Below are 72,089 nucleotides of genomic sequence, written 5' to 3'. Positions count from 1 at the left end.
GGTGGGGGGCGAACTGGGCGCGCATGGAATATTGGTTCACCAATCGCCCGCCTCCGTCCCCGCAACAGCGGAGAAAACTGTCACCATTATTTCGAGCGACGCCCCTCTGCACTGTAGTTCACTCCCACTCCTAGACCAGGAAATGTATCTCCTTCCCCCAGGCTTTCATTTATTGAGCCGATACAAAAGAAAATAAAAGCCTGGGTACTGAGGCTAGTGCCAGCCAAATGCCTAAAATGAACTTGGGGTGTATAAATATACTGAATATATTCACTAGAGGCGCATTCCATTCATGCTCGTAGTGCAGGGACCACCGCAGTAAAAAGTACATTCCAGAGTCTCGAACATATCAAATCACTTAGTGATTTAGAACCAATGTCCATAGAGAGCTTCTGGCTAGTGATTACTACCGTAAAAACGTGCTGGCATTGTGAATCTCTTACTGCAGCAACTACTGTAATTTAGTGTGTGATGTGAAGAAGAGGAGGGTGAACATTATTCTCTGGAGACTCAGTCATGGTCTGCTTCCTAAACACGTCTTACTTAGGCCGTTAATATGTTCTCCAAGCATTATAATGACTGAGCAACATCCAGGGTGTTCTAAATCTAAGTGCTCATGGAGTTAAATTGAACAGAATAATCACAACAATTCCAAAACACTGCTTTGAAATACTGCTGTCATGTCAAATGTCCTGCAAATGTCTGGCTTTGATTATTTAATCGATGTCTGAAATTACTCAAGTTTTGCTGCTGTACCCAGAATCAATTTGTCTCTGTGATGCTGGTGCATTACACTGAATCAACCCTAAATAATTTCAGTTATTTACGCTCCTTGATCCCTCTGTTCCAATTACTGCTAAATAACCCAAATACTACAACTTTTCTTTAACTACAGCAGCCCTCTACCTTAGCTGAGCGCCGGCGGTTCGTCCCTCTGCTAGCCCAGACAACAGACTTAGTGTCCCTAAGCAAAAGGTCAGGGGACCATTTGTTTACTTTATTGAAAATGGTGATGTAAATGATATGCTGGCACAGGCGGAGGGTGGAGACTGAATAGCCTTTAAGTGGAAAATAATGAAACCTTGTTGTTGTATGACATAGTAACAGTAAAACATGTTTGTATGGGGAGGGAGGGAGGGCGGGCATATGTGTTTTCTGTAAACTTGAAAATCTGTTGTCCATAAGCAAGACCACTTAAGACTTACAGTAACAAACCCCCCCCCCCCCATTCTCTCTTTGCCCTCATGTTATGCGAGTACTATTTGGTCGTGAGACTTCAGTATTGTGCAACTACATTGCATTGATTAGTAGAAGAACACAATATTGATACTTTCAGACCATAATCTCTTATTGAAAATACAGTAGATGGGGATCACTACAATCTGAAGCTCATTTAAAACAGAAGGGATCACTGTAATAATATTATTTGGTGGCAACGGTTCAGGCTACACTGTGAATACACAATGCCAGACACTTCATTCATGGACTAGGAAGCAGTCATTCATCACAGCCTGACATACTGGCACTAGTCAGACTTTGTTGTATAGCTTTGGATTGTGCTACTTACATTTTAAATGTGAATATAAATCGTATTGATTACCCATGATTACCGTATTGATTACTTCCAATTAGCCACACCCATACAGTACATGGTGCATTTATATAGAGCGTCGCAGTGCTGCCCCCTACCAGGGCCCAGGAAAGTCCCTGCGACATACTAGCGTCAAGTCCAGGGGGTGTACTTGTACATCGTGTCCAGGGGGTGTACTTGAACATTAAGCTGCCTCACGCTAAGGAAACAGGAGATTCGCTCCTACCCTATGGGCCTTAGGGCTCGGCAAGGCTTACTTACTTAGTTAATGAGTCAAAGCCAAACTCAGCCTCTTGACTAACGATGCATCACCATCCAAGCTGCCAGGTTGTGACTTCGCTAAATGCCATAGCAAATGAAATTACCTAGTAGTGCACTGGCAAAAAACACTGCCTTCCTACCACTGTGTTATTCAGCGCAATCACAGTTTCTTCCTGGCAACGTATTTTCCAAGGGGCTCAGTGGAAATACTGGTTTGTTTTAATCATATTCCTGAAATGACCTTGTGTACAATGTGTAGCCTGAGAAATGGTGCTCAGGGGGTAATGGTTTGGCTGATGGCCAACTTAAGGGCCTGGGCATCAATCATAGTAATACACACAAAATAAAGTGTCCATACTTTTCAGCTGAATTCTCACTAAGAATTCTAGTCATGTGGCACAATACTGTATGCCCAGTGGTTATTGTACAGTATATATCAGTACTTATATCTGTAAAGTAGGCTACTAACTTATAATCGGCATAATTAACTAATTATCCTCATGTTAACCACATGAACCATAGCAGCGGCAGTGGCTCAGGGGTAGAGTGGCTGGGTGGTAAACGCAAGGTTGCCTTGGATAAAGGCACTATATAAATGCACCATTTACCATTCCCTATTCTAATTCTGTGGGGAATCGTTTTGTTATGCAATTAATACATTGTATCAATACTACATTTTTGTGTGTGGTATTTAGCAATTTTTGGAAGAAAAATTAAAAAGAGGGGTTTAATTAACTCGATGACTAAGATGTACAGTATGTGTATTTGTCAGATAGACTAGGAGATTGCTTCATACTGTCTGCTTGAACTGCTATATTAAGAATGATGAAACGTGATGACACTATGACATCTGGAAAAGTGTCACACTGACCAGACCAGTGACTGGACACTTCTGTACTGGTCACTAAAGGTTTCTGATTAAATAAAGATGGGAAGGAGAGTAGGAATATCAACTTGAGTGCTGATGATGGATGAAGAGTGCTCATAGGATTGTTAACACCTTGTGAAGTTGTGATTGGTAGGTAAGAATAGACTTGATTCTGTCTGCCTGGATGAGGAGAGAATGAGAGTACTGTATATAATAAGCTGCCTGAAACCAAATCTCGCACTTGCCATGACAAACCTAGAACCAATGTTGCACATGTTCTTCGTGCTGAATAGTAACAGTAATAGCAATTAGTATAGTATAGTGAACATGCAGACTGGGCTGTCATCTTTGCTGAAAGTACCTTTCTCCTCGAGAAACCTCACCACAACGGGAACTTGAGTTTTACGTTGGGCTTAATTTATACCCCATCGTATGATAGTGAGGTGCACCAAAAATAGCCAAATGGATTGTAGATCTGCTATTTTCACTCAGCAAGTGACTCTGACATACGGCTCCACAGCAGTTTTGTCAATGTAGGTCTCACATTCAGGAAGACATGTAATATTCCGCAAGCATTGATGGTTTGGGGCCCTTAAAGCTACAAGTGATGCTATGGATGGCAAATGTCTCACAATAGCGATACATACTCTGTAGGGTGGCTGACTAGATACAAATATTCAGTTGAGCCAAGCCATTTTGGCATGGAGTGTTAGTTATGTAATCAGTAGGCATGTAACGATACACTCAACTCACGATACGATACGTATCACGATATGAGGTTCACGATACAATTGATATTTTCACGATATTTTAAACAAAAAGTTTTTCCAGACAAATTACCTAAAAATCTTTTTTTAATGATTGTGCCACCATACGCGTTCACTTTAAAAGACGGAGTTTGCCCGCCCCTGTTGCCCGCCCCGCCAAAATGACAATAGAATGACTACATTAATAATGTTACTCTAAGTCACTGTCTAAGTCTGTTGATAGTCTTGATCCAGTGGGATATCTCAGCACAAGAAAACAGTACGGTTTGTGGTCTGTAGGACAAACCAAGGGGCTTTTGTACAATTGTAGAGCAATTAACATTTTGCCTTTTGTAGAACTGGTCAGAAGTCATCTCTGTAAAAGATCAACCAGATATTCAACTGTCCAGTTCACAAATTAAAGCATTGTGTCATTGCCACCATTTCAACGCTGCCTGTGACATGGCAACATTATTTTCCTATAGAGAACTGCAGTCATCTGTCATGGCCCTGTCTATTCCAGCGGGGAAAGATGCAATGAAGAAAAGAAAGAACCAGCACAGCACGCTAGCTTATGACTAAAATAAAGGATGATAAAAAAGAAACCTTCCTGGAATTTAGCAGCAGTAGTGATTCCCCAGTGAACCAAAGACTGTGACTTTCAACACGCAATGCATTTGTATATAATTTACCAAGGTCAGGTCAGCCACACTCTCAACACCCTTTCTTTTCGCAGATAAGTAAGCCTGGGACCGAGGCTACACTCTCAATTGCTTTATGATTGTATGCTTAAGGGCATTTACTCACAACTGAACACAAAAATAACTCACTGATTTGCCACTACAGCACCTGCGGGCATCACTTTTTTTCCTTTCTTGTAAACTCTGTTCACTCCTCTGTATGTATGGCATGGATTGCTAGGTGAGCAAAATGTTACTCAAACATAAGTGAAAAATGTAATCGATGTCCACAACCCCCTGCAGACCTTGTGAAAATGCTGTGGTTGTGCCCCAAGCTAAATTCATTACTGGGCTAAAATATTTGAATATCATCAAGAGGCTTTCTGTCTGCAAATAGAACCTTTTGGAATTTTAGATCTAATATACCTACTGCTATGCAAAGGATAACAGCCTTCACCTATGTCTAGCTAGATGTCTAAGCTGGATTCCGACTGCAGCTCAAAACGTGTCGCGTTTTCAGCTTGTAGATTGACTATTTTTGTTACTTTTGTGTGACATAGAATGACGAAGTAAGGCATTAGGGAAAAGTTAAAATACGGAGAATGGAGATCAAGAGCTTTCTGCCCGACCGTATTATGCAATGCGGCCCTCTAGATTGAGTGTGGAAATATAGCGGCCCTCTGGAGTGAGTGTGGAAATATAGTGGCCCTCTGGAGTAAGTGTGGAAATAGTGGCCCTCTGGAGTGAGTGTGGAAATATAGCACCCCTCTGGAGTGAGTGTGGAAATATAGCGGCCCTCTGGAGTGAGTGTGGAAATATAGTGGCCCTCTGGAGTGAGTGTGGAAATATAGTGGCCCTCTGGAGTAAGTGTGGAAATAGTGGCCCTCTGGAGTGAGTGTGGAAATATAGCACCCCTCTGGAGTGAGTGTGGAAATATTGGCCCTCTGGTCTGGAGTGAGTGTGGAAATATAGTGGCCCTCTGGAGTGAGTGTGGAAATATAGCAGCCCTCTGGAGTGAGTGTGAAAATAGTGGCCCTCTGGAGTGAGTGTGGAAATAGTGGCCCTCTGGTGTGAGTGTGGAAGTAGTGGCCCTCTGGAGTGAGTGTGGAAATATAGCGGCCCTCTGGAGTGAGTGTAGAAATAGTGGCCCTCTGGAGTGAGTGTGGAAATGTAGTGGCCCTCTGGAGTGAGTGTGGAAATATAGCAGCCCAAACTAAATGATGTAATAAAGTATATAAATAAAGCATATGCTTATTATACTCTTATCCTGTCCATGTATGTCATGCTGTGGCATGTGTTAGTGTCTACCTGGTGAGAGGGTATTTTCCACCGACGGCAGCGTCAGGATCTTGCTGGCGGATGGCCCGGAGGGCGGTGGGAGCGGTAAACATGGAGGAAGCTCCGTGTTCCGATATAACCCGGAAGAAAGCGCCCGGGTCCGGTGTCCCCACAGGCTTGCCCTAGAAGCAGACAGGACAGGGTTGATAGTTAAATAGTTTGGGCAGCTATTAGGACTGTTCCAAAACATTCCGAAGGTTCGCTCCAAACATTGGAATGATGATTGAAAAGGTTTGGACGCTTGCTTATATATTTCATTTATTTATAAAGGCGTCACTTTTGAGTTAGGAAATTCCACCAAACGTTGTGTAATTTCCTACTCATTGGTGTGTACAAAAATATTTACCTTTATTGTTTTTTACGGTTTAGTTTAGTTTTTAGTATAAGTGATAGATTTGTAAAATAAAAATCCATTGTGGGTTTTATAAGGCTTTACATTTTGTCCTGGTGTGGAGGTTCTTTGCCTCATTTCCTATATATAGCCCTAATAGTACTGACCCTGCACTCCCTTGGCCAAACTACATACATGGACTCAGAGACAATGCAAAAGACTAACTTTCAACTTAAGCCCCAATTTATACTCAATTGTACAATTGCGTCGCAGACCAGACATAGCAGCTCTATAAGCTCACAACGCATTGTGGGTTTGACGTGTTGCGAGCTTATAGATCTGCTATTGTTGGTCCGTCACGCCGTCATACGATGGATCCTAAATGAAGCATTACAGTGCATGAAATAATTCCAATTCCAAATATGAACATTTGGCACACTAATTTAGAACAGAAGTATTGGACAGTCCTTCTGTCACCCTGCCAAGTGAACGAGAACAGCAAACTCTAGTTTGGCAAAGATGTTAAGGGATATTTTTGAACTCGCGCCAACTGAACGCTCCTGCATTCATTTTGATACAGCAGCTGTTTTGACATGGAAAGTGGCATTGGAGGGCTGCCTATCTGTCAGACGGATGGGCCATCTGAAACCCATGGACCAAACAGAAACAGCATTTGTGTAAAAAAAAAACACACGGAAGATACAGACATGAGAGAAGGCTATAGCCATAAGCCCCTAATATTAATTTCCAGAGAGTTTAGCATGGGTGACCCTACACTCACCATGACAATATTTAATTTGCAGATGTAATGCAGATGTAATTTCCCCCCTTTGGTAAATATTTGTGCTTGTGTATTGTCTAACACAAACAAACAGCAGGCATGAATACAACACAGTTGCTGACCACACAGCAACTGTGTGGTCAGACTTTGATTTAAAGGCAGGGAAATTCATTTGGCCTTCACCACCTGCCTGCCTGCCTGCCCCTTGATAGAGACGAAGAGGATAATATAAAAGCCATGGTTAGCACAGCAAGAATGAGAAAACAAATATAGACACAAGCAATTACTGACAAGCGAACACAAACATCCCCCATGTCTTGGTATTCAGGTTTTTAAATCTCCTTCAAAAGACTAACCGGCAGAGTGGAATGCTCAGATCCTCCGAGTGAGGGAACACTGGAACAGGATTTTACCTTGTAGACGGCATTGCAGTTTACAGACAGTGTTGTTTTTGGCAGCAAATTTTGATTGTATTCATAGTCTCTTGAATATTCTTTCACATTTTAGTTTGTTACATTTTGTCCATGCCTAAAAGGAACAAACTTTTCAGTATTACCCGTATTGCTTCCAAGATCATACACCCACACTTTCTGATATGAACAATAAGGCCATCACGCGGCTAGCACTCTCAAATATCAAATGACACTGATCATCCCCTGTATCGCTTCTTTAACCTCATGCCATCTGGACAAAGTAGTAGGAGCTTTGTCAGCCATCGCGGCATTAAACAAACTGCCCCGCCGATAGGATGGTTCTGTACACAGTGGGGACCTCATGTTTTTTTTGTTGTTGTATTGTCTTGGTGCTCTGTGTTGTTTTTGATGTGGGTGTTGAACAGATTGTGAAGACAAATATCCCTCGGGGCAGTCTAGTTTTAGTCGACTAAATGTCATAAGATTCCAGTCGACTAAATCAATCTACAGTTGATTTAGTCGACTAAAATGTATTTTGGCGGGCCTTGATGCCGTCGTAATGACTTACACTAGCTGGAAATAGCAGATCTTCAAGCTCTATCTATCTACAACCTTCCTAGCATTTTAGTCTAGGTTTTAGCGGTTGACGAAATTGTCAATACATTAATTTTAGTCTTACTTTTAGTCATCATAGCTTAGTTTTCCATTTGGTTTTCGTCAGTGAAAAAAGGTAGTCGACGAACATGTTTCGTCTTAGTTTTAGCCGACAAAAACAACACTGGTTCTAGACTCCAGTCAGTGGATACCGGCCTAACGAGGTGCAGCTGAAATCTACAATGATGATAATAGCTTGCAGGAATATGGAGCAGCTGTGTAAAACACAGACACAACCATGTGGAAAGGATTTCACTAGAGCATGCTCCATGTTCAGGTCTAATCAGACGGTATTGTTAACCCATTCTGACCTGAGATCAGATTCATACGAGGTTTCCACTGGACACACACTGGTCTGATTAAACCATTCTGACCTGAGATCAGATTCTAAAAATGTCAGTCGTTCTTCGATTTAAAAAAAAATAGCAGACCTACAAGCTCGTAGCGCGCCACTCGGTGGCGCGCTATGAGCTTGTAGATCTGCTATTTTTCAATAGCTAAAGCATAACATGATGCTAAACACCAAAATGGGTTCCCGGTCAGAATGGGTTATGGGCTGAATAAAGGTCTGATTTTTGGTTTATAAATTACTCATGAACTGAACTTGAATCTATTTTTACCACGTATTAAGCGGTATTCAAAAATGTTCAAATGTACTTGTGGATCTGCTATTTTCAAAAGATTTCACTGTATACATTGTATGCATTTGAAGTACTGATTTGCATTTTGCATAATCAGTACTTCCTACTTTTGTTACTTACAGTTAGGGTTGTCCCGATCACGTTTTTTTCCTCCCGATCCGATTCCGATCATTTGATTTTGAGCATCTGCCGAATGTCGATTTTTCCCGATCCGACATTTATATTTTTATCACAATTTTATCACAATAGTACAATATTTCAAACCACAGACAATTTCCAGTCTAATATCATGATATGGATAAAATATTGATACTAGGGATGTTTTTTGGCTCCCGATCCGATTCCGATCATTTGAAAATGACGTGATCGACCCGATTTCCGATCACCTGATCCGATCCGACATTTTTATACCAATACTCAAGTAAATTTTGAATTACAGACTTCTACTTGTAACAGAGTATGTCTGTACATTGCAGTGTTGACACTTTAACTTAAGTAAAGAATGCGAGTAATCTTTCCACCACTGCATAGATCCACAGTACGCACCTCATAGAGAATGGTGGTGTTGCCATGCAGGAGGGGAGCGTAGCAGATGTAGGAATGTCCAACCACCCAGCCCAGGTCGGACGCTGCCCACCACACCTGGCACAGAGACAAAATGCAGGGGTCACCAAAATGTTTATGTCCGTACACGGACACATGTGTCCGTGGTCAAATTCTAGATTTAGTTTTTTACACACCATCATGTTCTTATTTTGATCATAAGTCCCAATAACTGTAGTCTAGGTCAGTCTCCAGATTGGACTATAGGAGTCCACTAGGACAGTGGTTCTCAGATGTTTTATTTCTAAGGACCCCGATAACTCTGAGAGTGTACAAATGGAACTAAATGCACCCGTAAAGGAGCCATTTGGCTCCAATGTACACTCAGATGTACAGACCTGTAATGTTCATTATGTGTGTGTACTCATTTTGTAGGTCTGTGGCAAAAATAGAATTTTCACAAAATGTCCACCACAGGCCAGCATGGTGATGACCTACACAGTATGGACACATTTGGATATAAACGTTTTGAAGGCAGAAAAACTCCAGCCATTTTATCATCCGGTCAAAGCAAATAATGTACGAGACAAATTGATATGGATTCATGAAAAATAACAAAAACATAAATCCAGTTGAACTCAATGTCCAGGTTAACAGAAACGTCATGGCAGTGAATCAATCTGCTCTGGTACAACAATGTTGTATGTTCCGCAGCGGCGATACTAACTCAGATGGGAATGTTTTATTGCCTTACATCTCCGGGACTGAGGCCATAAATATTTGACATGGTCCATTTCAGCATCACAGCATAGCCCGCGGTGTCTCGTACAATGCCCTGGAGAAGAGACGGGACAGGAGCCATTATCAGACCAGTTAGTTTTAGTCATTTTAGTCACCTGAAATATTTTAGTTTAGGTTGAGTCGACTAAATATCTAAAGATTTTAGTCGACTAAATTTACAGTTGATTATTTTCGTTGACTAAAAGATGTTTTGGTGGGCCTTCCTTGATGGCATCGTAATACCTGATTTTACACTTGGTTGCACTCTGAAAATAGCCTTGAAGACAAGACTTGAACAATCTACAAGCTCACGATGCGTCACAGCGTGACGCGTTGTGAGCTTGTAGATTGTTCAAGTCTTGCTAGTTTTTATCTGTTGACAAAATTGTCGGTATATTTAGTCTTAGTTTTCGTCATCGTAGCTTATTTTTTATTTCATCTTTATTTCGTTTAGAAAAAAAGGCAGTCGTCGAACATTCTTCGTCATAGTTTTAGTCGACGGAAGCAACACTGTCTGAACCTTTGGGGTGCCCGTGGTCCCGGAGGTGTAGAGGATGTAGAGAGGGTGGTTCGAGGGAAGAGGAACGCAGTCGTGAGGTCGGGCGGTGCTCATCTCTTCGTCCCAGTCCAGCGTCAGCTCTGGCCTCATGGACACTTTCTCCTGTAAAACAAATATCAATACAGTATAGCAGTGGTTTTCAACCAGTGGTCCTTGATGGGGTTTCCAGGTGGTCCCCACTCCCCAGCTACATTATGGAGAGTTGGTAACCAAATGGACCCTTAAATATCTTTAACTCTTGGACCTGTATGGGTCCATTCAGTTTCATTTTACACAATTATTGTTAAACATCTGCATTAATTTACAATTCTACACAATTAGAGAAGGTCAAATAATTGATCAATGTTTGCCTGTTATGTCTCCTATCTATGGCAGACCTACCAACATGTCATGCTGTGTGAATGAAATTGTGGACAAATCTTATCCAACGATAACAAAACATTATTATTATTTTGTGCAAGGCTAAATCTCAAATGCTGAATAAATAATGGGCCTTGATATGAAACGGGTTGAAAACCATTGCCGTATAGAGAAACAGCAGTTGTCAGAGGCAAAGAACTCTTGACAGACGATATCGTACTTCATCAGGATAATAATGTAATTTATTAAAACGGACACATGGACGGACAGGGTGCAAAACATAAGTTCAATAACAATGTTAAACAATGTTAAAAGTTACATCCTTACTCTGAATCCCTTGCAAACTGGGCAGTTAACATTTTAAAACATGCCTACAGGCCAGAGAAAGAAATCGGTCATTAGTGAGCCTAAAACCTAGAGCTCATTAAAAACTCTTCTACTGCCAAAAGTGCCTCTCCATTAATTAATTTACTTCAAAATAACCCCAGGTAACATCTGGCCGATTTAACGAGACCTACCAGTGAGTAGTACTGCAGTCTGCAGAACCATCACAATGCTTGGTTGGGAGACGTTGTCTAGCCAGTTCTGAACCGCTGCCTTGCATCATTTCAGAGCTATATCCAAGGTGCCATAGTTTCATAGGACTATTTCTGACTGAACTCACAGACAGACAGTGGTTTAATGGCGTCATTAGTGCCCCTGTGCCCTACATAGCACGGTCTCCATGACAACTGGAGACATTATCACCTTAACAGAAGACGTTTGTTTTACAGGATTGTTCACAGATCACAGGCGTTCATCAATAGATTAGATCAGGCAGACGCTGCAAGGCAGACAAATAAAAATAAATATGTTGTAATAACCATTAAATGATACGGTGCAGCCATGTAGCAGATAACACAATTGCATTAACTCTGGCATGGGAGCCTGAAAACCATCAAGAACCGAGGAGGATTCTGGGGTGCCTGGTAAGTGCACCTCAGCCAGTTAGGGCACAGACCATTACACTCCTTGGAGTCGCGTGGAATGCCGAGTTTGAAACCGACTCAAGGTTCTCGTTACAAATGTCTCTCCTCTCTGCCCTTGGTTTCTAGTCTGTACTGCACTCTCCTATTTCAAGAGTAAAGCATATAAACGCTGCAAGAAAGATTATGATGCTGATACATTTGCAGGGTACATTTCCCTAGCTGTGAAGTCATGGTTTTATGTGACTGAATGAGGCCATTTAAAATGTAGTGTGTCACTGTATTACTGCATAATTGGGTGATTTAATCATTTTGGAGATTGCTCCCCCACAGCCACAGCTGGCTTTATTCCATCAGCTAGGAACACACTACAGATATTTGCATTTCCGTCCATTGTGCCTCACTGACGATGATGTCTCGTTTTAATTTGGAGGCACTTTCTGTCCCATTATGGAATAGCTTGAATGGGAGGGTAAATAATCAGGTGCCGGCAAAGCCAACGGATATCACATGCATTTGCATACTAATGGTATTATTACTTTGCAAGGGGATAATGCCCAAATGTGCAACATTGCATGCAACCAGTGTAAATGCTGGTTTGTAACTACGCTTTTTCACTGAGGAAAACTAAACGGAAACTAAATGAAAACTAAGCTATGATGACTAAAACTAATTAACTATATTGACAATTTTATCAATAAATAAAAACTAGACTAAAATGTTAGGAAGTGACTAGTGGACAAGAGTCTGTTGCATGCTGAAAATAGCAGAACTACAAGTAGATCTGCTATTTTCAGCCAGTGTAAAATCAGTGGCTAAATCAACTTTAGATTTAGTCGACTAAAATTGTATGATATTTAGTCTACTAAAACTAGACACAAACACTAAACACTAAGACATTCCAGGTGACTATATGTGACTAAAACTAAATGAAAACTATTCAAGAGACTACGACTAAAACTCAAATCTAAATCTGCTGTCAAAATCAACACTGGTTTGGTTTGTAGGAGACAGCGCTGTGGCTGTCGTATTATTATCAGGCTTCCGGGTGTTGGTGTGTTTAGTGGGTCTTACCATGTTGGGTCTGTTGTAGATAAGGACTTTGGCAGGCCTGTGAGAGCTCAGCTCCAAGGCCTTCTCCACCAAGGGGATGTACTCCACTCTCCTGCCTGGCTCGATGCCAAACGACGCCGTCACAATCATCTTCGGCTGAGACACAGATGAGAATTTTAGGCATTATAGGCCTGACACACTTATTAAATAGCGATAAACGCCAAATCTCAATTATTTGAGATAATCCCAATTATTTTAGCATAATTGTCAATCGTTTATACCACTAATTTTCATATTATTTCACTTGGCCTGCGGAGGACACTGGCGTGATGTCACTGATCACATGACCCCGAGTTCTAGACATCCAGTTCTAGGCTAAACAGAAGGGGGGGGGGGGGGGCAGTGAAGTGGCCTGAAAATCTCATAACCCCGATCAGAGCACTCCATCCAGCAAATCTTGGCCAATCAACTGCTTGTACTGTACCTGTATAAGTCGGTGACAAATAAAACATATTGAAACTTGAAAATCGAAATGTTACTTTGTGACCAGCTTGTCCAATCAAATCCGCCCACATTGCAATTTTAATATGGGATAATATTGTTGCTCGTTGTACAGCCACAGCATTACTTATACACTGTATATAGATTGGATTGTGCATCAGAGACGGTAGCTAGGATTCCCCATTCTCATTGGTTGCATTGCATTTACCTGGTTACAGCACATATGGCGAGGCCATGTCTGAACCAGACCTCAGTAAAAAATAATCTTGCATCTTCATGACATCATTGATAATGTCCCTGTGGTCTGTAATAGGCAATGAAGACAATGAATACTACACTGCCTTGGCAACATGGGAAGCAAGGCTTCCACCTGTTGGTTGTCTGTCAGATGACCTATTCTTACATAAGACCCATGTTTGACCATGTCCACTGACCACTGACCACACCTCCTTTGTATTCTCTGCTCTGTCATTGGGTATAAGAGGGAGAAATGTAAAGGGCTCAGGAGGCTTGCATACGTGCTCCTCCCTGGGCGGGTACAGACCAGTCTTTGTAATAAAGTGACATTGTTTCAGTCCACTCTCTACCTCGATTATTTCTTAAAGACTCTGATGTGAGTTCTGAATAATCCACCACAGGTCCCAAACGGTGTAGACTAGGACAGAGAACGGTTAGGTGGCGAGAGAGACGGTCAGGAATCAGGATTTAGTACTTTGAAGTGATGACAGAAAGTCGAGCCCCGGCACTTTCAGTGGGCTTTGAAGATTCACCAACAGGCACTCAGGCACACACATTAAATTAATCAGTCAAAAAAAGATCATCAGATACCATGAATCCACGGTAATCTTTTAATCAAAGACGTTTCTTAACTGTATAAAGTCGCTGGCACTGGCTAATTTATTCCCTCAGATTTAGTTTTGATCATTTTGTATAAATAGATGAGACTTGAGGGAGATCGTAATACATGTTTTTTTTTTTTTTAATAGTAAGTCTTCCATTAGCTCCTTTGTTGGCTTCAAAAACTATCTCTACAAAGGCCATTAACTTTTAATTGCGGAATGAAGAGAATTTATAGATGTGAACTTAATCAAGCTGTATGTATTTCATTGTGTGTGAATGTCACTCTGAACATAATGGTGTAATGAGATGAGGGAAAGGCATAAACAAGCAACTGCATTAGAAGATTAAATGGATTATTACTCATGACCAAATGACAATTCCCTTTCCCATTTCCTGCCTGTAAGAACAAATCATTGTGTCTTAACTAGGCAAATGTGACAAATGGCTTCTCAAGTGTGCACATACCAGAGATAACAAATTGAAAGTGTCTTTTGTTGGTACTGTCGTGGAATTCTGGATCAATCCGCAAATAGGAGTCAAGACAATATTCTAGGTGGTGATGGTTATGCTTTATATTGTACAGTACATGATATGGGTGGAAGTACAATAACACTCATTCAGTGCTAACAGTAGTTCTGCCAAGAGCACGGGGCAGAACTCCTAGATATACTGTGGCTGCTTCAAGGACAAACTGAACCATAACAAAATACTGTAGGCTGTAACATAAACAATAGCTGTTGGCAGGCCTAGTGGAGACATCTAGGCCCTTACAACAAGCTACCAAATATCACAATGTATTTAAGTGTCATAAGTGATGGTAAAATATAATGGTTAGATATAAGGTACTATATGGTTATATTGGTTGGTTATTGCGACTAAGAAACATATAATGCCTTCCTCAGTACTAACCTTGGCGTGACTAATGCGGATGGAAAGCTCCTTGGCTGCGAAGCCGCCAAAGATGAGGCTGTGGGGCGCGCCGATCCTGGCACAGGCCAGCATGGCGAACATGGCCTGGGGGACCATGGGCATGTAAATGACCACCACGTCTCCTTTCTGCACCCCATTCTTCACCAGGACTCCCGCCAGTCTGGAAACCTGAAGTACACATGGTTGGTTAACACACTGGTTCCCTAACAGTGGGTCGCATAAACATTTGTATGCAGCCACGTAGAGTCTGTGGGGGCTATGGGGCTATAGCCCCCATGAAGAATTAAATAGCCCCTTTTAGCCCCCATGAACATTTTCGTGGACATTTTATATTAACATTAGTTACATTACAGATTTTCTGACTCTGTCACAGACTGCATACTATGTTACATTCCAAAAATGTGAACCTCTCCACTGGCTGTTCAGAGGTGTTAAAATGGGTTGGGTGCGGCCACCAAGTACTCAAATGCTAATCAGGTTTCTTTTGTTTTCACCTAGCCAGGTATGTATAAATATGCCTACAGTACAGTGTCACTGTGTCAGTGTGATGCTTACTTCATTCACAATGAAACCACCACCAGCTAAGAAGGGTCGCTTCGTCCAGACAGAGGAAGCTACAGTTCTCCAGTGATGCCAGCCTGTCGCCGCTTAAACCTGCCGAAGAAGCTACTATTCCAACGGCACTTTTATCGGGCCGTCGCCGTGTTCTGTCCTTGCCGGGCTCACCGCGCTGTTATATTAATTTTCCAATGTAAATTTCACCCAGATTGGACTCGGTTCAGCGGCCGCATGCTGCTGTCCGCCCCACACACACACACACACACCGACAGTCAGAGAACTGACTCACTAAACAACACTAAACAACGTTGGATTCGTACAGTGCAGAATGCAGATAAGTGTAGGCCTATGTTCTTATTATAATTGTGAGTTTGTTTTTTAACATGCACCGCGAGTCCACGGGAGCCGATCTACAAGCTCACAACGCGTTGCACTGCGAGTAGCCTAGAGAAGGCTGTCAAGTGAGCAGCGCAATCGCGCATGCTATAGAAATATCCTAATAAATAAATAAAAAGGTGTCGCTTGCAGGGGCAGTTTCCTTATGGGACTTGCCTCTAGAATGCATGCATAGGCATGCAAGTGCACTCGGTATTTATATATCATATATATAGACTAGTACGAAGTATAATTAAATGATCACAGGCATTTCTAGGTCTAGGTCGGGACACATGAAATCCACGTAAATGCCTTTCCGCTAGCTTCACGTCATTATATCAGCGTAAACGTGAGAAAACATCAACTTCTTTTTTTTCACCGCTGGGGGGGGAGGCGGGGCTGCGGATAGCCCCCATGAGGATCATCAGAACTATTCGGGTCTGTTTGTATGGGTCCCTTGTTTTTTTGGTTTGCATTTTCTTTTTTTAAAGCAAAAATATTTAATGAATCAAAAAACAAATTCAATTATTTCATGAAATTCAAGTAATTTCATGAATACAAAATAATAATCAAAGAAATTCCATGAATTAGAAAACAAATGTTTAACCGTTTGGCCACCAGGATTAATAATTCTCTGTAATTCACGTCAGGATTTCCCCATGTTTTACCCTTATTTTGAATAGCCAAAATCTGCGACCTGATGTTAATTTTGTTACTTACACTGTGTGTGGTGTTGGGGGGTCCAAGGGGTCACCGGCCAAATTGAGTTAGGATACAAATTAACCCTATAAATGGAACAAAATGGGTCCATCTGGTTCCATTTGCACCATGTCATAGATATCGGGGGCTGTGGCCTATACTGCCCTACAAAGCCAAAGTGCAGTAACTACATTTTTGGACACAATTTATTAGTGTATCCCAAGGTCAAACAGGGCCCCTGCCCAGTGTCCAAACAGTAATCATAAAAACATAAAAACAACAAAAAATCAAAACATCCGTTTTAAAAGAAGACACTGATTCTGCTAACCTAAGAGCCAAGGGCAGGGAGTTCCAAAGCAAAGGTGCCCGAGCCGCAAAGGCCCGGTCACCCCGAGTGACCAGACGCGTTGCAGGAGGAACTATGATCTAAGGCAGCGCACAGGGTTATGGAGTTGCAGCAAGTCTGTTATATAAATGGGAGCTAAACCATGTAGAGCTTTAAAAGTAATCAATAAAATCTTAAAATCAATTCTGTAGCTCACAGGGAGCCAGTGAAGAGTAGCTAAAATACGTTTTCTCGTGTTGGTGAGAAGGCGAGCCGCAGAGTTCTGCACCATCTGGAGGCGAGATATATTTTTCTTGCTCATACCAGAGTATATTGAATTACAGTATGAGCATAAAAGGGGGCCTGGGCCATGGCTCAGTGATCCAGGCACCTTGGCTGGAAATCCAGTCTGGCAGTGTGCCGCGGGTTCGACTCCCGATCCCGACGGCCTTTACTGCATGTCTTCCCCCCATCTCTCTCCCCATTTCCTGTCAGCCTACTGTCTGTCTGTCCCATAAAAATATAAAATAAAGAAAGCCACAAAAAAAACATTTAAAAAAATAAACATTTAAAAAGGGACACAGACAGATGGGTGGACCGGGTACTCTGACACAGCTACAACGGGTATTGCAAAGCCGGGTGGGGCATGGATCAACAACTTCCATCGTTACCGACTCTGCTCTACAGCCGGGCACCGGTCTAGTATGTACAATTTAGTGTAATTGTCACAGTACGCTCCTCTGCCCTTGTGTTTTGGGACTTTTACTTGTATTTGTGTTCTGTATCTTATTTTGTAGTAGTGTTCTGTGATTTCCTGTCTGCCTTGTTGCTGTCACCTGCCTTGTCTCACCTCCCTGTATTAGTGTAACCCTAGACACCTGTGTTCTGTTGACTGTTAACCTATTCCAGTGTTGATTGTGTGTTTCAGTTCACCTGTGTCTAGTTAGTCTCTGTGTCTATTTATATGCCCCAGTGTGTTCAGTCCTTTGTCAGTTCGTCGTCGCACATATTATGTGGTCAGTTCCTTGTTGTGTGTATTCTTAGTCCTAGTAATTCCTAGTTATTTCCAAGTATATAGTTCCTTGTGATTTCTTTGAGATTAAAACCTCTTGAATATTCACTTCTCTGCCTGGCCTGGTCGTTCTGCATTTGAGTCCCATACCTCCGTGTCCACACTGTGACAGTAATAATCACTTATTTGCCGATTTGGCTGACATGGGGCAATTGAGCAACGTTATCAGTTAGTGCTGCAATATAAAATAATCATTAGTCTTCTTCACCTGTGCTTGGAGCTCTCTGAAGGTGATGACCTGTTTGGTTCCAGTAACTGGACTGTCATAAATGATGGCAGGTTGTTCCCCACGACCACTCTCCACGTGACGATCCACAGCGTTGTGACACATGTTCAACTTCCCTCCCACGTACCTGTCAAACAGGTAGGCTATTACACATTGAACACTGCATAATGATGTTAAACATATATCTCTCTCTCTCTCTCTCTCTCTCTCTCTCTCTCTCTCTGAAAAACATTGTTTGTGAAACACATTTTGAATGAAAGTCTTGTGTGCCCTCTGCCCATTTGTTACCCCCAACAAGAACACAAACAAAACAACTCTATAATAGCAGCTATGCCACTCATGAGTCCTGTGACTCCTGTCCCCCTGCTGGGACAGCGAACAAGGGTGTCTGGAATATTGCCGTTTTCGAATAGAAAGGCAGTGGAAACTGGAAAAATCACGTTTAATTTCTCATTTGCTACGTCCTTCAACATTAGGCAGTTACGCAGATTGAGGGAACTGAAGTTAGTGTTTTCAACCTTCTGTAAAAGTATGTTGGCAATTGGCATATTCATGGGGCATAGGGGGCGCTAGTGGGCAAATTATTAATGCAACATAAAATCATTAGAATCGTATTTAGATTAATTGATTGAAATTGTTATTTCACAGTATGCAGAATGTGTTTCATTACTGGACGAACCATAATTAAGAATTAACACTTGTTTACAAACGGGTCCACCTTCAGTTCATCAGAACATACAAATATACACTTCTATATTAAAAAAATACAGGAAATCATTATTTAAATTAAGTAAAAAGGGAAAAACATCTAGGCCTATACTGTATAACAACTGACCTGGGGCAGGAAAAGCCTTTAAGCGCAGTGGTGGTGGTTTAACTTACTTAGTTATTATTAATAATAAATGGGGGGGGGACTTACCAACTTGGGAAAACTGCATCTTCAACGTGCAGTGCTTTATTAAATGGCTCAAACCAAGTAACATGTTGCGCTGCTTCACTCCAGAACGCCTCGGGGCTGTCCCTGGCAGCAGCGAACGCGTCTTCGTATGCTGCGGTCGTAGTATATCTTCGGCAACATTGTTGCGGTAATGGTAAATGTTTCCGTGAAAGTGTTCTCAACTCGCGGTGTGTCCCCCAACGGTGTGTCCACGTCGGTGCGCGTTTTGTCGTTTGTCTGCAAAGTGTCTCGGAATTGTCACCCCGCAGCCGCGGGGTGCAGTATAAACTTCTGCAAAAGATAAACCCCCAATAGTCTGGACGGGGTTTGGAAATAATGTCGGAAATCACACGCAGTTCTTTCGGCCGCAGTAAACGCATTGTTGTTGTTGGAGCTGGAAACTTTTTTTTTGTTAAATACCCCGAGAAACACGTGCGGTGCGGGAGCTTTTCCTTGAAGGCGATGTGACACAATGACTGAATTCTCCTTCAGTAGCGTTTTGACGCACGTCAGCTCAGAGCTCAGCTGTCTGAGAGGCCAGCTGAAGGACAGGACGGCCCGTACGGGGGCACCGGCCGGCCGCCCGCAGCCCACATTCCTGATTCCACGAAACTTCTGGCCTTTTCCCAATACTTCTGTTTCCATCTCAACGTCCTGAGCTCGTTCCCTCCAGATTCCCTCGCTCCTCCCACTAATGTAAGTATTGCCACTGTAGTGTTTATAGTAGCCTACAATTTCAATTGGAGCCAGGTAGCCTACTGTTACTTAACTTGATTATTTTTTCATTTTATACTTCCAACTCCACTATAATCTCAGAGGCAAATATTGTACTCCACTTTGGCAGCAGATTTATACCTTGCATGCAGTCTTTCACAAAATATAACACAAAAGGAGCATTTCACCCATTGTCAACGAATGAGTCCAAGCTAAAAGAAACTACAGGCTTTCTCTTCTGGGAAAGTTAGATGAAAGTGAAAAGCTGAAATATTGTTCTTTCATTCATTAAAAAATAAACTTATGTGAATTGAGGGGCGCCTCGTAATGTTTGTTTAACTGCTGTAAACAAACATTAAAAGTCTATAGACTTGGCTGCCACATGACGTCACATTTAGTGCCCTAAACAAGCATTAAATGTCCATAGACTTGTCTGCCATATGATGTCATTTCAAAAGCCAGAAGTTCAAATGGCTAGCGCCCATCAAAAATTTAAAATCACACCTGTGTGAAGTGAGGGGCGCTCTTATCATCATTCAAGCCAATCACAATTTGCGTCCTCACCTTCGTAATCAAAGTTTGTTTTACGCAATGGTTGTGTTTACACAAACACTCAAAATTGTCCATTCATTGTCAATGGCATTTAATGTTTGTGCTAGGACAAAATTTGGGTTAGACACACCAAAAGCTGGACCTCAAAAATCTGATTGGAATCTTGTTTGAAATGAGCGAACCTTCCTGATGGTTTCACTGGTGGTAGCCAGGTGAACTGTCCACGGCCATCTGAGACAGAGTAGACGGATGTTACCATCTTATAATGACTCGAGCATTAGTGAGGTCCAGTATGATGATACTGTAGGTTGAATAGGCTGTACGACAGTGTCGCTTGTCATAACTAACTAACTACATATTATATTATATAAGGTTGGAGGAATTGAGAATAGATTTTTCAAATGGGACATCATGCCAGTGGTTTTGTTCTGCTCTGATAATGATATCATGTTAGTACTAGATGCTGTGTTTTTCTGTACAAAAATATACACGCACAGTCGCACACACACACACACACACACACACACACACACACACACACACACACACACACACACACACACACACACACACACACACAGTCACACAGTATAAAATATATTCTCCCAAAGAAAATGACACATGTAAAAATATGATGTGAAATAGCTCTTATGCAACAGAGGAGTGAGGGCGTTGGGACGTAGGCGTGACAGTGAATAATGGGATTTGCCCCTTCAGAGAAATCATATGAACTATGAACTAGAAGTCGCTGACGTGAGCTGTGGAGGAGGCCGTTCGTATTCAGCAAGATTACTTCTTTCTCAACCAAAGCTCTCATTCGTTATAGGCTATTGTCAGACACAAAGGGGAGAAAACCTGCATTGAAACATGGAAGTATCATTTCATTTGTAATATAGTTGTTGCCTTGGTTCGGTAAAGCTAAAGGTGGATTTGAGTATAGTTTTGTTTAGCTGTAACTTAAGTTTAACATAGAATTTATACTATAGCTATTAGCTACAAGCCTTTGTCTAATCACACAGAAAGGTCGTCAGAATTTTGGCTGAATACGATTTTCTAGGGTGTAAAACAAGAGGATGTCCATGTGATTTATATTTCATAACACTGCAGTGTAATTGCTTCTCTCCATCCCATTTCTTTATTGTTTACCAGAAACATAGAACAAATACAGGGCCTATGTCTGTACTCTGTACTCTGTACTAAAAACTTACATAATATAAACTTGATATTAACCATGTGCCCAGGTAAGGTCTGATGCATTACCTCTGGCAGTTGTGGTGGGTAGATATACAGTACTTCCTGAGGAGCAGCAGTTTCATTTTAAACATTTAAAAACATACCTTTTTAACTAAAGCATTGCCTTGACTTTTTGTCCTCTTACTTATATTAGTTTTAACCTGACCTTTAGTTTATAGTATAGGCTAGGTACCACGAATTTGATTGTTGTATATGCTGGTTTTTACCGGTATTTGCTTTTCCACTGTCACAGTACTATGATGTAAGACATTTGTTATTTGAAAGAAATCCAGGATAGGAACCCAGATTTGTTTTGGATATCTCAATGTTGTACATTAAGTTGGCTGTTGACTTGGGAAGTATTGTTAGGAACATTAATAGAGAAGGCAGTTACGCTGGAGAACGATGTATGTATCCATTTTAGTTTGTGGTGTATCTTAGTCTATGGAAATCTTGGGAGTGTCTTGTAAACTTGTGCGTGTTGGGCATCTTATGATACACTTTAATTTAAAAAATAAATCAGTATCTTAAAGTCTGAAACTGTCAGACCAAAACCTCCCAAACAGCCGTACAGTATGGTGACTTAAACACAGCTTGTGACATATGATGGTGTAGGGTGTTGGCCCTTCTTAATCGACACCTTCCAGGTGGTGCCGACATACTTTATCACTGCCATCTGCCAACACACCAGTAATTACCCACAATGCACCACCACGAGGAACCCCTGGAAATGACCCAGCTGTCTGAGGTGAATGCTGGTACCTGGCTGGAAGCACCAATGATTGATCCGTCTGATGACTCAGTCCAGACAGACATTTAATAATTACATCTTCCAATACACCGACATCCAATCCTCTTAGCAGACCTTGTGTTGAACTGTACTTCCCTGTGCTTTTTCATGGAAACTGCTAATAAGGTAATACATTTTCAACCAGAGAAAAAAATCCTCAGGATTTTACTGTGTAGTGTGTTTTGGGGCGCATAATACTGCACACTTTTACATCCATGATTTACTCGCATCATTCCAGTGAATTATTTTTTTGCACATAAGTCACAGTCACAGCATACTTCTCAGTGTATCACGTCAGTCTAAAATGTTTTCAGTCTCTGAGTTTAATGGTCCATTTTTACACTCATAGTTAATATTTTTACACCGTCATATTTTGTCTGACTAATCAAAACTTTACAATGAAAGGATATGCCACCCACCACGCACTCTGTCCCTTGCCATCATTTTTCTAACAGAAATGTTTCCTTAAGTTAAATGATGGTTCTCCAGGATAAACAGTGCAGAATGATGCAGTAGATATTTTCATTTTTTGCAGTAGATCTTTCATTTAGTCTTCAATGTTTGTAAACACAAACATTGAAGACTAAGTGATGAGGACAAATTATCATTGGCCAGAATGATAAGAGCGCCCCCTCACTTCACACGGGTGTAATTATTTATTATTTTCTACTCTTTGGCAGCTGAACTGTAATTTGGGCAGCTGCAACTCCTTCCTTTCTGATTTGATTTAAGGAGAAATATCTGCTGAAGCAGAAACTGGTTGGTTGCCAAAATAGTGTGATGCCAATATTAAGTTGTATGTTACAGTATATATCCACAATTACTAATCTACGAGCCTGTGAAATATGATTTCAATTCTGTATTGGCTTTAGCACAGCAGTATTTGGAGTTTAATTGGAGGACGAAGGAATTGAACAATGTGTTGTAAAATTAAACATTCTTCGTCCTCAAAGGGAACCCCTTTTGTTGTTGTTTTTTACCCTTCAGGACGGGAACCCCTTTTGGGGTTCTTGTTGCTATGTACAGTATATAGCAGCATCACATTTTTATAATTTTTTAAAATAAATATTAGACGTTTTTAGAAGTCCTAAATGGATTAAAATCCAAATGGGTCTTGTGGCCTATAGGTCTGTGTCAGTCATGGATGGGCTGCAGCCACCAGTACTTGAGGAAGGTCCGGAAGAAGGAAATAGTGTTTCTACGACTTTCCAAACTTTTGCATTGTTACCCTGTATAGGCAGAAGTGAAAGCACTTTTGGAAGTGTGCTCTATTGAGGTCCCTCACCATGTTATTCCAAACATTGTATGGCATTTTTTGTAAGAAGCCTCTCCCACAAATTTGGGAAACCAATTACAGGCAAATGGTTTGGAACCTTTACTTTACGCGCACAAGCAGAATTTGGCCAAATCCCTGGATGCTATGCCAGCTTGTGAGGTAGATGGTGGAGGTGGAGGGAGGCTATAAATCCTCCTTTCCTTGCATACTCCTGACATCATGTGAAGAGAATGTTCTTTTTCTTCTGCACTGTAGGGCAGATCGGCAATTACAAGATTGTGGATGCTGTTTCATTTCCCTAGAGGGAATTGGAAATGAAAGCTACAGCATTTCCCTGAAGCAGGCAGCAGTGGCCTAATGGTGACAGAAGCAGGTTTCCATTGAAAATGTACTGTAGTATGCAGGTGGCCAGGCGAACTCAAGTCAGATATCCTTTCCTCGATCTCCCACAATAAGTGCTATGGAGCTTCTCTTCGCTCGAAGCATTTAACCTGCAGCTTTACCTGGAAAGCTGTGTCAGTGCAAGCCTGTTATTGTGGATGATGTTGACTGGCCACTGCTCTGAGTGGGGTGCTGTTTTTATCAGCTTGCAGAGCTGATCATGTATCAGGCAGCTCATACTTCAACACAGCTCCTCCAACTTCAACACTTCTCATTCAACTCTTCTCTTCTTTTACTTCTCCACTTTTTGACCATTGGCTATTTGGCCACACACACACACACACACACACACACACACACACACACACACACACACTGTGACACACACACTGTGACACACATACACACTCCCCTAGCCTGGAAGGACAACAAAAGATGCCGGAATGCTTGGAATGTTAATTTATCTCTCACAATTCAAAGGAGCCTTATTGGCATGAGAAAACGTACGTTTACATTGCCAAAGCAAAAAAAGACAATCAAGATAAAACAATGTATGTACAAATAAATATTGAATATAAATAGTAATAAAATAAAGATGTAAACAGAGCTGTGTTACATTAACACTTTGGGTAATACTATCTTGTGAAACTATAATAAGATTGTGCATTTTCTGGCAGATAGTTATACATCCATATACTGTAGGAGACGTTGGCTTTATAATTTTGAAAGTTGACAGGAGTATTTCAATATTTTTGCATTCACTTAGTGTAAAAACATTCACGACAAGTAGCAATCTATTCAAATGTAATTGAATTCATGTCAGTTCTGTCAGTCAATCTGTTTATATAACAGTATTTCTATGTTCTATGGGGCGGCGGTGGATCAGGGGTACAGTGGCCGGATGGTAACTGCAAGGTTGCCAGTTCGAACCCGCGGACTCCCCCAGAGTCTGTGTCGAAGTGTCCTTGAGCAAGACACTGAACCCCTAATTGCTCCCGATGTACTGGTTGGTGCCCAGTTGCATGGGTTCCGCCACCATCGGTGTATGAATATGTATGTATTAATAATGTAATGCACAATCTATGTAAAGCGCCTTGGATGAAGGTGCTATATAAATGCACCATTTACCATTTACAGAGGTAATTTGCTGTAAGCAGCGTAGGGTATAAACGGTGTACACACAAACTCTCTCGCTCTCACTCACAACACACACACACACAGCTGCAAGCTGATAATATGACTGAGTTATTTCCTTGTTTTCTGAAAGCATTTCACAATGTGTCACATCGCAACGCATTGTGAGCTTGTAGATCTAGTAATGTATATAGGGCTGAAGTGGTTAATGTATGTTTTGTAATGGCCTAATAATCAAAATCTACAAAGTAACTAATAACTAAACTTTTCAATTAAATGTAATGGAGTAGAAGTACAATATTTGGATCAGAGATGTAATGGAGTAGAAGGTAAACACATTGGAAATCTGACTAAATGTGGATTAAAGTTATATCAAATTTACCAGCATGTGTGTTCCTGTTTTAATAAGATGAGCAATTATTGCTCTGGACAGGAAATGCATTGCATCGACTTAGTGGCGGTAATTCAATGAAGAGATGACGGCCTAGCTGCCACAATATCAACCAGTTGGATCCCCTACATTGAGACTCTTCCTGTTGAATTAATATCATATCAATTTGAAAGGGAAATGCTTGCAAAAATTAGTTCTCAGGTTTACTAATCTTATGAGCTCAATTCAATCAGTCGGAGAAGCATGTTCAAACTTTGTTTGTATCTGGCGACTTCTGCGTCTCCTCCCGTGGACGGGAAATCAATTAACTTATTGTTATTGTAGAAGACATTTGAGAGTGCCTAAACCTAATCCCTTCACTTTAAACACACACACACACACACACACACACACACACACACACACACACACACACACACACACACACACACACACACACACACACACACACAGTGACACAACTGTATTCCAGAGGCTGCTGGCTCTCCAATGCTGAGCCCATAATCTCCTAGTGTCCTCTTTCTCTCCTCTCTCCCTAAGCCCTCTCTCTCTCTCTCTCTCTCTCTCTCTCTCTCTCTCTCTCTCTCTCTCCATCCATCCCTCCACCACTTATATACATCTGCATGCAGCTGGCTGGGACCATGTGCAGTTAGTAGACTTTAGCAGCCATAATATTATGGTCTGACTCTCAGTGGTTCTTGAGGGGGTTCCAGGTGGTCCCCACCCATTTAAATGATGGAGAGTGGGTAACCAAATGGACCTTTTATAGATATTTACCTCTTGAGAGAGTCAAATTGGACCAAATTGACCCTTGCGGAATAATGTTTTTGTTAAACATCTTAAACATCTGCATTACTGGGGCGCCCACTGGCCTAGTGTTCCAGGCACATGTCACATAGGCCTATATAGGCTCTTGCCTGACAGCGTGTCGCATGTTCGAGTCTTGTTCATCCCCCCCCCCCCCTCTTTCCTGTCAATCTCCACTTGTATCTATAAAGGCAGAAAAGCCAAAATCAAATCTTTAGAAAAAGAAATAATAATTGCATTACTTAATGTACAAGACGTCTACACAATTAGAGAATGTCTCTCCTATACCACATCAATATAGAAAGCATGAAATTGTGGGCAAAATCTTATATCCAACGACAAAAAGATAGTCTACGGTCTGAGAGACTAAATCTCATCAAATGGTAGTCAAATGCCGGATAAATAATGGATAAATGGTTCGAAACCACTGGTCTATGTTCATAGTAATGTGCAGATAAAGTGTGCGTTCTCAATTCAAGATCAATTTAACTGGGGTGAATTTAATGAAATTGAAGACCAATTTTGTCTCCCTTTCTTGCCAATGCCATTATTGTGTCTTGTAAATTATTCTATGATGATCCTATCATGGCAAATTGTCTAAAAGTGAGGTAATTGGTTCCCAAAAGAGTAGCCTACAGGCTAGAATAATTTCAACTTTTTCATGCAAGGCTATTGCAAATTTGAATTATTCTTTCCCTGCATGCAAAACCGTGAATTTCAGCATCACTGCAGCCTAGATAATTTCATTCACTTTAGGCATTGGTTTTTCATTCTACTGATAAATTATGGTCTACCGCACATTACAGCGTGTTTACGATTTACACTTATCTACTAAACGCCTGTACCCCAGTCGAGGCAGAGGCATCATGTCCAACTCCTTCTGGGGGATTAATCCATAAACCCTTCAGCTTAAGTTCACTGCAATCATTCAATCCCCCCTGCACTGCATACAGTACGCTGCCTGCACACAGCAATAGAAATAAAATGCAACAAGGCTCAATGACTCAGGGGGAAACTCGATGGGAAGTGGGGTCGTCATGGGATGATCTCTTGAATGGATGGATCATGTACCTTTTCCTTTACACGCAGCAGTATATTGTATCGTTTTAGTTTGCCAAACCCCTGGATGTATCATGGATGGTCATGGATGGATGCTATGTCAGCCTGTGAGGTGGATGGTGGTGGATGGATAGAGCTGGTGCTGGTGGGCTGGGCTAATCCTTCTTCCATTGCAGCCCCTCCCACTGACTCTCTCTCTCTCTCTCTCTCTTGTCTCTCTCTCTCTCTCTCTCTCTCTCTCTGTCTCTCTTTCTCTCTCTCTGTCTGTCTGACTGTCTCTCTCTCTCTCTCTCTCTCTCTCGCTCTCTCGCTCTCTCTCTCTCTCTCGCTCTCTCGCTCTCTCTCTCTCCCCCTCCCCCCCCTCTCTCTGCCTGAGCGTCTTTTCTGTCTGATGCTGCAGCTACTGTAGTCGTCGGGTGTCCATACAGCAGTCATGGCGACAGTAGTGTCCCAACCGCTTACTCTGGATCGAGGTAAGGCGCGCATGAATCGTTCGTTTCCCCCACCCCCCCCCCTTAAAAAGGCTTGATGTTTTGGAAACTGTTGACAAGCTAGTTCAACGTATACATGTGTTTTTATTAGATTTGCGTACGAGTCTAGCTGCGCGTGTCTGGACAGTATGATTTGTGGTTTGTGGGCTATAAATGGCTTATGGGCTACTCAATGAAATTGATAGGCGTTCGGTGCGCGTCTTAGAATGAAGCGCACATTGAATTAACGGTACATCATACATGTATTCCCGAATTTCATTCCCATCACAGCAGTTATTGATATCATATTGTGTGATCGTTTGGACAGTTTTTCGGTTATTGTTTTTTCCCCCTCTTAAATGAAAAAGTCGACTATATAATATTAAGCACTCTTCGCGATATGGTACTTCACTAGGGCAACTTTTGGATTGAAAGTAGACAGGTGTGTAGCCTACCTGTAACATAATAGCCTATGTTAAAGCATAACGGTATAGGCATGGTTCTTTTCTAATCTCCTACCTGTTGACAATAGAACAAAGGACATTGTAATTTGTACATATAGGTCATGTTTTCTGTATTTAAGATAATGGCAGACAAGTGTTGAGTATGTAGCCCAATTTGTTTACTTAATTAGGCAAGGTCATTTGATTTAAATCAGTGCATCCTCCCAGCGACTGATATTTCCACATAACTTAACAGTTAACACCATCTTTAGTTTCTTCTTACATTCATAGCTTACTTAGCTTACTTGTGGAAAAAAACAGGATTATATTTGCACTCAAAGGCAAATGTGGTGGTGGTGAAATGCAATATTGCAGTAGTATTACATAGGAAATGGATGCTGTTAAAAATAGAGAAAGGGAAACCTAAGAACGCATTTCCTATATGTGCCAAGCACAGCTGGCATATTCTGTACAGGGTTCCTTATCACAGCCAAGAGCAAGAGAGGTGAGTGTAAATAATCACCTTGTGGGTGAATGAATCATTATGCAGAAATCCATCTCTCTCGCATACAGAATCACCCAAAACAACTGGCAACAAATAACCATATTTTGCTCTCTGAATTTATCAGCTACACAGTATGAGCAAATGAAGTGGACATCCCACTCCTATAGTCCTATCCCATCAAGCGAGCATCATGATGGATTACATAATTATAGCATGGCAAAGAGATCTCCTTGATAACGACTCAACGAGGCCATTATATCACCATGGAAATAAGCGGCAAAGCCAGACTTCTTAGTTAAATGCCAGCATTCAGTATTTCAGTCATCCTTATAGACTATATTGCAGAGGGGACAAACAAGCCTGACTCGACAAAAGACATAATGAGTTTACTGTGTTTGACGGCTCTAATGACATAAGGACTAATGACAGTTTTACACTGGAGCCTTCCTTCATTTGACAGCAAGAGTTAACAGGCTGTGGTCTTTTCTCAGCTGTTGTCACTTTCAGGGAAAAGCTAGTTGGTAATGAAATGGCAGTGTAGTCTGTTAAGAGTTTGTCACACACACACACACACACACACACACACACACACACACTCTCTCTCTCTCTCATTGCTTGTGTAGAGATACAGTGGTATCCTTACTGAAGTTCTTACTGTTCCCTACTATTGTCAGAGGAAATTGTTGTTCAAATTGTTGCGACGGTGCCCCACGAAGAGCAAGGTTGTTACGGCTTGGCTCTTGGGAAAGTTGTCTAGTCAAGTGGGTCATCTTCATTGTGTGTGTGTGTGTGTGTGTGTGTGTGTGTGTGTGTGTGTGTGTGTGTGGGTGTGTGTGTGTGTGTGTGTGTGCCTGTGTTGTACTTGTATTTGGCCAGATTGATGTCATCAATATGATGTCATCATCAACATGTCGTCAGAGATCCACAGGAAAGTCACACCATAATTAGAGCCTCAGAATCATCTGCATTGTCACCTCACAGCATGTGTACAGGTGTAAATTAGTTATTTTTTCATTTCTTTCATGCACGCTCTATTATGTTTTACGAAGGCTAGTATTCCGTGAGAAGAGAGAGGATAGAGGGACAGTGAGAGCAGAAGGGAAAGAAAACGGATAGAAACAGGCCTCTCAGACCCAAAATCTGATTTTTATTTGTTGTTTGATAAGATTTTGTCCACAATTCCATGTTGTATTGATGTTTCTACCATAGGAGAGGTAACGGGCAAACATTGATCAAAATAACAATTCTTCTACATTCTCTAATTGTGTAGACTTCTTGTACATTAATTTAAAGCTATAAGCAATATGTCAAAATAATTTGGTATTCAGACAGCCAGCAAGTAAAATGTTCCCCAAAATAATTTTGCCAAAACATTTTGCCAAACATCACATACACTCCTATCGTCCTGGTGGAGACCTGTGCCCAGAAGGGCACTTTTTCTAGTTTGTTTTGTTTTTCACTTCCTTTCCACGACACCAGGGATATTATGTAGTAGAGAGAGTGGTATGGAATAAAATAGTCTGTCCTCGAGCATTGGTTACACTAGAAAGCAAAGGTGCACAAGGTCATTTGTGAGTCTTGCTGTAGCTGCAGGTGTCTGCCTTAACCTTTTCCATGCCAATCTCGAGATATCTCGTTGATAGCTATTTGATCCACATATGGCAAAACGAGATTACGAGATTTGATTAAAGAGTATTAATCCAGTTTTAAAAATATATTTTTTTTACTCATGATATAGAAACCGCCTACATCCCAATTGTTGGTGCACACGCACACGTGTGCGCGGTTATTCATGTTTTCTGTGTTCAGAATGTGATAAAGTACCATATTTAAAGCCTAATAAAACATTAAACAGGATAAACATCGTCTGGGCGTTAGCCCACAACTTGGAGAGAGTCTAGACTACAGCTATGGAGGGTAATCACTTCCGGGTTGGGCGGATGTGACTTCTTCTTTGCTTATCACGCATTTCACTGGCCTCACGTTCCGCCTATGGTAACGGAAGGGAATGTTAAATATACAGTCTCATCCAGGAGCCATTAGCCAGTGACAAGTGATTTATTTGCCTTCCACTGAGGGGGAAGTCACAGTAGTAGGTCAAATTAGTGCTAATTATTCGCTTGGCATAAGGACAGGACTTGATATTCTGTGGAATGAACTACTTGACTGGCAAAGTTATACTGTTATATTCTATTCCACTTGTCACTATTCTAGTCCACTTGCCGCTCAGTGTGTGTGTGTGGGGGGGGGGGACAACTGCCAAATGTGCCAAGCATACCCAGGTCAGTGGCAGATGGCAGGGCCTCCTCTGGACAATTTTATACTGTGTCCGATATCCAGATACTAAACTTCCGTCTCAGAATACTGCCTCATGAAGGCAGATATTTAATCGTCAGTGCTTCCACTATTATAGCTGTATCAAGTAATTTCTCTATGAAGAATAACATTCGGTCATCTTAAAATCGTCTCGTATAAGAATTGTGGTCCAAAAATAAACAAACCGTCTCTGCGATATTGTCGGAGACGTGTCTCTGTATCGTTTACAACAGTCAGTCACTTATATTTGATACAGTCTGTTTCTAGCGAAAATGTTACTATTTCGGCAGCAGTAACATTAGCATTTTCTCGCAGTCGGCTGATTCTTCATATGAGTGAAACCGCCGGGTTGATTTGTTTATTTTTCAAGCACAGTTCTTATATGAGGCGATCTAAGATTCCCTATGGGGATACAAATAAAAAAAATACACAAACCCGTGCGTGGTATATCGCCTAAGAAAGTTATTTTCAAGGCTAACTTGGTTGACTACTAGAGCTCATGATGCATTTCTCTTGACTCTGACCTGGTCTTACTTTAATTATTAACATAATTTAAGATAGTGGTTTGGATGTGCTTATTTTACATCAGTGTTTTTTGTTGTTGCCAAAAGCACATAATATCTAATATTGGTAATGGTAATGCATTTCAGGTCTGCTCTCTGTTATAAATGGACTAATAAATGGACTGAGCGTTGCCCAGCGAAAGCACCTAGCTACGGCGTGAAGAAACAGTCATGTTTTAAAAGAGCATTCATAAAGCTTCAAAGCCCTCAGTAGTTATCACTGCGACAGTTTGGCTCTGTGCCTATTCTTTAATCAGTGAATGATGAGGATGACCCTTGTTATTCACAGCATGAGCATCGTATCATTGGTTCTGCAACATGTTTTATGCCATCCTCTCTCAATTTAGGAGCCCAGAGTGATGGCCGCGTTATTAAATCCTGCCGTCTGAGCTGCCGTTTGAAAGCTAATGCTGAGTGTGCAGCATTTTGAAGAAGGTATAATTTAATTTATCACTCGAAGCTTGGTTAGCAAGCATGTACGTGCGCCCACCAAGCAGGGCTGTGTACTTTAGTGTGTTGCATGATATAATTAGTGTTGCTCTTTATACATCTTTATTTGTTTATTAAAACAGATACCCAGGGGGCACGGTGGCACAGTTGGTAGTGCTGTCGCCTCACAGCTAGAAGGTCCTGGGTTCGATTCCCGCTGGGGACGCTGTGGGCACTGGCGGCGTGTTCCCTCCTCCGCGTCATCATTGCCCATACCCGAGGCGGGGGTTGGCGAAAGGGCCTTTCTGTGTGGAGTTTGCATGTTCTCCCCGTGTCCCCTAGGGTAGATACCCTCACAAAAACATGCCGTAATCCTGGTCTCTAAAACTACCTCCCCCTGGCCAGCCGTGGCGCCTGATGGAGGGGAAAGGAACTGGCCGGAATAACGTGTCCCTTCCACGCGCTACGTCCGGCCGGGGAAATTCCCCTCTGTCAGGTGAAAAGAAGCAGCTTGGACTCCTCATGCATAGAAGGAGGCATGAGGTCAGTCCGCTGCCCCCCCAGGTTGGCAGAGGAAGTGTAGCGCCCAGGATTACATTAGACAATTGGCACTGGGTGAAAAGAAAACTGGGTTACAAAATCATGGGATAAAAATTAAAAAAAAAAACAGATACCCAGCTCTGACACCTAAACGACAGCTAGTCTTCCTGTGATGGGGTCCAAGAGTCACAATATAACACGTATAAAGACAGCTAGTCTTCCTGGGGTGACGGGGATCATAACAATATACATTAACAAAAATATAGAACTCTAGTTTTCGCCGGCTGCCAGGCGTGGCTGCACTGATAACTTTGGGGCGGGCCCGTCTAGAGATATCGAAGAGGATGGGTGGGTGGAATTGCATGGGAAGGATCAACATATGGAATGTTAGAACAGGTCAGCTCCATATATGGAGATCTAAGGGTTTGATGCAGATCTAGGTTTTGAGGTCAGTGTGGTGATCTTAGTGGGTGCAGTACTTAGTTTAGACAGTTTTTGGTTTAGACCATGCAGTCATTAGTCCTACAACTACAACCTATCTAAAACCCTCACCCTAAACCTAACCTCCCACGGGGCAGCACACCTAAACCTAACCTTAACCCATGTCTAACCAATGACTAGTCTAAACTTAAGTATGCACCCCGATCTTCCTATATGGAGACGGCCATATATGAAGTGTCGACCATATATGATGGCGTGACATGTCACGAGGTGTAACGGTCTGACAGCCATATACGGTGGCGTGACCATAGGACGGACAGGTTTTGCAGGTTTTTATAGTAATCTGAGATCTATACGGTCGCAATAAACGAACGAACAAAAAAAATGTCTTTCCTTTGATGTTACAAATATCAAATGGAAGACTTTTCCATGACACAGAATTGACAGAATATGATGTGGGCAGGCTGGACTGGCAGGCAAGCAGGAACACAGGAAAATAGGCCACGTAGGAGGCAAACAAGAAGACAGGCAGGCAGATGAGCTCAAGGAAGACGATACAAACGTTAGAAGAACCCAACAGTAAGAACTAATCACTAAACTCTGGAGGTCCGAGAAGGGCGTCCCTCTACCACTGGAGCTGAAACAACAACGAGACACGCTGAGTTGGGGTTTAGCAGAGGAGATGAGATGATTAAAGGCATGTGTGCAGGATCCGGCCATCCAGGTGAGCGAACGAGCCAAGCCCCCAGGGGGAGGCTCTCCTCCAATGTTGAAGCGCTTTGCCCTACTGGTCAGTGCTGGGACTGCAGACGGACCCGTTGACTTATGACGAGGAAACCCAGGGCTTTAACATTGAGCATTTAAGCTAAATAAATGCGGAAGTAGACCTCTCTTCCGGGTGCTTCAAAACGCCACTGAGCAACTTCCACTGAAATGAATAGCAGGGGGCAGGGCAGCCTGGCGGGACAAGGAACACGCACACATGCACACACGCGCACACACGAGAGAGACAAACAGGGTAGGCTACAAAGGAGAGAGGGAAACAGAAATACATGGGAAGCTTCCTGAGACAAATATGGCCGTGACCCGTGAGTCCCGTGACAGAGCGTTTTACCTTTGGCACCACACCGGCTTCGTTTTTGATGAAAATGGCAACTGCAGCATCCAGAGTGTAACAATGGGTCCATTTTCACAGTGAAATCAACATGCCAGATTTCAATATGTACAACCTCACATTGCAGCACAACAATGTGGGTAGTTGCATCTTTGTTTGGTTTCCACCCCTTTCTTATGCTTGTGCTATTCAGTTTCAATTCAAAGAACAAGGCTGCTAATCTCCCAGTGGGAGAGTTGTTGTGGTTCATTAGTCTTGAATGTATTGCCAGCAGAACTGCTTCCCCTCCCAGCTATGTACATATGAACTCTGTTCCGTGCTTTTAGTTTATCATACAGTAGGTGACTTGCATTTTTATGTAGTAGCCTATAGGCCGGGTGTTGAATATTAAAAGCATTATCTGAGGGGCACGGTGGCACAGTCGGTAGCACAGTCGGTAGCGTCCCGCTGTGGGCACTGGGGGCTGTGCGTGTTCCCTCCTCCGCGTCATCAGTGCCCATACCCGAGGCGGGGTTGGTGAAAGGGCCCTTCTGTGTGGAGCATGTTCTCCCCGTGTCCCCTAGGGTAGGTACCCTCACAAAAAACAGGCAGTAATCCTGGTCTCTGGAGGGGAAAGGAACTGGTCGGAATAACGTGTTCCTTCCACGCGCTACGTCCGGCCGGGGAAACTCTCCCCTGTCAGGTGAAAAGAAGCAGCTTGGACTCCTCATGCATAGAAGGAAGCATGAGGTCAGTCCGCTGCCCCCCCCCCCCCCCCCCAGGTTGGCAGAGGAAGTGTAGCACCCAGGATTACATTAGATAATTGGCACTTGGTGAAAAAATGGGTTACAAAATTGTGGGATAAAACATTTAAAAGCATTATCTGTCCAAACTTCTTATTCCGATGTCTGTGTATTCAGACATTGTCGACTTAAGAGTATCTGCATTGATTCCAGATAATATATTTTCAGCAAACGACACCATTGTACGACAAAGTATATTTCAGACTTCAGTGTCCAGACTGAGACATCTTTGAAAAAAAAAACTTTCTGAATTGCATTTCAAACCATGTCATATTATGTGATCTGCAAAAATCTTTTTCCAATCCAAATCCACGTGTTTTTCTTTTTTTGCTGTTCTTACCGTAAAAAAACAGTCCAATGTTCCAATCTAACTAGGCCAAAAAATCGGATTCAGGCTACCAGTCTAAACATACTCATAGACACATGAGAATCAAGTCCCACTCACATTCTCTGAAAAATATGTCTGTCAACCTACACTGTGAAAATGACCTAATTGCACATAGACTGCTTCACAGATATGCTAAATTTGGCAAGCCCCAGCCTTCTGTTGTCAACATGCATGCTGAGTGTAACGCTATAGAGAGATAGGAATTATTATTTGCCACTGGCACTGGGGGATGGGTCACTCATGCAGATGTTGCACACATCTGGACCCCTTGAGTCCCGTAGAGGCAAAGCTCTTTATATAGTGCACATATCGTTGCTGACTGTCAGGAAGAAACCTTGTATCTCCATAGAGTAGACCATAGTTCATGTTTTGTTAATTTGTGTTTTTCATAATTTACTGCTTTAAGTTCTTCGTAGGACAGTGTCTGCAAAAGAAGCGCAATGATCCAATGTACAAGATCACAATAATGTGTCTCATCGTGACACTTTGTGAGCATGTAGATCTGTAGAAATTCAATTAAATGTTCGCCTATCCTATAATGACATGCCTAAATGAACAACAGACTGTAATGTAGAAATACTAGTACAAGTGACGGTCCGGAATTCTAAATTCTAAATGTACTTAGTCATTCTGCAGAACGTCTCATTTTAAGTTTTCAAATGTATAACGATGTTTTGAAAATAGCAGATGTACAATCGGCGCATTGTGGCTGAAATGTGTATGGGGCTGAAATGGTTAATGTATGTTTTGTAATAATAATCAGAATTTACAAAGTACCTACTAACTAAAGCTGTCAAATAAATGTAGTGGAGTAACAGTACAATATTTGGATCTGAGATGTAGTGGAGTGAGTATTCAAGTATTGGAAATTGGAAATACAAAGTACTTAGAAGTCTCCAGTACAGTGTCAGTGTGAAGGCCAGCTACTGTATATAGGCCCTCTGAGGACACCGTAGTATTTTGGTTGTACTGTATACAACGTGTGATTTCTTTCTACGTCCGAGCATAGACATGGTAACGCCTCGCCTGCCTCTGATTGGCCTATCATGAGTATAGCGCATGCTGCTTAAACGTACAAATGTTGCATCAGGTCTAAATGACTTTTAATAGCCTACTTTGTTCCGAATTGATTGGACTTAATCTCGTCTGATTGGGCCCGTCGATCTATGCTGACTGAAGCAAGAAGTAATTCATTTAGCTAAATGCTTTTAAGTCCAAAATGAAAGTATTGGAGGGAGAAGCCTTTTTATGCCAATGGTTTTCTTTTATCTGGTTATGAAATGGCCATAATGTCTTTTGAAATGTGGTTTACCGGTATTTAAATTCGGTTTTCTCTTTGTAACTGTTTCTAATTATGCTCCTGTCTGTCTTGGCCAGGTCTCCCTCGGGAAGATCCTGGTTAAATAAGGGTGAGAAAACCTCGGTACATTTCAATGACATATTAATTATTTAGCCTATAATATAGGCTAAATATGTCATTAAAATGATGTGTACTAGTAGTAGGCCTAGTAGTTGAGGTGGCTTAGGCAGATATACTGGCATTCCTGAGGAGGAGCAGCGATTGTGTGTTCTTTGTGATTGTGACCTGGGAGTCATAGGCGCCGGAGGGGGGGTCATTTGGATCTGTATGTTCACCAAGGTTTTAAAACGACTCAGGCGTACCAATGTGGTCAATTTTAATGTAGTTTGCAGGTCATTGTATCAGGGCCACAGAAGCCAAAAGCAAGTTCAGAGTTAACTTCTGGTACCTTGAATTTGGGGAAATATGACTTGATCTGGTGTGGTAGGGTTCAGAGTCCCATTAGAGTCCCACTAAGGACATTTTAGTTTTAGGAAATTTCATGATGGCAGTTAACGTTACCCTGGAGAACGATGTATCCATAACTGTCTTGTAAGCTTGTGCGGACTGGGCATCTTATGATTCAAGACACTTTAATACAAAACTATCTACTAAAAAACTCTGATCTAGTAGTACAGAGCTATATGTTCTCTCACTGATCTCTTTCCTCTGCTCATATCCATGATCCTATCCTGTAAGGAAATACATTAGGGATGCGTACGTGCCTGTTCTTCTGCACATGGCGGAGCGTTTGGTCGGTCCAGGGTGGGATCACATTTCCTGTATTTCCTGCTATCCAGTCGAGTGATTCATAGACGTGCTACCACTATACACCATGTGGGAGTTTGAGTGTATTGTTAGTGCTCCACGGAACTGAGCTAAATCTAGTTGATTTTGTCAAGTAAAATGTATTTATTTTTGGCGGACCTTGATGGCGTCGTAATGCATGATTTTACAATTGGTTGCGTGCTGATAATAGCAGATCTACAAGCTCACAATGCGTCGCACTGCGACGCGTTGTGAGCTTGTAGATCTGCTATTTTCAGAGTGCAACCAACCGAGCATAAAATATCATGGGGCTCCATCTTCGTCACCGCTAAACCCAAATCCCTAAACTTATTTGCCTTTTTTTATTTTATTTTGCAAAACATTTTTGAATAGTTAAAATGGCCAGTCTACAAGCTCACAACGTGTCAATGTAAATTGGTTAGTGACGCATGTCTTTAAGTTCTCCTGGATCTCTTCACCACTAGTCTCCCGACTTCCCACCCTAACATTTTTGTCTAGTTTTATTTGTTGATGAAATTGTCAGTATATTTTATCTTATTTGTAGTAGTGTCAGTTTTATCTAGTTTGTATCTAGTTTTTGTCAGTGAAAAAAGGTTGACGAAATCCACACTGGCCGTATGAGCTTCTTCAATCGAAATGTTTTGTGTTTGAGTGTATTGTTAGCACTATTTAAGCCATTTTGGGAGGGAACGCCTTTTGGTGTAACATAACATAATTGAAACCGAGTGGCGCGCTACGAGCTTGTAGGTCTGCTATTTTTGAAAAATCAAAGAACGACTGACATAGAAACATAGCTTTTTCTGAGAAAACTGTCAGGATGAAGAAGACATTTTTAGAATCTGATCTCAGGTCAAAATGGGCAAAAAAGTGAACCACGTTTTCTGCAGCCTGCACCATATTATCAGGCTTTATCCGAATATATGCAGGGATGGATGCTCAACGGCTCTCCTGCATGCATCTCTCTGCCGTGCAGACTGCAGACTGTCGTTGGGTGACGCAAGGCAGTCGTGTCATGATTGTTGCACTTGTGATTTGGGCAGTCCTTTTGGGGGCGGTTGAGGCTGCATGGCTGGAGCCCCTGCGGTCGCCCCAGCTGCTTTGTTTCCCAAACGGTGGGTCGGGACCCATTTGTGGGTCACAGATACATTTTTATGGGTCCCTTTATTATTTTTTGTTTCCTACATTTTTTGTTTTTAATTATTATCTCAAAACATTTTAAACATTTTTTTATGAATTAAAAAAAAGGGGGGGGGAAGTGTAGATCTGCTATTTTCACTATAGTTTGGGTGTCGGCCTTAAAAGGATCCCTGGCTAATAAGACAAATATGCCTTAAAACATTATACTTGCCCTCTACAACTAAAATAAAATAATAAAAACACCTTAAATATTGTATATTTTTCATAAATAGAGATTTTTTCACTCAATAGGAGCTCCTGTCGCAAGTTGATAATGTCATCTGTCCATGTGGTCTAGCCCTATGGAATGTATGGAGTGCATATGCTAATAAAAAACAACTTTATGCTTCATAAGGATAATATGAGCATCAAAGCGACATTTTAAATACCTTTTATTAGCACGTGCATTCCATATATTCCATAGGGCTGGACCACACATGGACATACAGTATGGACATCATCAACTTGCGACAGGAGCAGTTCCTATTGAGTGAAAGAACCTCTATTTATGAAAGAAATAAAATATTTAAAGTGTTTTTAATTTTAGATTTTTAGTTAAGTATAATGTTTTAAGGCATATTTGCCATCAGCCAGGGTTCCTTTTAACATCTAATTTCTATCGTTGTCTCAGTTCTACAGGCCTAATACCTCACTGATCATAAACGGCAGAGCTCATTTGACGTCTTTCTTTCTTTATGATGAGTACAAAGCTCTGGGGTATTGCCGAGACATTTCTATTAGGACATTTCATTGACCAGCGTATAGCAAGGCACTGACATTGATTTATTATTTACACGTTTGGGGGGCAAAATTGTGACGGCAATAATGCAGTGCGACATCGAAACCCGATATCTCCGTCACTGATGTGTCCCGCTTGAGATTGAGACGTTTATACTGCAAGGAGGAGATATAGGCAGATGAAATGCAAGGAAGGCATTTCATTATATACCTCTCTGCCTTGTTCAGTGAGAGCTGGGAATGCTATGCGATTATCACATATTACTGCTCATTACTGTACAGACACCTGCTATTACATTGTCCTATAATCACTGCTTTGGTGTCTAATGAAGGGATGGCTCTATGCAGAAAATGGGGCATGACATGAGCAGTGGCCCATGCATGCATGCAGCGTTTCGCCGTGGTTAATTTAGCCGTTCCAGTGGTTATCAGAGCACGCCACATTGCTGTACTGAGACTGTAAACGAGTCATTGATATTCAGCCTTCAACTATGTACGGTATATCAGTGGTTTTCAACCCGTTCATTATTTATTCAGCATTTGAGCCACGGACAACCGTTTAATGAGATTTAGCCTCTCGGGGGGCCCAAGACTATAAAGAATATTTTGTTGTCGTTGGATAAGCTTTTAGTCCACGATTCCATGATGTATTGATGTGGTGTACCATAGGGGACGGATGGATTTTGTTGATCAAAACAATTTAACTCTTGAGAGCGTGGGTCAATTTGGTTTCATTTTTACACTCTCAAAACGCTATAACATTCGAATTTGTCAAATGTTATAGAGTGTAAACCTATGCAGGATCGAGCGACCGCTGTAATGTGTGCTTTGAATGTCTGGGTAATTCAGCTTGAGGTGGTGAGAACTCATCCACTGCACTGTGAGATGTCAGCCAGGCATGCAGTGATGCGTCGTTCTTCCACCTGAGGAGGAGGAGCAGAGGGGGGCCCACCCTATACCCTAACCTAACCTTAAAGATGGAGTGCCACGATTTTCTTCCACCCTAAAACAGGATCATCGGGTATTATTTTCCAAAAAGTGTACAGTATTTGTTAAAATCATGCTTTTATGTGGACACGCCCACCATTTCATTAAGTTTGCCTGGTGGGTGGTGATGGGTGGCTGAACTGAAGCGCACCCACAGCTGTAGTTGTATGATAAAGGGGGAGGGGTTAGGGGAGGGGCTGATAGTGTGATGTCTCTATATTACTGTTTATTTCATTGGCCCGTTTGACTGTCAAGGGTTCGAGCCTCCAGGAAGAAACCCAAAATACAAAGTTAATACACCATTGCACATAAAAACGACTCCAGGGTGTCTAATGAAGTACTGTCACCTCATAGACACATGGAAAACTGGAAAAGTACAAAAATTGTGGCACTCCATCTTTAACCGCAAGCAAGACGCAGCGCATGTCGGACCAACACACGTCGGGAGCAGCGGGTGATGTGCGCATGTCGTACTGTCGGTGTGTCGGATAAGCTTGCGCACCCCGAAACGGTTGGTTGTCATCGGCATGAGAGATGACAGTGCTTTAGGGTTTTAGTGATAATAGTGAAGTACAGATCCCTGTGGGACCCCAGTTTATTATAGGAGGGTTCGGAAGTGGCCTCGCAGAATCATTCCTTGTATAAGCTTGAAGATGTGCTATTTTTGAAAAATGAAAATGGGATATTTTCCAAAATGGAACAATTTGTGACAGGCCTAGTGGCTTCTGTGCACTGCACAAAGGGGTGTCAAACTAAAGGCAGAATGGCCCATAATGAATCTTTGAAGTGGGTTCCAACACCTTGTCAAAGTCCTCGATGTGGATAACGAAAATGGAACTAATAAGCATGTAAAGCAAAAGAGGTCTCTGCTGGATGGCCTCTGGTGACCTCCATTTAATGAGTGTAGAAATGTTCATAAAAGCAACACTTAGCCAGATGCCCTGGCTTTTTGGAACAATACCAACACATTACCAGCCACTCACAAAGAGCTTTGTTCTCTGGACCAGGGGTCATTTCTCAGTGAAAACGTTAGCCTATATATTAGGAGATTAGCTGAACAGTCTGAAGTGATCAAATAAATCAAGCACTTGATTTAATCTAATTACCTTGTGTAAGTTCAAATGTCTTTCTTATCCACCCGATGCACCTTAGAATATCCCACGGGTGGTACAGTAGTTACTTGTTCTGTTGTCCACCCATAGTGTTGATTTTGAGTTTTTGACAGTACATTTTGATTTAGTTTTAGTCTTGCCTGATTATGCACTACATGTTATGTTCTACACTGAAAATAGCCGATCTACAAGCTCACAACGTGTCACGCATGCGACGCTTTGTGAGCTCGTAGATCTGCTATTTCCAGAGTGCAGCATCCGAGCGCAAACCAAACATAAAATGACTTGTCCGTCGTGACTCGTGTCCAATGATGGCCGACCATCTTCTCCTCTTTGTGAGTCTGTTGGTGGCTGAGCAGTCCACGGTTCTATACTCTTGTCTCCCACACCTCTTAATGTGGAGGAGGTGTGGTGTACGAGTTCGTACAAAGGTAGCATTATAATTCCTTGAGGATTTCAGCTGGGCTGTTATCAGGTCCATGGGGGGCTTCATTGTTATTCAGGGCTTTCTGTGAAGATCGGTGGGAGGTCTGCTTCGAACAAGGTATAGGCTGTTCAGGGAGCTCTAGAGGCAAGGACAGTTTGTCCACCTGGCTGGGTTGGTTGGTTGAGCAGGGTGTTAAAGTCAGTGATGGAAAAAGTACATTTTCTTATTCATTTAAGTACTGTACTTAAAGCCGGGATAGTTCACAATTTTATGTTGTACGAAATACTTGCCATTAATATAGTGGTTGCAACTGTATTAATTGAGTGCCTGAGTCCCGTGGTGGGAGTTCTGCTCTCGTTTTGGTGAATATTAAGTAGTTCCGGTCATTTTGTGGGGGAGGCACAGGGGGCCACGTGTTAAAAGTAAATCAATCCACAAAACTAGTGCCTTTTGTATTGTTGACCCATTTCTAAATTATTAGCGCAACTTTTGTTCAACTTTGACCCCGCTATCACATGCTGACGTTTTTTTAGGGGCGTAGTCAAGTGATATGGACAAAAAAAACATAGTTCCGTGTGATAGAGGGGTATAAAATGTAATGAACGAAAGTTGCACTATAAAATTATGGTAGAAATAGGTCAACTATATAAATGACGCTTAGTTTTGTGAATTTATTTACTTTTAATGCGTGGCCCCGGTGCCCCCCACAACTCACGCGCACGCACGCACACACACACACACAGACACACACACACACACACAAACATGTTTGGGGAAGATCATGTCGCTGTTATTATCTAAGCAACCAATGCACATCTCTGAGTCTCTCATGGTTCCATAGTGATTAATGCCCTGATTAACATCACCTGTGACACCCCAGTGCCCTTGCCAAGGCTAATATGCCAATAGAATTCTCACTGGATGGTTCTTCTCACAAGCACTAGTAACCAATCAAGAGAGGAATGGAGACAGCAATTCCAAGTGGATCAATGTAGCCTAATCCGCGGTACTTTATTGCTCTGGGTTTGCAGTAGAACGCTTTGCTGAGTTGCATGCTTATTAGAAGTCTGTATTATGTAGCCAACAAAAGCGTATTTTCCCCAGACTCCATTTCTATAAGATTATTAGATTTTTTTGACTGCTCTCTGCCTCTGTATATTGCTCAAGACCAGTATTTGACATCAATCTTGATTAGTCAGTCTGGTATGTATATTAATGTTTTAACAGCAAAGGAGCGTAACTGCCTGGAGGCGTTGATTTTTTTTTTCTCCTTTAGTCTGTGGAGAGTCCTACAGTCCCTCGGCCTCACATGAAAGTCATGAGCTGCCAAGAAATATGATTAAATAGGATTCATTAGCTGCTTTTTAAACCGTGGGGGTACACGACGAGGGCACCAGTTTTCAATGTGTATATTATCAATCGGCCTGCAAGTCTCACAGGGCAATAAATAAATGAACCAAGCTGGCTCGCTGGCTCATTCAGGAAACGTGTGTGACAGGGTTTAAGAACTTTAGACTAAAGCTGGGAGCTGCTTTTCATTCCGAACTGACTAGAGTGGTCTAGGCCAGGTCTACGTTAGAACTCTTTGTTCCCACACACGGATGCCGAATCGAGTAGTCTCAAGAAGTACTTGAAGAAACTAGTCGGATTCATCAAATTACTCATTTTGATGGCAGAGGGGAAACATTTTGGAGGAACACCAGATGCTCTTGGTTTCCGTTCTTGTTTATGCCCGCCTGGTGATGCCACAAGGTTATTTTCACTCTAGTCTAGACTGTTATGTTATAATCAGGAGTTGACCATGTCTGTGTACTTGAACTTGAGATACAGTGTACTTAATATGTATTGTGTACTGCCTGAACTGAAGCATACTTTATAGATAGGCTACAAGAGACATCTCAGTGGCAGAACCTTTAGCGTGATACTGTCTCTTGTCGCGTTATTGTTCTCCCGGGCCCGCCGCCGCAGTCGCCGTACCGAAGGAATACTTCAACCGGATTATCACACACCACCCAGCCTGCACACAGTACCTGTCTGTCAGAACCAGACGAGGGTCCAGTAATTAGATTTCACAGCATAGACCATATCAGAAAACTGTAAAACTAGTTGATCTCGCACTCGGCTGGAAGAATGCCCTTCATGGGGCAGCAGTGGCTCAGGGGTAGAGTGGCCATATGGCAAACCCTGAGGCTCCCAGTTTGATCCCGGGCTCCCCCAGAGTTAGTCGGAAGTGTCCTTGAGCAAGACTCTGAACTCCTAATTGCTGCTGCTGTGATTAAACGTAAATCTATCTAAACACTCTGTAGAACAAAATAGGCTTTCTAAGGCTCACAGCCAATCAAGCCAATTAGAAAAAGCTGAAACACATTCCACACGTTCCCCACAAGCCCACAGCGCCTCCATCCCTTTGGCTCTCAGCGTGCATCTGACCACCACACCCCAATTAGGGCATGGCCGCGTCCACGTCAGACGCATCAGCACTGCTTCCCGTTAATCGCCATTATTTGAGTGACAATAATTAATCATCCCGTAAAATATTAATATTTCATGACATGGCCCTATAGTAACAATGTCTGTTCTAGCCCAGGAAACCGCTACATCTGAATATGAGGATTCCCGCGCTGGCCTTATTCCTTCCCCTCCTCTTTCTTTATGCACTGGACTGACCCAATGCAAACCAGGCCAGGATGGGATTGCTTTTCTATCTTTCTCCGCCTCACTGGCCTTGACTGACTCCATTTTCCATTATCCTGACCATCAATTTGTTCCAACGTCTTTCACAGGGCTCCACTGTTAATGTAATTGAACAGGTCATTTTTCTCCCCCCCCCCCCCCCCCTGCGCATTTGCATACTTATAAGTGCACAGGCAGCCAACTCTGAGTACTCCTGTGGCTAGTCGGGAGATGTGGAAGAGTATTCATTTAAAATCGCAGGTACATATTTACACTAACACTGGATTTAGTGCACATTAGGCCATGTGTGTGCGGCGTGTGTGTGCAGCGTGTGTGTGCGGCGTGTGTGTGCAGCGTGTGTGTGCGGTGTGTGTGCGGCGTGTGTGCGGTGTGTGTGCGGCGTGTGTGTGCGGTGTGTGTGCACGGCGAACGGGTGGCCGACGGGCCCTGCTCCGATGATGCGTTTGGCCCCCGGCGGCCACGGGGCCGTTTCTCACTTGTACTGTTGTAATATATACAGTTATTCACAATACCTACAGTAATGTACATTTATATGAGTCAACCCTCCCTATAACACATGACCAGTTACTCAAACGGTACTATATTATATTACTACTGTATACAGTAGATGGTTATTTAAAAAAAAAGTTATATTATTACTTTACTCTTCTTCTTATTACAATTATACAATTGCAGTACTTGCAATCAAGTTGATCCTTTTGATTTAATTAGAAGAGTTAGTGTAGACCAGACCAACATTTCAGGTCGAGACCCAAACTAGTGAAAATAGATCTACAAGCTCACAACACGTTGCTTTGCGCCGTGTTGCGAACTTGTAGATCAGCTATTTTCATTACTTCTTAATTATTATTTTTTATTCATGGATTTTCTTAGATTTGTTTTTTTTTAAATATATAAAATTCCTTTCAATGTTTTTATTTAAAATAAAAGGGGCTAGTGCCGCTCAAAAGTAAGTAAGTATGTGTGTATATATTTTTTTTCAAAATGTAGGAAAAGATAATATGTCCTTGACCCATAAATGGGTTGTAGACAGTAGAGTAGACCATGTGGTTATCGTGTTCTTTCGGTTGACACAGACTGTCTTGTCTCTAGGGGTGTGCTGTACAAGTTCCGCCAAAAGGCATCACCGACTGTTTTTCATTTGTACCCACTTTCCTGAAACCTAACCATCATATCTTTAGAGATGAAAGCGCAAGAACTGACTGAATGGGAAATTGTCTTTTAAGAGCTTCAGGGTGGAATGAAGATTAGAAAAGCGTATTGTGTTGTTTTGCTTCCTTTATACCAGTAATTGTCTTGTGATGTTCATTGTTGTTTTTTGTATGTTTGTATTGTCAGTTGTGTGTAAAAAAGGAAAATAAATACATTGTTGAAAAAAAGAAAAGCGTATTGTGGTCCGTTTTCCTTTGGAAGATGTCTGAGAGTTCATTTGAGGATAGGGTTCCATTAGTTGAGTGGAATTCATTTATTGACCCTGTCCATAGCATCATCATTCATGACATTGTCAATACTAGACCTGTACGTGCACATTGGCCACCGGCCTACTTGGGAACGATGCAACTTGGGAACCTAATAATATCCGTTGTCATAGCACCCGTTTTAACAATCTGTTAAATGGAGTTCTGTGTATGTGCCTGTGGCTGAAGACAAGAGTGCAAACTGACAGTGAAAAGTGGAGTGGTTAAGTAATCAATTGGCAGGTGTGTGGTTGCCATGGCAATCAATTGGCTGAGGCAGAGGCTGGAAATTTCACATGTGAGGAGATTTAGGCTGATTAGGCCCACTGGCAGAGCCTGACCAGAGCCTTTTTGTGGTGGTTCTGGAGAAACGTGGGTCCGACCGACTCGATACTGGGCACTGCACTCCCTGTGGGGGTGTGGAACGCGTGTGTCGAATGTGAAGTTGGTGGGGCAAACGGTTCTCGAGTTACGTGCATTACTACCGTGCACACACATGCACGCAGACAGAGACGTGGCGCATTTATAGTAGGATAACAAATTACAATAGTGTAATGTACTGTGATGTGACCGAGAAAATAATTTATAGAGTACTTTAGGATGTTCTTTTTTTAATTTCAATTTAGCATACGAAATTGTTTACACACATAGCTTATTTAATAAGCTGTAGTGTAGATAGCAGAGCCGCTCCCAATGGCCACCCCTTCAGACTGAAAATAAATGATTATACAAGACAACAGACACAACCTTTATTACCATTAGATTGTGACTCAGCAGCAATACACTCAATGGCTTCCTTTTGGGGAATGTTAAGTAACCTCACAAGGATGAGGTTACTAATATTGTATAATATATGTTTCTCACTTGGAGGGAAGTATACACTGTATGTACCAGTGGTTTCAAATCCACAAAGTGAGGAACATGCTCCAACAATGACTTGGTATACTAGACACTGTGTGGTTTCTACTAGCTACACTACACTATGCTTGTTTTGATATATTTTGAGGAGTGCGGGTTATAGTACTAAATTGAATTCTGAGAGTTGTCTCTATAGTTTGGTTTGGTATGTAGCCTACTAAAAATAGCCTTGGACATCTGAGGTGGCAGTACCCCTGGGTTTATAGTGTCAAAGTGTCCTTGAGCAAGACACTGAACCCCTAACAGCTCCCTATGAGCAGGTTGGTGACTGACTGGGCAGCAGCTGTAGGAGACTTTCTTTGGCAATTGGGTCTAGAATTCGAGCTACCGTATATATAATCCCTTCATTACAGAGCTGTTGACAATTTGAGAGATGGAATCATTTGCTTGCACAGGAAAATGCATTAACCCATTTAGGGCGGGAAACGTCAATGTGGAGCAAATCTTTGAATGTATATTCTTTCAGAGTGAATGTTTTTAACTCAAATATTTGCTTCTGGGGGGGGTCCTTGAAACAACATATTTTGAGATGGGGCTCGGCGGCCAAATACATACATTTCTAGCGGTCCTTGACATTATAGTTTGAGAACCACTGACATAGAAAACTGTCAGGATTTAGAAGACATTTGTATAGAATCGTTCCCACGCCTAAATGGGTTAAACAGTGTGGCTCTGGACTGGCTGCTGTGCTGTACCGAATTAATTGATGCACGCCACGCACGCACACAAACACACGACGCAGTCATGGCTCATTTCTTTCCCCCTCGTGTCTCTCAGATATTGCCCGGGCCATAGAGCTGCTGGAGAAGCTACAGGAGTCAGGCGACGTGCCCGGCCACAAGCTGCAGTCCCTGAAGAAGGTGCTTCAGAGTGAATTCTGCACAGCAATCCGGGAGGTGAGTCAGATTTCAGATTTGTATTGGCAGAATCTCATTTTCAAGGGGGGTCCCATAATAAACGGGGGTGTTTATGGGACCGCAAAGGTTCCCAGTTCAAACCCGGCGTGTGTGTGTGTGTGTGTGTGTGTGTGTGTGTGTGTGTGTGTGTGTGTGTGTGTGTGTGTTTCTCTGTAAAGCGCCTTTAGCTATATAAATGCACCATTTACCCCTGCATGAACAACCACATCATCAGCTCTTATTTAAACAACCGAGGAAATAATGGCACAGTGCAAATACATAATGATGTCCCAAAGCGACGGAATGATGAAATGGATCTAAGAGATATAGGAAGATTATTCATTATTCATTATTCAAATCAGCTTTGTGGCCTGGGCCGTGGCTCAGCGGTCCAGGCACCTTGGCTGGTAATCCGATCCCGACGGCCTTTAATGCATGTCACCCCCCCCCCATCTCTCTCCCCATTTCCTTCATAAAAAATATTAAATAAAGGCGAAAACCAAAAAAAAAGAAAAGCTACTACAAATAGCTTTGTAGTAGCAATTAAAGCAGCAGCCTGTAGAGATTTGGGGTGTTTTAAAAGTAAGGATATTGCAGATGTGTCTAAGTGGATATGACAAAGTCGACTGGGCCAAATACTGCTTCAAGTAAGAAGGGCAACTAAAATAAATACATTTTATAAATTAAGAGAAGCCAATGTAATTGCCTTCTTAATTTAGGCTGCAACCAATTGAGCGAGTTGTACAGTACCTCGCTCAATCACCTGCAGATGGGTTACAAACACTGTGTGGGGGAGCGATGTACTGCAGTGCCAGTAATCATTGAGCTATACCAATATCGTTACTGTAAAATGCAGGTCTTTTAACGACTCAAGGCCTGTATGCTTAATTGACAGGAGTCCTCCAGGGGTCTATTCTAGGCACCCCTCCTTTTCTTCCATCTCTACACTCAATATATCCTCTGAAAATAGCCAATCTACAACCTCACATATTTCCATCAGTGCCGATTGGAGCTACAGTATATACTGTAGTCATAATATCCTTGACTTCTGCTAAGTTAATGGTCCCGGGAATGAATGCTGATTGTAACCTTTCCCACTAAAGCCACATGTTTAGTGGGTGATGGGTTAGGGTCCACTGGAAAGGGGCTCTAAGGGTACAAATTCAAGGTTTTATTGTACTGTACGTACGTCAAGGGGAAATACAGACCAGAGCCAATACACTAAATTTGACTAAAACAAACAAAAACGCTCTGTATGAAGGAAGAAAGGTCACACAGACATGTCTGCTACCCCAGAACTGAAAGAGGCTGTGTAAAATGTCAGACAGAAATTGTGAGCGCTATGTCTGCGTTGTGTGCACTGCAGATGTAGTCCACAGCAGTGGTTCCCAAATGTTTTAGCCTGTTGACCCAAAACAAAAGAAAAACCTTCGTGCTGCGTTGTGATCTCGTAGATCGGCTATTTCCCACTACTTATTTTCTTGTAATTTATGGAATTTCTTAATTATTCTTTTAACTTTTAAGTTTATTTCTTGAAGTTGCTGAAAAATCATTGACTTTTGGTTTAATTCCTGAAAAGTTTAGCTTTATTTGGGAATGTTTTTTAGAAAATGTTTTGAAATGATAATAATTAAAAAACAAATTTAGGTAACAATGTGTCCACTCCACGATCCACAAATGGGTCCCGACTCCCGACCCAGTGTTTTGTTACCAGTGGTCTTACAGCCTATCGGTAGTACAAATATAGGAGACTGATTCTCCTGTGAGACAATTGTCATTGTCCTGTGAGACCAACCTTATTTCTGTAACACCACAATACTGGACCTTAATGTCCAGTGTCCTCATAGCCCATTTGTTATTATACAGAACAGTACTTACTAGTATTGCCCCAAGTAAGGGCACGCATTTACTAAACAAAAACAAAACACTGAAAGCCTTGTTAGATGGCATAATGCTTTTAATGTAACGTGTGAAAATTGGACTTCGGTTGAACATGTAATTTTCGCTGGTGTTCAAAACACACAATCATGATGAGTAATCACAGTCATCAGAGTTTCTGCAGCCTTAAGTAATAAGTAGTAGTAAGCCAATTGCCGAGCCATGAGGCCCATAGGAGGGCAGGAGCCTATCTCCTGTTTCTGTAGTGGGAGGCAGCTTGATGTACTGTACAAGTACATCCCCTGGACATGGATGTACAAGGACACCACCCTGGGCATGACCCTATAGTATGTAGAGGGTCAATCCAACCCTTGATGCTGAATGCGAAGCAGGGAGGCACTGGGTCCACATTTTCTTTTCTTTGGTATGATCCAGCCGTGGATCAAAAACCCGACCTCCCCAGTCTCAGGGTGGACACTAACCACAAATACACTGAGGGTTGTTTTTTTCTTTCTTTATTCTTTTTTTGCAGCCTTACTGCAGAAAAACAACCATGGTGTTGATTTCATCCACTATGACAGCGAATTAGCCGCAAAGCCCTTAACTCTCCATCCTTTTTCGTCTGGTTATCCTTCCTCTCCCGTGTTTGGCGAGGCTGATATACGCTGACAACCCCTTCAGGATGACACACAGTGATCGTCCTCATGTCGGGGATAAACACGACGGCGGGGGGGGGGGAACAGACTCCATCTTCTCCCTCATTTAGCGCAACACTGCTGAGCTGGCACTTTCCCCCGGCCGTCACCCATTCGTCATATTGACAGCCCGGCCCCAGCAACCATAACCAACTTGATTCATGTTCAGTAAAATCTATTGGCACGCAAGAGCTTGCGTAGGTGGTCTGATCGGCATCGGATTGTTATCATTTTATTTTTTTACATGAGATTAGGTGGGCGGCCGCGCGGCCACCTTTATTCTTGCACCTGCTCACCGGCGCGTGAAATGAGATGGCCACACATACATAGGCTGTACAGTAAGTGAAGGGGGAAGGCCTATTAATCAAATGCCACGCAGGTGATACTACTGTAAGCACAGCGGTTTTGCCGTGTGACTTAACACATTATAGTGCCTCTAATAACTTCACAGAACACTTCATGGGAATGGCCAATGTGCTACAGAGTATTAAGAAGGGTCAAATAGATTGGAGTATAATTATGTTACAAATGGATAAGAGCGAGGCTCAGTGGTGGACGAGGGGACAGCTGGGGTGATGGAGAGGGTGGGTTCTTGTACAGTAATTACAGCCTACTGTTGAAGGAGGAAGCTGAAGCGCGTTTATTTGATTGTTGATTTGATCGTTTGATTGGCCTTTGCAATTCTCTGGCCGGCTATTTGCAACTGGGGGAATGGATAATACCGGTATGCTGTCTAATAGTGGTGCAAAGAATGGGAAGCGAGTGATTTTTGAGTGGTGCAACGGCAACCACTCCCTTACGGAGCCATGTGTGTGGCTGGCTGGGTGGGTGTATGGGTGGGTGCGTCTGAGCACAACACGGTACTCTGTCATTTCTCAACCCTTTCGGACGCAGGGCGGCTCGCCGCACGGAGTTGCACCACTCACTTCACACGGGTGTGATTTTTGTCATTACTGTCTACTACACTTCAGTACACACACACACACACACACACACACACACGTACGTATGCATGCATCCATGCATGCATGCAGAGAACACGCACACAGGTTACTGTATGTATTACAATACCCAGATAATGTAATTAATTGCTACATTCCCTGGCCTATATGTTCTCCGATTAAAATTTCTCTGGAAGGCTGTAGTTTCCCAATTACCGTCTGTGAGTTCATCGTCGGGAGGGCACGGCTGTTTTTGTGTTGCAGCATAGCATGCCGCCGCCGTGGTGATCGTCGTCGTGATAACGGTAGTCTCTGCAACAACAAGAAGCGCTCCCTCAGTCACAACCGGCGGCCCCTTCAGCTCACCCGAGTGAGCATTACCATTACCCCAGGCAGAGGTCACTGAATCACTACAGAGCATCAGCTTCACGCAGGCCTGTGATCGACCGCAAGCCGTCCTCGGCAACAACAACAACAACAACAGACAACCCAATGATACGCTTCTCGATCGTCCGTGACATCTGTTTGCCCTGTGGTGTTTGTAGTTGGGTTGTAGTGGTTTTGCGGTTCATTTGACTGTGAAAAGCCCACCCACACTGTTTGAGATCTCTTCGGGAGGGTCTTCAGCGTGATTATACACTGCAGTGCATGCATGGCAGCGACTGGCACATGGATCAGACGTGTATCCACTCTGTATACACAGACTCTACTCTGTACCGGCCTCTTGCCATCAGCGCCAGACTGTACCCAGTCACTGCATGCAGCCACACACCACAGCGATATGAACTGTACTCCGTCTGAGAGAGAGAGAGAGAATCTTTTCTTTCTTAAATGATGCAACATGGTGTCATGTTTTCACATACATATCATTAACCCATTTCGGCCTGACCTCAAAATGTAAAAAAAATCTTCTAAAGCCTCCAGTTTTCTGAAATAAATATTTTCACGATTTTTCAAAAATAGCAGACCTACAAGCTCGTAGCGCGCCACTCGGTGGAGCGCTATGAGCTTGTAGATCTGCTATTTTTCAATAGCTAAATTATAACATAATGTTTTAAACACCAGGATGATCTATTGAAGTTTGCCTTGCACCACTTACCACTTTTCCCTCTGACGTTAATCTGCAGATTATAAAGAATTAAAATTATTATTATTATGAAGAAAACATCCTCACCACATTGGAAAGCATCACTGAATTGCAGAGAGGTCGGTTGGCATAGAACGTATCCATATTGAAATGGTTATTTTCAGCATGCGACCAAGCATAAAATGACTTTTAGTTCTACCGCATCTCTTCTCCACAATTCCCTCCCTAACGTTTTTGTCTAGTTTCATTATTTGTTGACGAAATTGTCAATATATTTCATCGTTTATTTCATCGTAGCTTAGTTTTTATTTATAGTTTTCCTTGATGAAAAAAGGTAGTCGACGAACGACGAAATCAACACTATAGTTGTTCTGGTGGGTTTGGATGGTATTGAAGGTATAAACTGTGTTATCCTTCAGGTGTCAAGGTGTAGGCCATGTTCAGCCGGTAGAGGATTGCCCCCGCCATTTCCCATCAGGACACGCCCCCCTCAACTAGACTGAGTGGCAAAACATTGAGCAGCATGTGAGTGTTGGAGTTTGGAAGCGCTCGTTGGAAATCACTCAACCGTCCTGCTTATAAATGTCACATAATGCAGGAGGCAGCAAAATGTTGTTTTTATTGAAAACAAGCACTTTCAAACTCTGACAGAAAGTAGCTCATAACGTTTCTATGGTGGATTTTTATGAAACAAAAACTTTGCAGATAGAAAGAGGATAATTCAAGCTTTTCGTACAGCTGCAATGTTGGTGAGTTTAACATTGTTTAATGCAATCAGATAGGACTTTTCTGTTTGGATGAATGGGCAGTCAAGGCCAGAAAGTAGTTTTTTGCCACTCAGTTCCCGCAGAACTTCCAGGTATGTTGATGTCAAACGCATACCCTCTATTGGTTGTAACGGTGGCGGCCATTTTGTGTAGCCACAGATGGGAAACCCATTCATGTTTCCCATAGAGATGTCCACAAATATGTATATAAAATATTGACCATAAAGCCGACTTGGCTGGCGAGAGGCTGCCCCCCCGGTCTATGGGATATGACGTCGTGGTCGCTGCAGTCCCCTCAAAGGGCTGATTGTAAATGTGATACTATATAAATAAATATACAGTAAATTTGTTATCAGAACCAAATAATGAATAACTAGCTCTGAGAGCGAGAAATAATGAACAAGCACACTCGAGTGTACAGCAGCTGTTATGCCATTTATTAAAACTCATCATATGCAGTTGGTGTAATAGAGTCAACAGTATTCTGTGTACAGTACATAAACTGATAAATAAAGATCCTGGTTGCGTTGTGTTAAGAGGATCTGAGTGATGCTGCCACGGTAATCTCTCGTCTCTCGTGAAGCATTCTGTGATTAAAGCAAAGCCATCAGCAAACACTGTGCTTGGTTGGTTCAAACGACAGCCCTGGACAAAACAACACGTCAAACAGATATAGCCTACACAGGGAAACGATGTGGTGGTGACTCAACTCAACCGCTTGACTCATAGCTTCATAACAATAACCACAACAACGTCCTTGTTCCATTCACATGATCCCTCTTTCTCTGTCCTCACGTCTCCGTACTGTCATATCGGAATAGCTTTCTGGTGTACTGTCATATCAGAATAACGCAGATATTCCATAAAGGTATCCCTTTAATTCCCAAAGTATCACCACCCCCCCCCCCTCCTCTCTCTCTCTCTCTCTCTCTCTCTCTCTCTCTCTCTCTCTCTCTCTCTCTCTCTCTCTCAGTAGAATTAGAAAAGGCAGAGAACCATGGTTATACATAGATAGCGTTAGCAGTCCTCAATGGGTCTCTCTCCACCATCAGGCTTTTTCCAGCCCAGAATCCTATTATGCCCTCCTATAGCATGATGGCTTCCCATCAGGATCTGGGTTCATGTAAGGCCTTAAGGCATTTAAGGAGAGAAACACAGAAGCCAAGAGCACTTGCAAAAGAGAGAGAGAGAGAGAGAGAGAGAGAGAGAGAGATGGTGAGAGATTCAAGGTCTAGGTTTTGTAAGGAGAAGATTCAGGCTTGAGCAAAAGGCAGTTGGGGGTACTGAATAGATGCCTCCCGGACATTAGGCCTTTTAGACCAAAAGTGCACATCTCCAGAGTCCAGAGCAGAGTCGTGACATGAAAGGACACAAAAGAGCAGAACTGATTGTTCCTTGTTATGGATGAGTTATCCTGTAAAAGCAGGGATCCTTAAGTTTCAGAAGAGAACACAAAGCTCACGTGGATTATTATGGTTGATATCCGAGTATACCTACAGAAAAGAGAGCTTGTAGATCTGCTATTTTTTAAACATATTGTACATTGCGTGTACAATATGCTTTGTTCGCCTACATGTCCAAAATAGGGACACCAGTGTGAAAGTGGTTAGCCAAACAATGGAGACTCAATATATTTTCTTTTTTGTTGCACTATAGTCACAATGTTACACAGTTTACCTGAGGGGGGAAAGTCGAGACTTGTAACTGTATATACTTAACCATTTTTTAAATATTTTGACACTTGCTTTGGCAATGTAAACGTATGTTTTCTTATGCCAATAAATTCTCATGCCAATAAGGGCGGCTGTGGCTCAAGAGGTAGAGCAGGTCTTCCAATGATCCCTGGATCAGCGGTTCGAATCCCGGCTCCTCCTGTCCACATGTCTAAGTGTCCTTGGGCAAGACACTGAACCCTACATTGCCTCCAATGAGTTGCTCGGTGTGAGCTTTCCACCATTGGTGTGTGAATGTGGGAAAGTGAGGACGCTGGCGTCGACTGTTTGCCGCTTCACCTCCCAACGTATAAATGAATGAACCATTGTAAAGCGCTTTGAGCACTTGGAAAAGCGCTATAAAAATGCAATTCATTATTAAAGCTCCATTGAATTGATAAAAGTAGAAGAACCCAAACTCAAGGCAGAAGGAGACGGAACAATACCATTCATGGCATTTGTAAAAGTGCTTGGCCCACAGAAACGCTGTTTCTTTGGAAAACGTGCTTAGGGATATGTGTTTTTGTATGTGGATAGAAATACAATTAAAACATTTCCATATATCTGGCCTGACCTTCATTCTTTTTACAATAATACAATTACCCCAGTTAACTGCCAAGGCCTCATTTGAGACTTGCACACACACACAGCTGATATCTCTTAACCACTTAAGAGATAGATAGATCTTTATTTGTCATTGCAACGTGTACATATAAGCCCATATGTAGTTCAACTTCATGGTACAAAGAACCCAGGGAACATGGAGGAAAGAAGGGTGAACATAGCCGACCTGCAAGCTTGTAGGTAGGGGGGGGACACCATGCATACAAAATAACTGAATTTAAGATTAAATGCATCCAAATGACACCCCTGCAGCTAAGATTTGCATAATGAAACAAATACTCTTAAAGAGCCATGAGTCGGTGTATACCCATGTTATCTCCCCACCTCTTCCCCATCCTCCTCTTTTCCCCTACACGGGTCCGTCTGATTCATTCTACAAGGTCCAACTGAAGGATACCGGTATCTCTGGGAGACTGGAACACACGTTTTATAACTGGAAGGTCAAATGCTTTTTTTTTTTTTTTTGTCTGGTCTGCCTTTTGGAGCGCAGTCTGACTCTATTCTTAACGGCTAACAGCTGAATAATGACAGCGTGATGAAGGTGCAGCCAGGCGTGAGGGCTGCTCTTCGGCCGTGTCTTTTCCATTTCCACGGCCAGCTGGCAGGCACTATAGTGTTGATTTTAACGGTACATTTTTATTCCGTTTCACCTGAAATGTTCGTCAACAAATAAAAACTGGACGGAAATGTTTGCTGAACGGGACAAGTTGGAGAGAGGACAAGTCATTTTATGCTTGGTTGCATGCTGAAAATAGCAGATCTACAAGCTCACATCACGCATTGTGAGCTTGTAGATCTGCTGTTTTCAGATTGCAACCAGGTGTAAAATCGGGCATTAGGACGCCATCAAGGCCCGTCAAAACATTTTAGTAGACAAAATCAATTGTAGATTTAGTCGACTAAATCTTATGCTAGGGTCCCCCAAAACGCCGTCTCCATGTGGCAGAAACTAAATCAAAATGTGCTGTCGAAAATCAAGTCTTTTTTTTTTTTTTACGATTTATTTAATTTTGCAAACATCATTCAAAACACAGAATTACAGAATCATGATTTTCTTTTTTTTTAAACAAGACAAACTCAAAAAAGAAAACAAAAAAACGGCAAAAAGAAAAACAAAACTGGAATAAAGGGACACCCCACCCTCCCTAACCCCAGAAAGGTAAACTACTCTAACTCATTACTCTGTATTGTCCATAACACCACTTGACAACATCAAAAATCAACACTGTCTTGAGTGACCCCATGACGGTGCCTCTACCGCCATCCTCAGGCTAATGTGAACTTGGCACGCAAAGGCAGATTACGGTATACAGTACCCTTACTGGTTTTGGTGACATCCCCAGGGATGGCTGGGGGGGGGGGGGGGGGGGGGGGGGGGGGATGTTTTAGCCCCCTCTGTTGGACGATTACCCAATCCCCCCCCACCCCCCTCTGTCTTTGGTATACCAGTACATGTTTGAAACCGTAACGTTGAATCGATTTTGTCTTTGTCTCTTTTAGGTCTACCAGTACATGCATGAAACCATAACAGTGAATGGCTGTCCAGAGTACCAGGCACGAGCCACAGCTAAGGTAAGAGACATTTTAATTGGTTGCACAATTATTAATAAAGACTATGCATTAGTTCATAACATCTGCTCTACTGGATAAAAATAGTCATCACTACAGTATGTGCAAAATTGTGCATATTGAGGTTTTTAAAGTGGTATTTCACTAAAGGGACATTGTAATGTCTACTCGGGCTTCCCGGACAGTTTTTAAGTTGCTTGATTCATTATTTAGATGTAAAGTGTATATCAACAGAATATCAATACAAATGAAATCCTCAATGACCTCTATAGGTTACGGTGGACCAGCATTGTATGAATTTATTGCAAAGTCACAATATTTTAATTTGCGGGAGTGATGAAACTTGCGAGTAGTAGTGTGTTTATTAAAAGATTATATGAAGGACAGTGTAGTCAGGCATGGACTGTGTGTAGTTTTGTGTACCAGGTACTGTTAAGAATTATTGGTGTATTCATGTGAAGTGGTTTGTTATAGTGTTCTAGTCAGGCACATTCTGGGTGGAGGTTCTTGGCCAATCTGGATGTAACGTGATTTGTTCCTGATTTGAAGCATTCTGTTCGTGTGTGATGTTTGGACAAAATATGTAGGATGTGTCCGGGTAGCTCAGTCGGTAGAGCTCTTGCCTTTGAACCACAAGGTCACAGGTTTGATCCCGGGCACTGCCAAATCAGCATATGAGTAGCACAACTTGGTTGCGGCAAGTCGTAAGTACTGGGAGCTGATGGTAGGTTTGTGGTGCTCCACCTCAGCACCCATCTCCCGGGGGTCTAGTGCATTGTAACGGGGACAGACTCCATCTCCCGGGGGTCTAGCGCATTGTAACGGTGTGTGTGTGTGTGTGTGTTAAGTTGCGCACAGGTGGTGAAAAACAACCATGCTGTTTTCGTGCTCAGACACACCCAGCCAGCCACCCAGCCACACACATAGCTCCGTAAGGGAGTGGTTGCACCACTCAAAAAAATTAACTTTAGCAAAAAACAGCTCTGGCCTCTAGGGAGAGTGTGCACAGTTTCACATCGATCTCGACCACAACTTCAGCCTGGTGGCCTGTGGCGGAGAGCCAAACAAAAAGGCGAATCTAAATATTACATTGAGCAACTTATAAACTGTCTAGGTTGACATAAAAAAAAGCAGCTTGAGTTGACATTAAAATGATCCCAGAAGTGTTTTCAATTGAAACACCCCTTTAAGTGCATTTTACGGTTTTTATCACACCTCTCAGAGGATTAGGATTAAAAAGGCTATTGAGACGTAAAAACATAAAGCAAATTAGCTCACCTAAGCTACATGGACTGAGAGAAGGTAACAAACAGCTGGACATGAATTTTAATTGGTATTGTATTTTCATGCTGTACTGTACATGGTTCCTTAAGTGCCTGGGAATACAACGGTCATATGAATGATATGAATTAACATGGGCCTTATAATTGCACCGCACTGTACACAACACTGTAATAAATATTAGCTTCATAGTAACAATAAGACATTTATTTTCCAGACAAAATGTCTGACAAGATAAAACCGATTTTTCCGTACAAAATAATTTTTATAGTTTTCTAAAGACCAGGTTCCACCACGCAAAATCATGAATGATAATTAAGTCCAGGTCCATTTTACGTTTACCACTAGCACGGTTCAATCAGGAATTTACTGAGCACTTTATGTGAAAATGAACATAATATTATACAGTGTATTATATGTGTAGCACCCCGGTACTGTATTGAATGGGATAACGGGGCGTTTGATTTTGTTACCTTTTTACTGTTTAACCCTGTATTTATAGTATAAACCACAAGGAGATCTATTCATAACAGACAACTGTAAAGGCATACGTTTTCAACTAGCTTTAGAATGTCTTGAATTAGAATTTTAGAATAGGGCTAATTAAGGGCATGAACTAACCACTGGGCTACACCTGTTACAAAAACAAAAACAAGCACGTAATCATGACAATCTTTGACAAGCTCGGACCAGCTGGCGTGATTGCAGCTTCAAAATACTGTGAAAGCATAGGCCTATTTGATTAACAGTGCGCCGACACGACTTATTGTCTAAGTCCTATGGGCCTCATGGCTCAGCAAGGCTCCTGTGCGTATTGTACTGTACTGTACATTATTAAGTCAGAACGAAGCTGCACTTCTTCAAGGAACACAGAGGGCAGAGAAGGGTGGGTTGAAAAGGAGTGCAGCTCAGTCCCCTTCAGCACATCCTGCTGTGCCCACTCCTCTCTACAACATCAGAGAGATGGTGGAGAGACAAAAGGAGAGAGATGGCAAAATACACTGCCTGCGCGTGTGTGCGTGCGCATGCAGTTGCATTTATGTTTTGCAGAAAGAAAAGAGTATTTTGCTGACAGATACTTAAACCTGCCGCCCTTAGTGACAAGCTGAGCTCTAGGGGGCTCTCCTTGTTAACTCATTTGTGTGTGCATTTGTGTGTGCATTTGTTGTGCGCTGGTGTCGTGTGCCAAAAAATATGTCTTGTGAGATTGCGTCTCAACTTGGACCCCTGAACTCAACACTTCCAGGATGGCTCAAGGTGGAAGAAAGTGTTTCTCAGCTCTCAATAGACCGTATCCACACGGCGGCCATATTTCCATTAAGTCAATGGCAGGGTGGCAACTTGACACCTTGCTTTTTCAATGCGAAATTCCAAAGTACTTTTCCAACCACTTTTCCAGAGTAGGGGATGTTCATAGCTACTCCCCCCAGCCACAACACAGTGGATATAGACTCAACATCCCTTTTTGAGTGACTCCATGTCAGTGTATGACCCCAATACATGGCCATACACTGACATCCTGACATGTGTCTTAGCAACCCCCCCCCCTAGAATGCTAACTACAGTGCCAAATACATGCATTATTGTGTATTCCTTCCTTCCATGAAGTTGCTCACCAATGTTCTCAGTCTAATTCATGCAGCTGTCAATCTAACAGCTGACTTGACTCCTCCACGCTGTCAGCAAAGGTATACTTGTGTCGCCCTTATGTTTAGCGCAGATCCGTATATGGACAGTTAGTATTTGCATCTCTGTTAAGACAAGACAATAAGGACTGTCTGAGAATGGGGTTGAGGAGACTTGCGCCCGGAGGGGCTGGTGGAACAGGCAAGGAGGCCTGTTCCTCATTCTCTGTATACTCCTTACTCTGTATACTTCACCCTGAAGAACTTTGTCATTCCTTATGATTAAGATTATTTAATCTACAACAGAGTTTACATAAGTAGATGTGCCATTTTCAGCAACATTCAACACCTTGGTACGTTGGACTAGTAAAAGTTAAGCACGAGCTGTTTTGTTCTTTGCCCTCAGCACAAACTTGGAGAAGCCACTGCTTCTTAATCTGCATCATAGAAATGCCTACGTATCAAGCATTAAGTGGGAGTGTAGCAGCAGCAGTTAGCATGGAGATAATGTTATGCGGTACAACCTGCAACACCTGTGGGGACAGTCTCATTTAGATGCGCTGGGGTGAGATGGCGTGGGGTGTTTTTCTTATAAACTGCAGTATTTCTGAAACTCTCTAGAATGGATACTGTATCTGCACAATTTACAATTCAGGCATTTAGCAGACGCTCTTAATCCAGAGCGATTTACAGTAAGCAAGAACAAAAACATGGTAATCCATCAAATACATAAAAGTAGTCAAGAATCATACGTAAGCTAAGAACCTAACAGTCTAACAGTGAATATCTATATAATGAAACTATGAGTATACACAGTCATGTTATTTACTGTGTCAGGCTTAGGTTACCTCTTTATACTGCTGCTTACGGGTTTGTTTTATGGGTTCTCAATACTTTACAAAGTTTAGTTTAGTTTGAGTTCATGTGTGTTTATGTTGTGAATGTGTGTGTGCAAATACATTTAACAAAACTAGTATCTGAGTTGCCTCGGTGGTGTTGCCTGTTAGCATGCAGTGTAGAGCTATTTGAAGCCGAGTAGTTAACATTGTCCCAGACAGATGATTGCCTCGACGGAGGGCTAAATTATTATTATTTGAGTCTAGTGGTTTCCGTACATACACTATAGAGTGCTGTCTACTTAAGATGCTAACAAATTACATAAATTGAGCCTTATACACCTGTAAGGTCGTCGAGGCTAGTGCAAGTCCTACGGGTTAAGATGGAGTCTGAAGAGGTGGAGTTCAGACTAGCACTAAAATGTTTGATGATTACTATCGGCTACACCTTGGAGTAGCTACTCTACATCCCTAGTGGAACACCAATAATTGATTTAATAGTATAATAACAGGCCTGGGCCATGGCTCAGTGGTCCAGGCACCTTAGCTAGTAATCCAGTCTGTGACAAAGCCACATTAACAATAGTGAAATATGTCTGTCAGGCAGACAGACGGAACAGCTCAATTTCCTCAATTAAATCAATTCCATCTCAAATGTCTGGCCCATAGCTTAATAGAGACGGGAGACAATTTGGACTCTGAGACTCCTGAAAAATGATGAAGCTCGTCTTGTCCACAAAAGAAAATGATTAAAGCATACCTTTGGCTTTGAGGTTGTGACTGTGATCGAGCTTTCATTTATTTTTTGAGTCCCTAGTGTTTGAAGCCGGGATCCGGTCATATGGCACTCACAGGCACCCGGATAAAGTTATGAAGGTCAATGTTGTGCGAGGCTGGGGAGGCGACGGCATGCATGCTGAGTAGCTGCTGCCTTGTAGCTTCACAGTGGGAGAGGGAACAGAGGAAGCAGGCAGAAGGAAAGCGAGAGGAGGAGGGGGAGCAGCACAGAGCCTGAATTGCTTGTACAATACTAGACTAGACTAGAAAGCCGAGTGGAGAGCAAAGAGAATTTAACGGTGAAGGCATACAAGACGGGATGGGAATGGAAATGTGGGAGAAATAACGGTAAATGAATTCTGTAGGAGCTCGCTTCTCACCCGGGGCCTGCTTGCTGGATCCAAATTCTCCAGCAGCAGTCCCCCAGGTGAGAATTGTCTCCTGTGCTACATTGTATCTCATTCCCTGATTCACCTCAAGTTCTTAAAGTGTTACAGGCGTGACACTGAAGCCTCATTTACACTTGTTCCTCTGCTTGTCTGACATCAGTTCTTGCCAGGCTAGACTATAACAAGCCCCTGCATACTTTGTTCCAGAAGCACGAGAAAAGAAAGGAAACTCAAATTGAAAGTATAGCCCCCTAGGCGACAAGACATCTTTTGCTTGGCAAACTGCTGTAAAGATTCAGAACAAGCGTGAAAGTTACAGTATCTCACTCACTATACTGTTCCAACATGGTCAGGTTTCAGTGGTTGATACAAAAATAAATTCAACTTAAAAGATAAAAACTTGAATTGCCAGATTTGAGTAAAACGCATCACTTTAATATTGCTATACTGACTGAAGAACAGCAAGCAAATCTGTAAACAATTCCATTTGGTTCCATTTCCACCATAGGAGAGACAACAGGCAAGCGTTGATCAAAATAACAATTCTTCTACATTCTCCAATTGTGTAGACCTCTTGTAAATTAAGTAATGTGTGTGTGTGTGTGTGTGTGTGTGTGTGTGTGTGTGTGTGTGTGTGTGTGTGTGTGTGTGTGTGTGTGTGTGTGTGAGGTTTCATCTCAAGAGTTAAAGATCTACAGTATAAGGGTTGCATTTGTTTACCAACTCTCCATCCATTAGCTGGGTGGGGACCACCTGGAACCCCCTCACGGACCATTGGTGGTCCCAGGACCACTGGTTGAAAACCCCCTGGTCTAATCATAATGCACAATCGTTGCTGTCGGGAGGAAACCTCATAACTCCATTTTTGACGTTTTAGATTTTTTTTTTGGGGGGGGGGGTGCTATTGATCACCCTTTACGTCTGTGTGTTGTTTCGAAAACATTGAACTGAAAAATGAAATCATTTTGGAGTTATGAAGTTTCCTCCCGACAGCAGAGATATCATACTGGTGGGGGGGGGGGTAAATAAAATGATGCTGAGAATCACAACAACAACATTCTTCCGTCCCTTTGGTTGTGGTTTCAGGCCACAGTCGCAGCCTTTGCGGCCAGCGAGGGCCACTCCCACCCGCGGGTGGTGGAGCTGCCGAAGACGGAAGAGGGGCTGGGCTTCAACGTGATGGGCGGCAAGGAGCAGAACTCGCCCATCTACATCTCGCGCATCATCCCCGGGGGCGTGGCCGAGAGGCACGGCGGCCTGAAGAGAGGCGACCAGCTTCTGTCCGTCAACGGCGTGGTATGTAATGCAGTGTCGTTGATTAACGGTGACTGGAAACTGTGATGAAAAATGAATGTTCCGTTGACTAGCTTTTTCACCGACGACTTTGTCAACAAATTAAAACTAGACTAAAATGTTAAGGAGGGACTATAGTGGAGAAGAGATCCAGTAGAACTAAAAGACAAGTCATTTTATGCTTGGTTGCGCTCGGGTGTTGAGCTCTGAAAATAGCAGATCGGCTATTTTCAGCATACAACAAAGTGTAAAATCATGTAGCTATTACACTAAAACAGATGACTAAAATATGACTAAAACTACCTTAGATTAAAAAATCAACACTGGTGGCCTGGGTCCAGGCACCAGCTTGGCCGGTAGTCCAAGTCTGGCAGTGTGCCGCGGGTTCGACTCCCGATCCCGACGGCCTTTACTGCATGTCACTACCCCATCTCTCTCCCCCATTTCCTGTCAGCCTGTCTGTCCCTCCATAAAAAATATAAAATAAAGGCGAAAGCCGCCATAATTATGCGTGCGTGAGTACGTGCGTGCCTGCGTGCGTGCGTGCGTTGGTGCGCACGGTTATCTGGTTCATGTTTACATGGAGTTCTCTATTATGCATGCATTTTCCACACAGTTTATCATTGAAGCTTGCAACCATGATCCATCTACAGAAGTGCAAATGCGGCACAGTCCTCTAGTGGTTTGCAATACGTTTGCCTAGCGAAACGGCATCCTGTAAAAATCCAATATCCACATATAGCTATAACCTCTAGCTAACCTGTAACAGGTTGGACTTGTTATGATGACGTTGGTTTGGTGGAGCTGCTATTTGACTCATTCTTATGATCAATATTTGAGTGGAAACACTCTGCGGAAGCCCAGGAAATACTTTAAAAGAGTGGCTGCCGTTAATTGTAAACCTCCTCACGTTTGCTTTATCGAGTGGCTCTTAAAAATACGGCAGGAGTTCTCATTTCTGTCACATTACATTTTAAGAGCAATTAAAATGGCCTACTGAACATTTTGTGCTCCGTCTACCATTTTTCCAATTCTCTATCCCTCAAACACCCTCACCAATATAAATTATATAAATTAGTCAGTGGTTGATTGATTTAATACCGTTTGCAAAAAGTACAATGGTACAATAGTAGAATTGAATAGGAAGGAAACAAGCCATAGTGCTTTCTTGGGTTTTAACGTCTCTTTGCAGACCTTTTATTGAACTGTACTTTCCTGTGCTTTTTTGAGGGACACTAGCCCCTCCTATATTCAGCTATAGTGTATATTTTTGTCTTAACACAAATGTTGAATTCACGTCATGTGTGTCTGAGCAAATTGGCTATTTTTCCCTAACACACAGACATTAAACGCCATTGATAATGAATGGAGAATTTACATCACCTTACCCGTTCTAATATATGAACACCAAATTAGGTACAGTGTGGGTCATGCGATGTATAGATCTCATTATTGTTTGGGAGGGAATTGTTATCGGATGAGCTTGGGAAGGGCACAAAGTGACTATTGTTAGGCAAGTGGTGTGCGGAGAATTCCATGGGGGGTGTCCGTGTATTCCTGGGACTCACACAAATTAACTTTTCTGTGGCTGAGGCAGGCAGGCACGCACACACACGCGCACGGCACACGCTAATTGGTTTTGCCTGGGGGGGGGGGGGCGTGTGCACAGTACAGACAACACTGGCAGGCATTTGCGGGTGTTTACGCAGCCCTGTAGGGATTTGGAATGACACGCGCGACCCGTCGTGAGATGTTTTTGTTTTTTATGAATTGTGTTTGTTTTATGACATGCGACGCGGGGGAGTATAGGCTATCCGCTATTGCGACATTGTCCTTGGCTTTGACGCGCGAGTGACTACAAGACAGAGCCACACAGGACATGGCCATCTGTAACGCACCCACGCAACCCCCACCACAATGCATGTTGCTGGTCAATGCCTGTGTGAAGAGTGTGAGCGTTTGGTGCAAGCAGTGAGGAGCAACGGCGGGAAGTTAATGTGGGCTGTTGATGTCTGTAGTGGTGGAAGTCAACATGTGAAAGCAGCAGTGGATCCAGCATGATGCAGCAACATGTAAGATATAGCGTGGTCACTACATAGACAACCGACATTTTTTAGAATCTGATCTCAGGTCAGAATGGGTAAGTTTCTTTGCCGAAATTGACGCCTTTCCGATTTGGCCGTTCCCCTGCAGAGCGTGGAGGGGGAGCACCACGAGAAGGCGGTGGAGCTGCTGAAGGCGGCCAAGGACAGCGTGAAGCTGGTGGTGCGCTACACGCCCAAGGTGCTGGAGGAGATGGAGGCGCGCTTCGAGAAGCTGCGCACGGCGCGCAGGCGGCAGCAGCAGCAGCTCCTCATCCAGCAGCAGCAGAACCTGACCACGCCCCAGCAGAACCACATGTCATAGAGAGGTGAGTCCCCCACCAGCAGAACCACATCTGATTGGCTGAGCACTCCATAGCAATGATTTGATTGGCTGAGCAAAGTACGTGTTGAGGATAAAAAGTAGGAGGATGGAAAAGTGAGGACGGAAAAGTGAGGACGCAAATTGTTGATTGGCCCTGAATGAGACGATGTACCGTATGATAATATATTATGATGATAAGAGCGCCCCTCACTTCACACTGGAGTGACTCTTATTTTTGCCCGCGCGGTACGTCATTTTAATCACGCACGTCTGAGAACGGTTAACCCTGGTCCCTGTTATTATGCAAAGTGTAGCCATTTGATTTGGGTACTTGACACGTTGTGTATCGCGTACTAGTATGCACTCACCGCCAGTAGTCTCTCGAGACTGTTGACTGGCGTCAAATTCAAGGAAAAGAGGGTACTGTTTTTCCTTAATTCTTTTAAACGATGGGTTCTCAGGTCTTTCTATCATGCACGTGTGTGCGCGCCATACTGTGCCGTACCCGTGTGTGCACGTCTTTTGTTTTGTTTTGGGACCACGCCGTAGAACCCGACGCCCCAGCAGATCTACATGTAATGGAGGTCACTGTTGATTTCATCCACCGACACTATATGACGAAAAATATGAGGGCGCCCCGCCCTCACTTTGCATGTGATTTGCATGTGATTTTTACATAATAGTGAAGACTCTTTGCCATACTATGAACATGCTTATATTTATTCTAACTAGATTAGGCTATATACAGTATCATGGTGCCAATTGCCAAAATGTCAAAACTTTCCTGTGTGTTTTGGATTCAGAGGATTTAAAAAAGCGCTCTATTTCAGGACTGGAATTAGACTTAACCCATTCTGACCTGAGATCAGATTCATACGAGGTTTCCACTGGACAACACACTGGTCTGATTAACCCATTCTGACCTGAGATCAGATTCATACGAGGTTTCCACTGGACAACACACTGGTCTGATTAACCCATTCTGACCTGAGATCAGATTCTAAAAATGTCAGTCGTTCTTCGATTTTTCTAAAAAATAGCAGACCTACAAGCTCGTAGCGCGCCACTCGGTGGCGCGCTATGAGCTTGTAGATCTGCTATTTTTCAATAGCTAAAGCATAACATGATGCTGAACACCAAAATGGGTTCCCGTTCAGAATGGGTTAAAGGCTATAAGAAAGAAAGGTGTCCTCGTATGATCGCATCATCTTTTAAGAACAATATGTCTTTCCAGGAGCTGCAAAAGTGTTGCCTTTGGGAAAAAAAAGTCCACTTTTCAAGTTTACCAGGCTCAGTTTCAGTGCCTGTTCATTATGCATATGAACTAATGCTGAAGACAAATAAACGGATTCTGCAAACATACCCACGGCTCACAGCAGCAATGTTGGTCTAGCTCTTTGAATTGTCAGTTATAGATTCCATCAAGCACTTCAAGCTTCCTTCATTAAGCACTATGGCTGCAGAAGGGAGGCATAATGATAAAATACTTTGCTTTTGATGTTTGACATCCAACTCTTCTTATCAGTTGTAGAAAACAATTCCATCATTCCACCCTAAGCCCAGTTGGGTGAAAGAACAGTGGGTATAGACCGATTCTGTAGCGGGTCTCGTGGTCGCAGCCTACGTATTTCCTGTAGGCGGACTCAACGTAGCTGCGGGGTTTAAACCCTCACCAGGCGCACCTCTTCCACTACAGTGAACGGCAGAGTGACTGATGTTAGTTTGCCTCAAACTTTACTCCTTTACCTGCTTTTTTACTAACACTAACATTACAAAGATGCCCAGAACATCGATATGAACCTGTGTATAGTTTATGGCTGCTCCAACAGTAGTGGCAACATAAAAAAATAAAAAACGGAATGTCTAATATCCACCACGGTGGCTGAGACCAGAGCCATTGAGTAATGGTTGAGACGAAGCAGTGAAAGATACATAACGCCAGTCTTACCCAATACCAAATCTTTCTGTTTTATTAACACAAGGCTGCTGTACTTTATACCTCATACTTTAAATGCTTAGTATGAGTTATAAAATACAGCAGCCTTGTGTACAAAGATGTACTGTACAATGTACTGTACATCTTGTACATATTGTACTGTACAAAGATGCATACAGTACGCATTGTTTCTGAAACGCTCTCGGTCTATACAGAAATGTGTTGGAGAAATGCTTTCCTTGACTAGACAGTAAATTCCTTCACGAGATCTTGCATATGAGTAAAAACACATTTTCTGTCGTTTAACAGCTTTCGATTTCCTTTCACTGCCTTTCACCAGTTCCCTCTTTACATTACAGAAGAGGATTTTACGGATGCTTCTTGTCTCTGTTTTTATGGGCGCTGCGATGTCTAGGGTGATAGATGATGAATGATGAATTTCACTGGCAGGCATTTGCCTTAAACGCCCCTACACCTCTATCGCCAGCCATTACATTAACCTGATTTATATTATCTGAAGTCAAGATCACTATTTTGCCGTTACAAGGACACTATGTTTTTGTGGCTGAAAAGCACGAAGTAAGTGTTCACCCTAATCCGGCGTTTCAGAAACACACAGAAGACCGCTCAGTTTTATGGCCAATAACGGAACATTAGCCCTAATGTTCTGTTGAAAATCGTAGTGTCCCTTTGAGTAAACAAAATGTATGCACTTGGAAAATACTTCCCACTATCTTGCGTAACATGCAAGCATTGATACCTAATTAATTGATAACATTATATGATAAAAATCCATCATTGACTGAGCTGTCGGCTAGTGTAAGTCTCACCGTCAGTATTTTTGTGTTCATGTTTTCGGATTGGCAGGACGTTCTCAAGTGAGAAGAAGTGATGGCAAACAGAGACATGGATCTTAGGAACCATCTGTGTGTGCCGAGGATCCCGAAAGAGTCATGCAGAATAGAAGACTCTCTCTCTGTGTCTTTCTGTCTCTCTCTCTCTCTCTCTCTCTCTGTCTCTACTGTGTACCACCAAATACTGAGCAAAAATACAAAGAGCTGTTCGTACTGAAATTGGTGCTTGGAAGACAGGAATGATGTATGAAAACGCAAGAGAAAGGCTCGCACTGAAAGTCAGTCATCCCACCCCCCTTCATATCTCCTTTGAACTTCAAATGTTTTCTCCTCTAGTTGGTGAATGTTGTGTTATGAAATCCTGCTCTTTCTTTTGTTGTCTTTTCATTTAGCCATCCATTTCTTACAGCATTCTTTACTGACATTTCTTATTCCATGACATGTACAGTGTTGTTTCTATTCATTATTCTACTGGTGCTTGTGTTGATACACATGACCATTGTTCTTTGTGCGTGCGTGCGTGCGTGCGTGCGTGCGTGTGTGACTGTGTGTGTGTCCAAACGTGTCCTGTTTTGGATAAATGTGAACTTTTTTACCTTCTATATTGTAGCAAGAAAATATTTTGTATTTGGGGAATCTTCTAGATTTAGCAATAACACAATTTAATTCTACGTGGAACACACAAGCATCAAGGTCAGACAAATGATTTATTGGATGGCTGTAAAGTAAAACTGGATCTTCTGCACTGTGTGATGTAGAGACGACTCCACAGTGCCATTCAAGGAGATTATTGATTCAGTGGGAACATTATAGTACAATTAATGTGCAATAAATGTATTGTTAGACTGGAGGTAAGCCTCAAGAGATCTATCTATCCAGATAATATATCTATAATATACACTAGTATATGAGTATAGGCCTATTGGGGTCAGATGCGTCTCAAAATACAAGATACGCGACAGGTTCCCGCAAAGGACACAAAGAATGTCAACATGTCACATGAACGGCGTGTCCAAATATGATTATGATTACGTTTTATTTTTCAGATCAGTCTATTTTATAGTTTTATTGGAGATTTACAGAAAAGCTTATAGTTCTATTTAAATATGTATTGTATACTTTTTGTTAAGACTTCTTGATTATAATTTAAAAGATCATCGTTGTATTGCCGCTGGATACTGGTAGGTACATACAGTAGGTCGTATACACGCCTGAATCGCATGACTATTGACTACTAAACCATCTTTGATCTGCTCGTCCGGTTTCCATATTTGACAATCATTGTGAGACTGTGTGGAATGTTTTATCCGTCTTCTCCTCTGAGCTGTGAGAGATCTTATTTTTTTCTTTCAAACCCTTAAGTTGTAACTAAACTACTGACCATACAAACCCTAATTAAAATGCCAATGTTGCTCTATTGATTTATTGTTGCCTATAGTGAACTTGTGTTGCCAGATGACCTCATGTTAGACTTGCGGTACATATTTTTGTTTGATTTACATTTCAAGTAGGCCATGGTTTCCTAAATGGCGTGTTTGCTGTAAGGTCCGTGTGGCGCGTATAGTGCAAAAGTGTAAGTCTTAAGGGACCTCGGTGTTAAAGGATGTTGGGAAACCCGTCCCTGTTTAGATCAAATTATTTCTGTCCCTCTCTCACTCTCAAAGCAGTATAGGCCTACATCTTAATGTACATCTTAATGTACATAGCAAAATCACAAGTGTTAATTTTATTCTGAGATTGTAAGGGTCACTTTTTACTCTCTCAGAGCTAAATTAACGCTCAGAACATTACTGTGTTGCCAGAGCCTTTTTGTATCTTAATTCAAGTACTCTTTCTTAATTGAAGACTTGCATTTTTGAAGCTGGTAGTCCTGTATTTAACGTACATACAGATAAAAAAAATAAGAAAGCAAACCGGTGATATGCAATTGTTATACATATTATATTTGTATAAATAAATCTATGTGCTTGTGTACAGTGATACATTTGTCCCTTGTTTGATGTTTCTTGAACTGCATTTAAGTTTGTGTGTGGCTACCACAGCCACCTCGTTTAAATGCAGCTGCCGTACGCAATGCTTGTGGCCTTATTGGCATTTCTCACTGGTCCAAGATTTAAGCGTCGCAACAGAAAGACAGACCCTATGTCAGACCAATGCAGCGAGCAGACACTGAAACGAATGCAGAGACTCTTGGGCCTTGTGACAGAGGAAACCTCTTTCACTGCTGCCCTGCCGTACTAGGCCTATAGCGGGCAGTGAACTGCACGCTGCTTTTTAACCAAACATTAAAATGCCCAACAGAAAATAATGAAGGTTTCCTGCTGTGCCTGCGAGCACTGAAGTATTCTTTTAGGGTGCTGTGAGCTGTCACACCAAACTTTAATTCTACCTACCTGACAAATAACCTTGTCAGTGGAATTGCGTTGCTAGGGAACTGCTGGGATCCAAGTTTATTTTGAGTCAGCGACTGGCTGATATTCATATTCATCAAATAACACAACAACAAATAAACTTGGAATATTGTTGTCAACAGGGTGCCCTTCTTTGCAAGCAGTCGACAGAGCCTGTCTCCTTGTCTTCATGAAAACCAGTTAATGAGGGTCAGAGGTGAAAGCCTGCATGTAACACCATGGTACCTAAAATGGAATTATAAAATGCAATCTGTAATTTTCAAATCAAATCTTCGCGACCGGGGAAGTACAGGAAATAAGAGTGGGAGAAAAAGAAAAAGCGTTTCAATATTGATGCCTATATACAATTTAATTTTTACCAATTAAAATTGACAGTATTGCTAGTACTTTCAAATCTGAGGAGGCTACTTCCATTCCATCACCTGTAGGCCTACAAATGTAAAATGGGCATGGTAACAAGTTAACAACGCGCTCCTATATTTCAGATATCTCACATAATTCAAAATGTGTGTTCGAATGTGCAAAGTAAAGGGAGAAACAAAAGGTTAAAGTCAAGCGATCGAGCAATATGAACTAAATTCAGTTCCAACATCGCTATACTTTCGCTAGCACTTTTTGTTGTTACACCGAGTGTTGCTGATACTGTCTTCATATCTTATTCATGTCCTGAAGTAGTATTGACCAACAGAGAAAACGGCTTCACCTTTGGCTCCCTGAGGCAGCTTGCATTTAGTATTGTTAGCATATTTATTATTTAGTAATGTCATTGAGCCTGCTGACACAGGCTGATTTTATTGTTTGAGAACATTTGCATTTACCGTAAACGGCAAACAATGTGAGGCGGTTTGAGATAAAACCCTATAACTCAGTCTTGTCATTTAATCACAGCATAGGCTACAGCAATTAATCTAATCTCTGTCAATGATATTTAAAAATGTGATCTGTAGAATCTTGTCATCATCATGGCTTGTCAAATGAATTCAATGTCTTAAGACACTTTAGAAATACCTCCACCTTGTGGTTTTTGGCAGTACTGCAAGATCAGACATCCCCAGTCACAGGAACACCATTGAATGTAGAGGATTAAATGAGTTGCCTACCAATTAAAATATAGCTAAAA

At 42.3% G+C, this 72,089-nt stretch overlaps 2 protein-coding genes across 2 annotated transcripts in view; one reads left to right on the top strand and one right to left on the bottom strand.

The window, feature by feature from the left end:
- The window catches only part of acss3 (acyl-CoA synthetase short chain family member 3), a 46,418-nt gene extending 26,753 nt beyond the window's left edge, over positions 1 to 19,665 (bottom strand). The window contains exons 1-8 of the mRNA XM_080757307.1: positions 19,010 to 19,665; positions 18,073 to 18,217; positions 14,815 to 15,003; positions 12,586 to 12,720; positions 10,148 to 10,288; positions 9,602 to 9,682; positions 8,851 to 8,946; positions 5,455 to 5,606 (exon numbers count right to left, since the gene is read on the bottom strand). Coding sequence (XP_080613433.1) covers positions 5,455 to 5,606; positions 8,851 to 8,946; positions 9,602 to 9,682; positions 10,148 to 10,288; positions 12,586 to 12,720; positions 14,815 to 15,003; positions 18,073 to 18,217; positions 19,010 to 19,407 — 1,337 coding nt within the window. The 5' untranslated portion in view covers positions 19,408 to 19,665. The remainder of the gene's footprint in view (positions 1 to 5,454; positions 5,607 to 8,850; positions 8,947 to 9,601; positions 9,683 to 10,147; positions 10,289 to 12,585; positions 12,721 to 14,814; positions 15,004 to 18,072; positions 18,218 to 19,009) is intronic.
- Positions 19,666 to 27,750: 8,085 nt separating this feature from the next.
- lin7a (lin-7 homolog A (C. elegans)) lies at positions 27,751 to 70,540 on the top strand. The gene is made up of 6 exons (XM_080757946.1): positions 27,751 to 27,837; positions 47,770 to 47,888; positions 57,093 to 57,164; positions 63,156 to 63,365; positions 65,556 to 65,772; positions 68,572 to 70,540. The coding sequence occupies exons 1-5, from the start codon at positions 27,798 to 27,800 to the stop codon at positions 65,766 to 65,768; spliced, it is 654 nt and encodes a 217-aa protein (XP_080614072.1). The 5' UTR covers positions 27,751 to 27,797; the 3' UTR covers positions 65,769 to 65,772; positions 68,572 to 70,540.
- Positions 70,541 to 72,089: the final 1,549 nt, after the last annotated feature.

Source organism: Protomyctophum bolini (assembly GCF_963924005.1).
Source record: "Protomyctophum bolini genome assembly, chromosome: 23".
NCBI lineage: Eukaryota > Metazoa > Chordata > Actinopteri > Myctophiformes > Myctophidae > Protomyctophum > Protomyctophum bolini.
Note: the sequence above shows the minus strand (reverse complement) of the source record. Positions and strands in the feature narration are given on the sequence as shown.

Coding starts and splice junctions, on each gene's coding strand:
- lin7a (XM_080757946.1), top strand. CDS start 27,798: ATGGCGACAGTAGTGTCCCAACCGCTTACTCTGGATCGAG. Junction 47,889..57,092: donor TCTGCACAGCAATCCGGGAG/GTGAGTCAGATT, acceptor TGTCTCTTTTAG/GTCTACCAGTACATGCATGA. Junction 63,366..65,555: donor TTCTGTCCGTCAACGGCGTG/GTATGTAATGCA, acceptor GTTCCCCTGCAG/AGCGTGGAGGGGGAGCACCA.